This window comes from Chlamydotis macqueenii, chromosome 8 (genome assembly GCF_036417535.1).
Source record: "Chlamydotis macqueenii isolate bChlMac1 chromosome 8, bChlMac1.mat, whole genome shotgun sequence".
Lineage (NCBI taxonomy): Eukaryota > Metazoa > Chordata > Aves > Otidiformes > Otididae > Chlamydotis > Chlamydotis macqueenii.
This window is the reverse complement of record NC_141563.1, coordinates 31,919,683-31,976,916: the sequence shown is the minus strand read 5'-3', so window position 1 is coordinate 31,976,916 and position 57,234 is coordinate 31,919,683. Positions and strand designations below refer to the sequence as shown.

The window sequence follows — 57,234 nt, the reverse complement described above, 5'->3', positions numbered from 1 at the left end:
AAATCCAGAATTTCATCACAAATCCCTACTTGTTATCCTGACCAACACAGGAACTTAGGTTTCTTGAACTAGCACATTTTCTTAAGGAAAGAAGCCATGTTGTGACTCTCAGCTTTTCTTCTAATGACTCAAACTGATTGTAAGAAAATCAGCAATCACTTTTGAAAGCACACAGGGTATAAAGCGTGTAAGTGTAGTGTTCTGTATTGTACGTAGTTCTGACTAGGCAAGGCAGGACTGAAACACAAAACTCAAGTAAAAGTTAAAAAATAAAACCTGTGCTCCAAAACCAAAGCATTCACTCAAATTCCTGCAAGCCAGATCTGCTGAGTCAGGGATCATGCTGTTCCCTGGCTCCAGCTCTGACAAATCTATCTGCTTCTCTTATAGCAATGAAACATGTTTGGGTTTTTTTTTTTTCCTTTTTTATGAAAATTTGCATCTGAAAGAATTGCATGAATTTTACAAAAGAAAGTAAAGATAAGATATACTTGCCAACCTGACAGCATCTCTGGCTGTCAAATGACTAACACACTCATCACAGCTGGTGAAAAAAACCAACCCAACCCAACCAATAGCTGCAAAGGGTATTCACCAGAGTCCATGAAGGAAGAACAACCCTCCCAAGCATTTTAACATCTAAAGCTGAAATTTCCTCTCATGTGAACTGAAGCTGAGAACACTAAACTCTGCCTAGAGGATTATGATTTTTTTTTTCCCTTTACACAAGGCCTTTGAAAACAAAAACTTAAACTTTGCTATGTTCAGTGATTGGCCACCTCTTGTTATCTCTAGCTACCTTACTAATTCTGCCCTCAAGGAATTGAGTTAACGTAACAGAATTGCAGTAACGCAAACTTTGTAAGAAAGGTTTATCTAAAGTCAGAGGATTTTAACTGGAGAAGTGTTTAATGCTGCTTGGTCAAGAGAGCATTATGGAGTGAGAGAGAAAACTTTTGTCAAGAGATTTCTAAAATGGTACAAACTCAGGTAATGCTTTATTCAAGTTATGTAAAACATAAGTAATAGAAGTTAATGGCAAAATCTCCTCTGTATCACAGACCTTTGCCTACTTCCTCATCATGGTGAACAAGGCAAATGATTTCTGCCCACAGTGCTATTTATTTACTCAAAGTTACCAGATTCTAAGACTGCAGAATGTAAACAGAGGACCTGGGATTTTCAGAAAAGACCCTCCTCTCCCCCTTCCAGAAAAAGGAAAAATTAGAAAAAGTATTATATTTAAAAAATACTCAGCAAGTCATGACACAAAGAAGGTGCTGGAAGTGAAGAAGTAATACAAGACACATCTAAATAAGATTAACTGGTAGATGGGGTAAATATATGACTTTGTCCTTTACTCCATCTTCTTAAAAACTGCAGGAGAAATACAAAATCAGCTAGTTCTCTTACTTCCAAGCAGAGAAAGCAGGTTGTGCTCACCTCTGCATTACTCCTTCTACCTACAATTGATAAGTGAGCTAAATACCTAAACTTCATCTGGGAATTTCCTGTTATAATGCTATCAGATCTACAGGCACCCAAACCTGAAAGTCCTGGGCCTGTACAAACCTAGTGTTTTCTCTGGAGGCCAGGGTCTCAGACTTGGATAGTCTCTCTCTTAGTAGTGAACAAACTCCAAAGTTATTTTCGCAGTGGTTTTTTGTTGTTGTGTGGTTTTTTTGGGGTTGTTTTTTTTCTTTTTAAGTTTTCCTGTGCTATTTCCCCCTCCCTGTTAAAAAAAATTATCTAAATCTGCAAGTGAGCAGATCTTGAACTTTTAGTATTGATTACTATCATCTATTTTAGCTTGTTTACACTTCAAAAGTCATTTGCTTCTTTTAATTAAACAGTCGCCAAAAAAATGTGTGTCTGTGCTCAAAATTCTTGAAAAAGGCATGTTCTTAGCATGCATAACAGACATCTACCCAAAGCTCTTCCACTAGTATCAGTGATTCAAAAGGAGGACAAGGCAATGAAAGGGTGTATATCAGCTCTGTGCAGAAGAACAAACTGTTTTCAGTACAGAATTACTGCTGCAATCCCGTAATTCCCCTTTATTTTAACCCACAAGCGAAATGGCAAGAATATAGGAAAAAACAGTGGATACACTAGCAAATTGTTATTTTGTAGAGAGCTAACATTGCTTTCTTTTGAGACACGTGACTCCCATCTACTACAATCCTTTGGGTAAGTCAATAAACAAGTACACAAGAGGAAACCCGATTCATATGACCAGATTGTATTTTAAGACATTTACAGTGCAGCAAGGCCATATTTGTCCTATCTAACACCAAACTAATGCCTTGGAAAAGATCATGAACAGTGGGGTGATAAAAGTTGATTCATCCAGATATTAAAGACCAGGGCTGAGTACCAGAGCTGCAGGCAAGTCTGAACACTCAGTGCCTGGACAGCAAAACAGACAGTTGAAATCCAGTATAAATAAAGTGATGCATACGGAACAATAATTTTTTAAAAGTTTCAGCTTCACAGTGCAGAATCAAGCACATAGGTAATATGAAAGAAATGAGCCCCTAGTTTTAAGATATCTAAGCAAACATCAGCTCAAAAATAGTAGTGATCAGAAAAGCAACTGGGGCAAGAAAAATAAAAGCAGAAAATGCTCCTGTTGTCTTGAAAGCTTTTTAACAGGACAATCAGAATACAGCATACAGGAAGGATACATGGATGGCCAACAGGTTACAAGAGTCTCTGCATTTGACACAGTTAAATACAATGTCCTCTTCTTTAAGCTGTGAAGCCTGAAGGTGCTAGGGCAAGACTATAAACACCAGGAGTGCTTTGAAGCTGTTCACTATTTCTTCCAGTAAAAAACTCCAAGCAAACAACAAAAAAAAAAATGCAGCAACAACAAAAAACTCTAACAACAACAACAAAAAAAGCAACTAAGAGGTATAAAATAAAACTGCAATGTATAACAAAAAGGAGTAAATTTAATTCCACATGACTTGTAGGTAAGAAATTCTAGAATCTATACTAAAAAAGCTGTCAAGGAGTCAGGAGGGGACTGAACAAACTCATGAAAGATTATCCACAAGAACTTCAGATACAGACATACCACTTCAGGCTCAAATTTTGAGTTAAAAAAAAAAATCCCTGGCAGCTAGGAAAGTATTCTGGGTAACCAGATGTTTGGGCCATCTTAATATTCCTTCCACGGTATCAATGGCAAGAAAATACAGTGGGCTAGATCGATTTTTGGTCTGATTCAGTACAGCTGCTCAGCAATCTGCTAACCATTCACACTAGATAGGAAGAATTATTGCCTTGAATTAGCTCATTTTTAGTCTGGTTTTAGTTAAACCAGAGAAGTGCAAGTTCACTTGGAAGTTCCTCAGTCATTGCCCATGTATGTCAGGAGGGGAGGTGTATGTACTGGACTGAGACGTAGTTTATGGAATATCTACTGACAATGCCCAAGGAGGAAAACAGGGATGACTGCAGGCACCCTTCATGGCAACCTGTATAAAAGTCAATTCAGTGCATTAACATGAAATCCATGTTTACAAATTTGAGGAAGACAAACACAGAAGAACAGGAAAAGTATATTTAATTTTCTATTAAACTTCCAACCAGAATACATTTTCCCAAACCAGAAGTTAAAGCTTTTACATTACTGATAAGAATTTCATGATGATCAACACCAGATTTTCTCAGGAGGAAACAGGTAAAATGTTGGTTATACTCCCTCTCTGCTTTCCTGGCAAACCGAACTTTTTTTCAAGGTAAAGTATTATCAAATTCCATGAATCTCAAGCCAGCATTCTGGTTCCTACTTACTTCTGTATATTTTATTTTTTTTAATTCCAAAGTAGTAATACGAAAAGTATTTTACAGGAAATTACTAAAGCCTATTCTTAAAAAATGTTGTTAGAGATCCCCTTTATAAGACCATTTTAATTTAAACAGCAGCAAATTTGTTAGAATGTAAGTCTGAAAGCATTTGTATGACCTACTATTAGAACTTTTCAAAAAATGCAATTCATTTAATTGATATGTCAAACTATTTATAACCTTCCTCACTCTCTTCTCAACTAGCCAGAACAACAACAAGCAGCCTCATTCAACTTTAAGTTTTATAAAATTTTTCAAATTAATTAAAACAAAAATTGTCACAAATACCCACCATATACCATTTGTTAGGGTTAGCGCCTCAAGCTTAGCCTAAAAATCTTTGCCATAGAGAAACTGATGGAATTTAAGAGAATTAAGGTCTCTAACCACAGAATTTAGGTGAGAGAGGTCCAATCAAACCCAGCCTGCACCATATTATTGATAATATCTACTTTCAGTCTACTTTTTTTTTTTTGTCAGGAATACTAAGTACTGACTGTTTACTCTAATGAGCTCAAAGTTTAGCTTTGCCTGGCTGGAGTTGTAGATTCTGAAGTTTCATTGCCATGCCCATGTTCCCAGAAATCTTCAATTTGCCTTGAAAGAATGCCTAAAAAGAAAGAAAGATTATATGAAATGCAATACAATACATTACCCTAAACGCGTCCCTCCCAAAAGTTATGGGCTATTATGTACGTGCAGGTCCTGGCCTGCAGTTCTAGCACACACCTCACACTCCCAAATGTATTTTCTGACACTAGAAGGTAGAATAGTAAACTGAGGAAGTTGTACACTTATTATATTTGTGATACCTAAAGAGAATAAACGTGGTATAGCTTGTTTCTTGGATTATCATAACAATGGATCTGGATACAAAGCAGGGCAGAATACCCAATGTTTTGGTGATGACAGTTCCTAGAATAAAAGTTCACTATTTCAATTGAAGACAACAAAGCAATAGTGTACAGTAGATGTCACAACTGATTTCTTACTTAAATCCCCACCAGCCACTACTGGTTTTGTTACTGATGAATTCAATTTTACAAACCTAGTTTGTGAAGCAGACACACTAAAGATTTGGGTTTTTTCTTCCAGACCTTGTAAGAAGATGAACTGCATGCACCGAAATATCTAATTAATCTTTTACTCTTATAATCTCATCTTTGCTTTACTTACTGTCTGAGGATTCATTTTGCCAGTCATGAGAGCTAAGAGATCAGCGTCGGCCATTGTAATTGTACAATCCGCCTTCTTATCTGCAAGATAAAGTTGACTATGAAGATTCAAACAGAGAGATGAAATAGTACCAGAAACTGCAACTTCATGAAGAATTTGTTGATGCTTCAGGTTAGCAAAACGGTACCTGAAGTACATACAAATAACAGCCATCATAAAAATATCAGCAAGAGATCACCCAGTAGACAACAGGCATCTGTGCCACCTTGTAGCACAGACCATCCTAACGCTAAAGAAAGGTGGACCTTTCAGAAAGGTGCAAATTCATTCCTTGAAATGAAATAATAATCTACTTGTAATCAGATAGAATGTTAATTGCAAGCATTGACAATCATAAGTTTTATCAAGCTTAAATTTGCTAGTATTAAGATCAACTCAGAATAAATGTGTTTTCCCCTGTGACACTCTGAAGATATTCATCACTGAAATTTCAGGCATTTCCTGCCCTCTCCTTCAATGGGAACAACATGTGCATTCTAAAAGCACTCCTTTGAATTAACTCGAATCCAGAAGTTTTTAAGATCTTCTTACCACAAATAAGCTGAAAAATTATTTTAGTAAGTTCTGACAGAAATATTAATGTATACACCAAAGAGCTAAAAACTGCACCCTCTTTTCCTACACTCATCTCATTATTAAACTTAACTCTTTGATAAAATGTTGTCCATAAAACAGACAAGAGTACTTTTTTTGTAATATTTAAACCAATGAATTCCAAATCAAATCCCCTGTCATGTTTTTAATTAAAAGCTTTATGATGCAGGTTCATGGGTATATGAGATTCTGAGGACAGACTGTTGTCTTTGGCTTTTTATTTACATTACTAGGATGCATGACTTCAGATACGAGACAAGACATTTTCATGGCAAGGGTACAAATCCTTTGTTTCCAATACTTTTATGGAATTCCCCACCACCACCCAGTCTGCATCTTATTTATGTCTGCCTTTTTTTAAATGGAACTTGAAGTTTATGTCATCTGGTACAGTATTGAAACCAGTCGAGTTTTATTGCTTAACTAGCTGCAGAGAAGTAACTTGACAAGACAGACAAACTTACCACCTACCACCGTTTCCAGCAAAGCAACTGAAGAAACAGCTACAAATTACATTTCTGGCCCAAATTTTAAGAGGTTAGAACAACAAAACCTCAGAGGTCTGGAATTTCATTTTTTAAAAATTCTGATTCCTCTAAAAGTCACAACAGATCTGTCTGAAGCCTCTAAGAAAACATGCAATTATCTAGACAGAATTCAGAGTAGAAGACATTTAATTCTCCGTCCGAAGCATCTTGGATTAAAAGCGTCAGTAATGAGAAAAGTTTAAAACTAAAGTAACTGTACACCACTTTTCCTCAAGGTCACTTAAAAGCAGACTACGGAATTTATATTATTTTCATTAGTTTTATGTGTTTTCTGCATGACATAATAAAATAGCACTGACCTGAATTAACTGCTACAGAGCCTTTACCATTTTTCACATCTACTACCCAAGTTGCTTCTTTCCCATCGGGACCATCTTTTATTTTGAAGGCAAAGATTCCACCAATTTTCTTGACAAATTGCTCTCCTTCCTGTAATGACCATGTAATGTGCAAATTATTAATTGCCTTCAAAACAATTTCAAAATAGTTTGAATTAAACAGAAAGTAATTTTAAAAGCTTTACCCTTTCTACTAACATAGAAATATCTGTTTTCCTCCCTTAGGCTTCATTTAAACAACCATTAAAAAAAACCAAACCCAACAAAACAGAAACACAAACTACGACTACTTATATTAAAATCTATCAACTATTAAAAATGACCACTGTCATTGTCTTGCTATAAGTCTGACAAAATGGGATTTCTTCTTCTAATCACACTTACAAAGCAAGCAAACACCAAACACAAGGTTCCTTGTGTTAGTTAGCAAGCTCCTCACATACAATCTACATTTGCTTTTACTGAAATACCCTTATGCAGGTAGGAACTGTCTGAAAAAAAAAAAATTTAAAATGATGGCACAGCAGGGAAAGATTTCTGACAGAGCAAAATTCAAAGCCGCAACATTTGTTTCCATGAGCAGCACTGAGGAAGTGACTGATGCTACTGTATTCCCCTCAGGTTTCACACATGTTCTTTCATAAATTAAAAGCTGGTTGCAGGTAAAAAGTAGTCAAAATACCTCTTGGAGCTTCTTTTCAATCTCTTTGAAGACCAGATGTGACTTAAATCCATCAACAGCTGCACTGAGAGGCACAGCTGCAATATGGCCAGTCCTGAAATGAAAAACCCATTAATTTTCATACCTTTAATCGCATTTTCAGCATCTTCAAATTGTCATGAAGAGGCCTAACAGCAGTGAGAACAGCCACAGTGAAGCACTTCAGTAGCACAGAGCAACTGTGATACCCAAATGAAGCTTACTCTGATGGGCTTGACAGCTTGAACTACAATCACTTCAAGCATTTAGATGTTTTTGCATGTATGGACAGGACACTAATTTTATAATGAAAGTAAATCACTAATCTTGTTAAGATAAAGCAGCAAACACTATTGCCGCACCTTGTGTGAAGAGAGAAGAGCACATGCACCGTCTCAGAGGAACACAAATCCCCTTTTCCCTCCCAGTTCACGTGGGTCTCAACTGTCACAAAAGGTACTAAGCATTATTCCTGATTCTCTGGAGCAGTCACCCCGCACAGCCTGACAGCGGCATGAAACCTATTCCTTCATTTCTGCAGAGGCACCCAGAGCCGACGCAAGTATACAGATGTCTGAAGAAATGGCAATTCAAGCAGCGGAAGAAGCAAGTTTACAGTTATTACCATCTCTTGGCAGCAGAGTTCAAAACTGTGGTCAGGCTTGACATTGTTAAAGTGACAGAAATGTTACTAGAACTTATTTGTGTGGTCCTCACACTACCCTATACGTGTATGCTAGGGCAGCAATAGTAGACCAAGGCTGTACTAACAGCATGTAAAATTGTGATATGTCCAAAAAACCAAACCTGCTTCAAAGACTAATTAAAAATGGATCAAGTCCTGTTGTCTTGACATACATTCTTGGCAGCTGTTACCAAAGCTACTAATTACAGGCTAGATCTGAATCCAATTATTAAGTCTATGTGCATTGCTGTAGAAAAAATGGTACGAAGTCTCCTCATAAACATGAAATGCCACCACCTTTCCCTTAATTACACAACACAACATCATTCAACTACATAAGCTGTGCCTAAACAGATTAGCTGCACTCTGTTGTTCCAAAGTCTGATATACATTGGTGCAAGTCCTTGTGTCAGGTAATGTAAAGGGAACTGTGTCTTAAAACAGTCTATCCTGAAATTCTGGTATATTTACAAATTTTAAGTATTTTCTGTCAACTCTGGTCCGCCCTAGCACAGAACTACAGCAGACTGCAAGAGCAGTGCTCTCCTCTCACTCTGAAGGATACTACAATTGCAAGTGCAGATTCTTTAGCCAGGACTGGATGAGTAACATGCCTGAATCCTAACAAGTACTTAGAATACCACATGTAACACATACAGCTGACAGCAATTCTTCATTAAACCAAACTAGTAACAATTTTAGCAGTGAAAGCAGTGGGTATCTCTATTCCCATGGACGTCTTGCTTGTTTTGGCAAGTCCCTAGTTCCAATCAATTAATTTTAATGTGGCATGTTTTGTTCTTGGGAAAGGTGGGGTTTTTTTCTTTGTTTGTTTTGTTGGCTTTTCTTCCTCCAAACATTAGATTTTTCCTTACAAGAAGTCATGCCAGCCATTTTTATTGGCCAGTTTGCTCTTTTCAGTAACTTCTAACTCAGAGTGCATATTGTTTACCAGGAGTAAGACACAGTGTAAGTTATAATCTCTGTATACGGCTGTAGTACAGTGCCAACTGCTGAGCAGGGGCATTTTCTTCCTTGCACAGGGGCAAAAAATATTCTAAAAAAAAATAAAAAAATAAAATTTAAAACACAAAGATACGGGAGCACAGTCAACACCAAGCGAGCTTAGTTTACACCACAACCGAGCCCACAGCGAACGTTTCCAACGCCAGGATAACCAAGACCTGCCCACGAACGCTGAACAAGCCTTTCCGTTCAGCGCCGCACCTCCTTGCGCCCTGCAGAGATTCCCCCTGAAAGGCGGCTGTTCTGCAAGGCCGGTCAGCAGGCACCGTGCTGGTTTTTTTTTTTTTTTTTTTTTTTTTTTTTTTTTTTCCTCCTCCAGAAAGTCAGCCGCAGGCAGAGGGCAGGCCCCTCGCCTACCCCACCGCTTCTTCTCCCAGGGCAGCGGGGCCGCCTGGCCGGCGCGGCGCGGCGGGGCTCTCACCTGGCGGCTCCGGGGAAGCCCATGCCGTACAGCGTCACCACCGCGGCCCCGCCGAGGCCCAGGTTGTGCTGCAGCGCGACCTTTGCCCCGGGGACCTGCCTCCTCCCGGCCAGGCCGCGCAGCTGCCAGCAGAGTTCGGCGCACTGCGCCAGGCCTGAAAAATCGAGCACAGAGCGCAGCCGGTGTAATGAAAGTCAGGCACCCCACTACAGCTGTATGCCATAAACTTCCTTCTCTGGTAAGGTATTAAGTGAATACATGCAATAGGATTTGAGAAAGTTAACTCTTGACAGCTCAGACACCTAGAAATATATTTTCTTGGGAGGCCCTTTTCATTACAGCCCAGATTTTCCGATGACATTCACCCTTCGTCTCTCCCTGCTGTTCTATCAGCTATTTCTGCAGTTATGACCCATTTCCACCACACGCACGTTTTTTCTTCCCTCCATCGTCCACAGACCTCCATACCTTCCTATTCCCTTCCCCTGGACTCCCTCCCCTCTTAACATAGGCCTTTGGGCAAGGCAGAGGAGGAATCTGCATTTTATGCATCCAGTCAGAATGGTTTGGAAATTTAAGGTGACCGATATGACCTCTGACCAGCACACAGCTGGCCTCAGGACTGCTTTACAGTGAAATTAAGCTGACAGTCTGCAGACATGCCACTTTCTGCATTTTAATGACTCTTCCCCCCATCCCTTGGCAATAGAGAGGTATGAATACCAGTAATCGCCTCTACATTTATCACTGTGTAACTGACAAAAATTTAAACACAAGCCTAGCAATGCAATACTGTCATCCTGTCACAGCACCCACCGCCTCACCTGGAATGTTTTTCTTCCAAAGTTTCCCAGTATTTCCCCCCCTACACTAACTGCAGACTATCTAGCTGTTACAGCTGTTCAGATCAAGGTTTGTTGTTTTACAAGGTTTCCTCGTCTCCAGTTTTTTGATAACTTCTTATCTCCAAACAAGGAAGGTGAGTTATTTTCACAAATCCAAACATATTTTATCCAAGAGCCATCTCATTTGGAAGCAAGCGTAACAGTTTAAAGAAAACAAAACAAAAAAAAAAAACAAAAAAAAAAAAGGAAAGCCCACATTGCTGGGAAACAGTGACTAACTGAGCTTCTGTTGTAAACACCAGATAAATATTTTGACATCTAAGGCTTAACAGAAATAGCTTTCGTTACAGCTAACAAGAGTACAGGCTATTCAGATGCAGTACAATTCTCCAAAATCTGAATTTTAAAGAATGACAACATACAAAAACAGTTATTCAAACTACATGCAGTAAAAGTTGCAGTATTGAGCAATTATTTAGAAAAAAAAGTAAAGCTGCTTTGCAGGTTGCTTTAATAACAACAAAAAAGCACTATGAAAATAAATAAGTGCTAATGATCAAATTCACACTCCAACTCTTTTAGTGTCAGCAATCCTACATGGTCAGCCTGCCCTAACGCTTGCAGTAGCTGGAAATGAGAACCAACTCCAGACTTTCCCTCAAGTCTTAGGAAGCCCTCACATTTCATACAGACAAATACAAGTGGGAAGCATCTGCCTGCTCAAGACCTGTCTCTCGTATTGGGCTGGCATGACTGAATGAAATGGTTTTGCATACCTGTAGCACCAAGTGGGTGTCCCTTTGAAATCAAGCCACCGCTAGGATTAATAACCCATTTTCCTCCATAAGTATTGTCGCCTCTGTCAATCAGGTCACATGCTCTTCCTAAAAAACAGTATTTATAAGAGAAAAATATGTTGCTCTTTTGTTTTTAAGTGATTTTTCAATTCTACTGTTACTTACTGAAGATGCTGCATGTCAGTCAAAATCTAGGAAATACTACACCACAGATGTTACAAACAGCAGATGGAAATGAGCCAAACTACATTAATGAGACTTGCTTATACCACTGGAGAAAACATAGCATGGAAAAGAAGTAAAAGTGCTAGTGTTTGATACAAAAGCCTTTTAAAATTTGCTGTTGAACCATTTTGTTGATATACAGTATTATGATATAATCAATATAATGAAGCTGATCATTATTTTATTAATGAAATTGCAGTGATAACTTTTTTTGTAAAAGAGGGGTTAGCTGTAATTTGTGACACCCAGGACATGGAGGTCCCAGTGAACATGAAGTTGAACACGAGCCTTGGCCACAAAGGCGGCTAACGGTACCTCGGGCTGCATTAAGACAGTAAATAAAACCACTCCTAAGTCTAATGCTTAGAATTGCTTCGCTTTCCGGACTATTAGTTCCTATGCCTTCAGCAGACAGTTCTCCCTTTTAACCAGTCCCTTACTCCTTCACTCTTGTACCAGCTTCTCCAGCTTACGTTGTTAGTGCTGAAGTCTGAAAAATATCTGCCCCATTTCCTGTATTTATAACTTACTTATGTATTAAATGAGAATACCAGGTGAGTCTTGCACATCTGAATCCACAATGTGGTTTATGCCATTTCACTAACCTCTACGTCCAATTAGTCTACTGCTCCAAGATAAATTTCACATACTATTAAGGTGAGACTGACTGAAAAGTGGTGTGAATTGCACTATTAAATTACCACACACAAGACTTATTGGTCAAATAGACAAGTACCATCAGGATTCTTCGGTATCTTCGATTAAATGAACAAAGCTAAAAAGTTTAATGTACCTATTTAAATAATGTCAAACATTTACCGTTTTTACTGTAGAGCAAGCATTCAAAGGCAAATTATTTGAAGACCTACAAGCACATAAAAAGTCTTCCTGAAGATCTATGAACTTCTGTTTCAGTAAGAAAGCTTAGACTTAATACAACACACCATCTAGTGACAGAGTATGATATTTTTCTCAAAATTAGTTAAAACAAATTAGAGAAAGATTACATCAAACGATTACTTATGCAAAGCAAGAATAATACATTTAAATAGATCAAATATTGATGTAGCCCTTCAATGCATTATTTATTTGAAATCAAGCAAAAACCTCTTCAACAGAAAATGTTAATGGTTTGACTTACACACATTGAACTGAACTCCACTGCCATTTAACCTGTTGTAATTCCACTCACTTCAATGAAATTAAACCTGGACAGACTGTGCATTGTTATACAGTTGACTTTAGAGGCATGTTCCCAACAACTCTGTATGCTTCAATATCATAAAAAAGGTTGTATCAAAGAAAAGTAACTTAGTAATGCCCTCTATAGGCAATTCTGGTACAATTTTTATCTTAAAAGGAAATACAAAGATGGAGGGAAATCTTGGGGTAGGTAAGTACATAGCCCTGAAAAAGCAGCATAATACTGAGAAAGATCACAAGAGTCTTTAATTTCCTTGCTTTGCTTGCTTAAAAGAGCCATACCTGCAGAAGCTACCCATATGACTACATGTAGTTGTCCAACACTTTAATTAAAGTGTATACTTCTTTAGAAATCACAGTAACATGCTCATTTGTTAAACTAATTCTAGAGTTTGCAGGTCTTCCTTATGTTACTACAATGAAAACTTGCTTTTCCTTCTTATGAGGTTAGCTAATAAGACTTTCAAATATAGAAGGTACGTCCAGTAGACAACTCAAGGTTCTAATTATATGAACAGATAGAAAGATTTTTCTTCAATGCTTTCTATTTTAATAAAACGATGATCTCCACTGATGCTATTACCTTCTGGACAGAGTCCCAGAGCTTCGTAGGTAATGAACTCATTAACTGAGAAACAGTCATGAAGTTCGATCACATCAACATCTGTAGGTTTTAGGCCTGCTTTTTCAAAACATTTTTCTGCAGCTTTTTTAGTCATATCATAGCCAACCTGCAATAAGAAGAAATTGTATGTTAAAATATCATTAAAGAAACATAGCTAGCAATTTAAATTCTACACTTAATTTTACATGTCCTTCTATATACCCTGTAAGTGAAAGTAACCTGTAGGAGGTAGCATTCTAATTTATTTTAATGCATCACATGTCACACAGTTTAATATTCATACTGTATGAATTGTACAGAAATTCTCACCATTGGCACGTGGAAACTTCTCTAGGGATTATCCTCTATTTTCTCAACCTTTAACCTATGCAAATTGCTCCTTTGCATGACTTGGACCAACAGATTTGAAACAAATCCACAAACGGCCTTGCTACCTTTTTCTATCAGCCATCTGACTAGAATTGCATTTAAAACCCAAATAGAACATGACTAGAGTAGAAACTATTCAGTATTGCAATGGTTGGACTTACATTGAATTATTTTAGTCAGTTTGCAGTGGGATCCAAATTTTGCCGTTCATGTCTTTCTCTTTATTCTACTTAAGCAAGTAATCATGACTATACCAAACAGGTTCTCAGCTTCACTATTACACAGACATAAGTAAAATTGTTTTAAGTTTAATTACTCTTACAAATAGAAAAATGAATAGAAATTTTTTCTTGCTGTTCAAGTTGTTTAAAAAGGTAGCCTTTAAATAATTTGTTAAATTGATAATCTGTTAATAAATTTCCTGCTGTTATTCCACAACTATACTCTTTGCTTACTCCACCTGCCAAATTAAATTACTTTTACATTCACCACAAAGTATAGTTTGTTTGCTTACTGACATGGAAGTGTCTACAGAATCATTAGGACTTGCAGGTATTAAAAAAAGAAAAACACTGAGGAGTATCAGAGAACACAGAACTGTAAACCTACCATCTTCATACAACTGTTTTCTTCAAATGTGCTTGGATAATCAGTAGCCATCACCTGGGCAAGAATTTCCACAGCTTTTGGCTGCAACTTATGCCTTTTCACAAACTCCTCACTAGCCAAAATTGCAGCTGCGGCACCATTTGATGTTGGACTGATTGAAAGAAAAACAATTATGTCATCATTATAAGTTAGTAATGTCAGTCTTCCATAGAATTATCTTTTAATACAAATCAAAAGGGAAAAAAAAAAAAAGGACAAACAAAAACCCACTTAGTTTGGCTGATGCCATTCAAACTATAAATTCCACCAAGTGTCTGATAGACATTTTCAGTAGTATTTATAACAGACATTTGAAAAGCATGACATAGAAATAGAGAAGTATCACTAAGGGTTTTTCTAATTTAGAAAAAAAAACAAAAAACAAAAAACAAAGCTTCTACTTCGCTATAAACATTGTTAAAAACAAGCCTTTCAGGAGTGTGTAGGAAAGGCTGAAGAGAAGAATTAACACAGCAATGGATGCACATCAGTAAAAAGATAGCATTATGCAAGAGCCCCAAAGTACAAAATGTATTTCAGCTTACTGTATCATACTGTGAACAAGCATCTAGATAGTGTTTGGTCAAGACAGAGATTCCACATTTGTTTTATTTACAAGAAGTTCTACTTAAATTAATATGTAAAATTTAAATTACACACAGACAGACTTTCATTTAAATAGATGTCCTACGATATTTGTCTTAACATCAAGATATATTTCACAATGCTAAGTCCTCTCCTTACCAACACTGCAAGACAGTCAAGAAATCATAAATTTTGCGAGAATGCAGAACTTCATCTAATGTGTACTCCTTTTGGAACTGGGAATACCTAAGAAAAACATACAGATTCCATCTTAATTTTAGCACACCTGTTAGCAGTAGACACTAATATTATGCAGCTGTAGAGCTGGTTTTACAAAGTATAAGGCACTGGCTGTAGAATTTATGCTGGGTATAATTCTCATTCCATAATAAAGAATATACTCTGCAAAGTATTTCTAAAAATAATACTCAGTTTTGCATGAATCTTTTAACAGCAATGCATGTTCAATATAGAGGCAGAGCAAGTTACTCACGGGTTGTTAGTTGAATGGCTATGATTCTTCCATGCAATTTTTGCAAAATACTCTGGATTTGTCCCTGGGAGGGGAAAGAAAGCTGTGTTGAAATACTCTGTTTACCCAAACAGTGCTAACATAGCATTTTAAATATTGTGTCATAGGAGTTTGACCTTTACAAGCGTCTTTACAGGAGACTCATTGTTATCAAGGCTTTCCTTAGAACTCAACTTAGATCTAAAAATTAGATAAAGAAGATTAAATATGGTTGAGTTTTAGCCAACAGACAATCCTACTTGGATATTTAACACTTACTAATGTAAAAATACAGAAAATAAGTGCATTTTATTTGAGGTATTATTATATTACTGAAACTTGAATGCCCAAGTGCCCAATTCCTATCAGTGCAACACAGCTGCAGTGAAATATTGGTGTCTAAGTATAAAATATTTTCATACACTGGTCTAAAGCTAAGTGCAAATAGAAGACGCTCAGCAAGCCATCCTGCTACCTTGGAGCCAACTACCTTGTCTGGTGAGGGGGTAAGAAATAGCAGCAGCAGCAGCCTAGTCCTATATATTGGATTAAATACCCAAAAGCTTTTGTCAGACCATTCAGTCCCAAGCCCACCTACCCAACCTAAGACACAAGGAAAAAATGCAGGAAGTTATGGAACCTTATCACCCAGACCTTACAGAAGTGCAAACCATACCATTGGCATGATTACCGGACTCTCTGTACCACAGCCTTAATTTTGTTTCCTGATGGTTTGTTTGCCTACACACTACCAATTTTTCTGCAGATAACTCTTTATCCAAATGCATTCCCATATGTGTTAGCTGTGGATGTTGCAGTTGCAGTACTCGGGTAAAAAAAAGGATACCGAATGCTATAATTTTTTAAAAACAGAATTCTAATATATAATTTCAAAATAACTTCATTAAAAGAGGACAATGAAAAACATGTATTTTAACATACCGTATTTCTCCATATGTTCTTTGCCAGCATTTCCAAACATCTGTGGTGCTACTGGAGCACTTGCTAAGCCATATTTATTTATCATAATTTCCAAATGTTTGTCAATTGGATTAGTTCTGTCTGAAAACTAAAAATAAGAGAAGTAGTTATAAAGGAAGTCATAATTTCTTTTTCTTTACAACACTGCCACAATAGTACCATGGATTTCAAGGAAAATGCAGGTTTTTCTGTTATTTTAATAATTCCACTGGACAGTATGTTGCACTTCAGTGATATGCTTTGAAGCATTCATAATTTCCCAACTGTAAGACAGTGTAAGCAGAAATGCTTAACATGATAATCACTACACTCCTATGTGATTTCTATCACAGTCGCTTTTTTCAGCAGAGGACTTCAGGTATTTTTCACCTCAGCTTAAAATCCTATAGTTAATACAGTTCCAACTGATAAAATCAATGTTGTATTAGGATTTTTAATGAAATATCGTAAAGCATGTTAAAGATAAGCCTTACTCATTTCAATCAGATGTTATATTTAACATTTCTCACCCAAACCTCTGTATATATTATAAAATTTGGCAGTTCCGTAGTTAAATGACATATGGGTTCTAATATTGCTTGCCATGAGGTAAATACAAACAGAAAACCTCACACTTCTCCAGTAAAAGCAAAGAATAGACAACAAGGAAAGGTATACAGAAGCCCTTAGTTTTTATGAGCTTGTTAACTGGTCAACCGAGCAAGCAACAAGCCAAAAGCCAGAAGACTCAGATTCTTTCTTTGATTTGCTGTGTCATTTCAAGAAAGACACTTCAATTGCTCAATGCTCCAGTATTCTATCTGGTATTTTCATTACTGCCTATTAACCCTGCCTTTAACCTGTTCTTGGCAAAATGCTAAAATTTAGTTATTAATACTATGATTAATAATTAATATTATAAAATTAATTCTAAAACATTCCATACAAAATTTGTATATCTCCAATAAGAATCACAAAACTCGTTAAAAGTTTACATGGATCAAAATAGTGGTTTGTTTTGTAATCAACTACAGCAACATCTTAAAGCAACTGGTATTTATGAGAACATGTCTCTGAGAATGAGAACCTGTATTTCATTGATGAACGCAATGAAATGTATGAAGTGTTTCAGACACTTACAGCTGAAGCAAGGGATCCTTTTGCCATCCTCTCAAAGCCAAGTGCCAGAACACAATCTGCCAAACCTTAAAATAAAATTAGTGGCTATTTAAAACACCACGTAATTATAAATGACATTACATACTAACAACCATTTGATTACAATAAATATATGTAAACTCCTACCAGCTGCTCTTACTCCTTTCTTCATTTTTGAAAGAGAGTCAAATTGGAGTAGGAACAGTATTGATACAAATATATTGATACTGAAAAATGAGAGATCACTATAGGGTTCGGGTTTATTTTTAAACAGCAAGTATCTTACATGACCAAGCACTTGTATCTCTGCTACAAAATACTAGCAAAATCATACAGAATGTTACTATAGCTTTCATTACAGAAACATCAGCATTTTAGTACAAGAAAGTATCAAAGTCTACAAAGGAACTGCAGAAACAGAAGGAAATACTCATCTGTCAGTTTAAAGCATCGTCTGTCACGAGGCATTGCTCTCTTCCTCTCCTTTCCAAAAATGCATTAGTCAAACATTTGTTTTAACTTCAAGTTAAATTAAAAAAAAAAAAAAAAAAAAAAAAAAGCACTAAGCTTTTAAGCAGATTCTTCTTTCTTCCTGCAGAGTGTAGTACCTTGCAGTACTATAACGGAACTTGTTCTACAATACTCAAAAAAATTCCTCTGGAAAAAACTTAACTGGCTTACTACTTAAGCTGTTCATACATCTTATGACAGAGGAAAGGATGTTTATATCCATATACAACATCTTATTGCATCACAGGCAAGTGATAAGCACTCTTAAGTGCTTGGTCTTATATTTGTACATACAACTGACCAATCTTTTCAGCTGAGTGAGGCAGAAAATACAATTTTGCCTATGAGGATAGGACACTTACAACTCACAGTACTCAAGCATTCACTAGCTCCGTTCCTCATCTAAGTTATATTTACAGAAATAGAGAATATGCATTACTCAACCCCAGAGCAAAAGCACTCACCTCCTTCTACTAGCTGTCTAGCCATGAACAAAGCAGTTGATCCAGTAGCACAGTTGTTGTTAACATTAACGATAGGAATGCCAGTCAAACCCAAACCATGATAGATAGCCCGTTGTCCACAGGTTGAGTCACCTTTATACAGAGACATAACATTAAAATAAGGTGGAGAGTCAAACTTCACCAGCAAAAAAGAAATGCCACCACGTACATGCGATGCTAGCACTTAAACTGTAAACTCAATTTTTTTAACTGTTATCTTGAGTATGTCTCTCAAGTACCCACAGAACAAGAACCTTAGAAACAAGGCCAAAATCATCCGACTTTAAAAAAACAGAAGTTTGTCCTGCTTCTGTGATAGCAGTCCGTGAATCAACAGAAGGTAACTGGACTGGACAGAAATGTCTGAGGTGTGTCTTGGAAGCTGCTAGAGGTACCACAGCTGACAGATCCTATTTCAGTCACCACAGTACAGCCATTAACAGAGAAACCGGAAGAAAGCAAAAGGAAAACCCCTCTTTGGACTGGAAACAGATCTCCCCATAATAGAAGTCTGATCTCGACTGATTTGAGAAATACATCAGGCCTCTGTGAATTAGAGTGACAGGAAAAGGTTCAAACCAGGCATTTAACACCAACTGTTCTCACTACAATGAGCAGTGACTGCAAGCTAAAAGCTTCTGCTGAGGGTGTCTACTAGAAATCTGTTTGAGGGCCATGCTGGTTTTAGCTGGGACAGAGTTGATTTTCTTCCCAGTAGCTAGGGTAGCTTTCCATACCCATGACTAGAACTGTAAATTCCACAAATAAACATAGATCTGTGATCGCTAAAAATAATATTTTTTTAAAGTTTGAGACAGTTCTACAAACTGACATGATTAAATATTTTAACCTGAAATTGATGGGATCCCCCATACCCCATCTAAACAGATGCCACATCCCAATCAAATATCATTACTTACCATAAACATAACCCACACATGCCTGCTCCACTTCTGAATAAGGAATCCCAGCATCAGCTAAAGCCTTCTGGCCTAAAAAAAGAATTTAAAAGTTGAAAAAAGTTTAAAAGTTGAAGGGGAAAAAAAGAAAGAAAAGCACCTCCCACAAGCATAAGAAACAAGGAGTAGTATGTACAATTCATGCATTCACAAAGAGTGAGCTGTAAAAACTCCTTATTATACGATGCAAATGGTTAATAGTCTTGCATGTTAATTCTCATAAGGACACTTCTGCAGTACTTTGAGTTCTGAACAAGCTCCTTTATCAGAAAATTTCATGTAATCAATTCTGTGCTCACGCATAAAGGTTGTTTGTCCCAATGAAAGTACGTTTGAATAACATAGGTAGGTATAAAATTATTTAAGTGTCCAATTCAATTTTAAGCCATCCTGCTGAGGTCAGTACTGGAAGGCGGAGAGTTGAACATGAGTTATGGGTTTTGTGAAAGTGTTCTTTTCTTATCAGTTTTAGATTTGCTTTTTATATGTACCTATTTACTGAACAGTAGCTGTTCCTTCATATGTATAATAAAAACATTACCTGTAAGAGTTAAAATAAGAGTCAGCAATCAAACAATATGCTTTCTTTATGATTAAATTACCTGCCTCCTTAGCCATGTCAGGATAATCAATGCTCTCCTCATTAGGCTTTGTGAACTGACAAGAAAAAAATAAAAGGAAAAAAAAACACACAAGAACAAATAATGGTGAGATTTAATACATCTTTTGCTCAGACTGGTACATTTAAAAGCTTTATATTTAACTTAAAAACAGGTTCGTGAACAACCATTTTTAAATAATGGAAACAATTTAACTGACCCAAAAGTGCGTGCACAAAATCTTCACAATTTCCAAGTGCTACTGCCAGACCCTATGATAGTTAAAGCCATAGTGCAATTTTATGGAGGGTGATGACCATTTTTGCTCAATCTTAAAGAAGATCCATGGCTTCTATGGAGATGGACAAAAACCCTGTCCAAAGCCTTTGGGTGGGACAGAGAATAACTGTCACCTTCGCTGATTCATTACAGTACATGACATAATCTTCACTAAGGCTTTGATAAATACTTCCCTTCCACTTCATCATGTAATACTCCTATTTGTAGCCAGAAAATGCTTATCCTTTGTATGGAACTTAATTCTACATAAGCCTCCCTTTCCCAAGCCTTATTCCACTTTCTTACAAATCATATCATACCTGACGCCTCTCCCCTGGAGTAAAGGTGGTATTTCTGCTCTCTTTGTAGTATGACTTGTTAGAGTGCACCAACAAAAGCGTGTTTTGCATTTTTACATCATTAACAAAAGATCCTCATACTAGCTATAGTTTTACAAATTATTTTATGTTTACTGCTAGTATATGAAAGTTAATTTGCAACCTCCTTTCTGTAGTGCCTCCTTTCCTTAATTTAGACAGAGAACCTTCATACTGAAGGTCATAAGAAAAATCAGTCAGTGAATTAATCATTGTAAAAGTCAGTAAGAGCAACTGACATTACTTTGGCAAACAAAGAGGGAAAAAGAGTATCAATGTGGTGGGTTGACCCTGGCTGGACACTGGGTGCCCACCAAAGCCACTGTCACTCCCCTGCTCAGCTGGACAGGGGAGAGAAAATATAATGAAAGGCTTGTGGGTCAAGATAAGGACAGGGAGCGATCACCAATTACAGTCACTGGCAAAACAGACTCAACCTGGGGAAAACTAGTTTATTACCAATCAAATCAGAGCAGGATAATGAGAAATAAAACTGAATCTTAAACACTTTCCCTCCACGCCTCCTTCCTTTCTTCCCAGGCTGAACTTTACTCCAAATTTTCTCCACCTCTTCCACCTGAGCGGCACAGGGGGATGGGGAACAGGGGTTGCAGTCAGTTCATCACATGTTGTTTCTGCCTCTCCTTCCTCCTCAGGGGGAAGATTCCTCACACTCTTCCCCTGCTTCAGTGTGGAGTCCCTCTCACAGGAGACAGTCCTCCATGAAGTTTTCCAGCATGAGTCCTTCCCAGACACTGCAGTTCTTCACAAACTGCTCCAGCATGGGTCCCTTCTACAGGGTGCAGTCCCTCAGGAACAGATTGCTACACTGTAGGTGCTCCACAGGGTCACAAGCCCTGCCGGCAAACCTGCTCCAGCCTGGGCTCCTCTCTCCATGGGTCCACGGCTCCCACCAGGAGCTTGCTCCAGCATATGCTTCCCACAGCCTCCTTCAGGCATCCACCTACCCCAGCATGGGGTCCTCCACGGGCTGCAGGTGGATCTCTGCTCCTCCATGGGCCTCCATGGGCTGCAGGGGTACAGCCTGCCTCACCATGGGCTGCACAGGAATGTCTGCTCCAGTGCCTGGAGCACCTCCTCTTTCACTGACCTTGGTGTCTGCAGAGTTGTTTCTCTCACATATTTTTACTCCTGTCTCCACAGCAGTTTTTCTCCCCTTCTTAAATACGTTATCACAGAGACACTACCACCGTTGCTGATGGGCTCAGCCTTGGACAGCAGTGGGTCCAACTGGGAACCGGTTTGCATTGGCTCTATTGGACACGGGGGAAGCTACCAAGATTTTGCCATACAAACCAAATACAATTGCCAGTTTCTCAAATCACATTGGTAACTGAGATGATCCACTTTGGAAAACGAAAGGCATGGTCTGTGGAACTGACAACTACAGACACAGGAAACACGGACTGTTGTTTTGAAAAGGTATACCAATTTTCAGTAGACATTGCATCATTAAGATTAAAAAAAGAGAAAGGATTATGAAGCCTAAAGGCTTCGTAATAAAATGCTTAAGATGGAATATGGCATCTGACAAGTTTTAGTGTTTCTTCCACACTATTGTTCCTTCCTTGAGCACATCACAAATGAGCTTAAGGTGAGGTCAAATAACTTCCAAAACTATGTTCTGTGATTCAGTCCAATAAACACAATCAACAGACTGAGGTCTTCTACTTCTATCACATTGCATGCTGGATAAATACCCGTGCAGCAACAAAAATAAAAGTTCTTTAAAAAGTGAGGAGTTTTCTTCTGACTACTCTGACAAATATCAAAGTCGTCTTAAGTTTCATCCACCGAGATAAAAAAAGGTTCCTTCAGCTTTTGTTCCTCTGTGAAAATGGGCCCTGCTGTGTGAACTGCGCTGGGAACCGAAGGCCCCGGTACAGAACCGCATCCGGACAGCGGCCGGCGGCTCCCGGCCCCTCCAGGCGGGGGGAGGAGCCCTCGGCCCCGGCCTGCGGTGACAGGGGGACAGGCTCTGGCCGCTCTGTGCCAAAACCTTTCACTTGGCCGGCGGATCCCTGCCCCCCCGCCCCGACCCACCAAGGAAAGGTGAACTTTGCGCGGAGCCGCTACCGCCCAGCCCTGACCCGCAGGCCCGGGCTGGCACCGCACCGCTTCTCCTCTCCGCAAACGCCCTCCTGAGACAGCAGCCGTGTTTTGTCAGGGGCCTTAACCCCACCCGGGGCGGGGGGGGGGGGGGGGGGGGGGGAAGCCCCCTGCGACCCCCTCGGCGGCGCCCACCGGGGAGACGCCTGAGGAGCGCCGGACGGCCCCGTACCTTGGTCATCCCGACGCCCACCACGAACACCCGGCGCGGCATGATGGCGGCGGGAGCCTGCGAGCCCCCTCCTCCTCCTCCTCCTCCTCCTCCCGCTCCCCTCCGGCCCGGGACGCCGCCGAGACCCCCTCACGCGACAGCGGCGCGAAAGGGCAGCGCAAGGCGAGCGGCCGGGAGGCGGAGAACGGGCCTCCCCCCTCCTCCTCCCTCTTAAAGGCGCAGCGCCCCTCCCGCCGGCCCCGGAGGCTCGGCCCCTCGCCGCCCGTTCGCGGAGGACAGCGGCGCCATGATTCGGTTGGGGCGGGCGGGCTGCGAGTTGCTGCGGCGGGGCGGCGGGCTCCCCTCGGCCGCCCCGCGGCGGGGAGCGGAGGTGCTGGTGGCCGCGGCCGGCGGGGAGAGCAGCGGTGAGTGCGGCGGGGCCCCACCTGCGGCGTGAGGGGTCGGGGTTAGGCCTCACCGCCCGTCCCGAGCGGTTTGTGGAGCCCATCGGGTGTGAGAGCCGGTGGTGCGCGGAGGGGGCAGAAGCCGGTTGAGTTTTACCAAATTCCCGGGGAAAACGCCGCAGGTCGCCACCTGACATGAGCGGGACCGTGTGTGCTCCCAGCCCCCCCGGACCGGGCCCTGCCAGGCCTCGGAGGGGCTCTGGGGGCGCTCGGGCTGTCCCCGCAGCGCTGCCCGGGCATCTCCTACACCGGGGGCCCGGCGCGCCGAGCCCTCCGCGCCCCGGTGCCCCCGTCGCCCAAAAAAGTGACGGACTGCCTTGCAGAGTCCGCGCCGACAGGTTGCTTATAGCCTCCGCTTTAAGTTAGGCCTCGATCCTTTTCTCAAGAACACAGCTGCCAAATACATAGCTGGATTTTTTTTTTTTAAAGTTACACATGCAGGAGATCGTAATGCAAGAAGTTCTGGTTTGCATACCTCAGATTTTACAGGTATCAGTAGCACATGGTGGGATAGGAGCAGTGCGTATTTTTGCATGAGAGCCACAAAGCAATTTGAGGTTTGGTTCAGGAATTACTTTCTGCTAAGGGCAGCTATTGCAAGAACTTACAAAGAGTTCTTGGCAGCTTTGCTAGTTACATGCACATTAATGTAGGTACCAGAACTGTGAATTTCTGTTGTTTGCCGGTGCCTGCCGTTACCTGCGTCTTTGTTCCTGTATCTGTTGTTTGCTAACTGGCCACTGGCGTAGGCAGAGGAGTAAAGACAGAGACCTTCCAGCAGGGCAGGAGGACCGAGCATGACAGGTGGAAGGTGCACCTGCAGCAGCTGCAACTGCACCTTACAGTGTTAAGGCCTGGGAAGAGAGCAGAAGCCCAGACAAGGAAACAGGAGATTTTTTTTTTTTCTTCTCTCCAAAGCATACGGAAACCATCGGATAATGATTTACAAAACACAAGTGCAAGGGAGAAGTAGGTAGATGTTGTGGTCTTATTTTTCTGCTTGGACTTAGGAACTTTGAGTGAAGTCCTTTCCACTGATGAGCTTATTAACTTTAAATTAAATGGAGCTGCACTTTTAAAACGATTCTGGAACATCAACTGAGAGCGACTAGTTTGTGCTATTCTCATGCAAACAGCAATCCAAAGAGGATGGTTTTCTTCATTAAGGAATATACTAGAACACAGTACAACTGTACAATAAAAACTTAATTAAATAACATTTGAAACATTGGGGTCTGGGGTTTTTTTTTTTCCATTCCTGCAGTGATTTTAAGATATATTCTTAGATGTCATGTTCATTTTTAAAAAGTCTGCTTATTAATATGATTTATAGTGCTCCTGAATTTTACAGTTGTCCTGCTTAACTGGGTTTTGTAGACATGGTCTACCACCTCCGCTTTTAAAATAACTGATTGTTTTAGAATATACTTTATATGCATTTTCAGGAAAGAGAAGATGCAGCATATGCAGATATTGTTCCCAGTTGAATTACTGTGTCAGAGAATTAAATGAAGTGTAACTGAAATTGTCTCCTATTACTAAGGTATTGCTGAAATCCTAATGAACCGACCCCACGCGAGAAATTCATTGGGAAAAGTATTTGTAAATGAAGTGAGTATGGGCCTGGCCTGTAAACGTGTTTGGAATCATGATCAATAACTAAATGCGGTAAGAATAGTTGTGGGAAATCTGAAACAAAAAAACTTAATCTCTTGCTGAAGGTCAGTGGGAGACTGCACTGGGGCAAGGCAAGTTAGCCTGAAGAAAAAGAGATCGTGATACGTCTGTACTGCAGTAACTTCAGATGCGCACTGGACAGAGATATTGGAGTTACTTAAGTCAGCTAACTCAGATGCAAGTTGATGTCCTCACTTGTATAATTACAACAAAAGCATACTCACTGTCAGGCCTTAGCAGATGATCTGTTCAAGGCTGATACATTCTAGAGAAATGGCTCATGCCTGGATAGGAAAGGGAGTGTAAGGTGCAGCAAAGGTTCATTTCTGAATGGAAGAAAAAAAGAGATGGGGAAACATCTCATTCTGAGGCTGTCATGGAAGGATCCTGCTGGATCCACATATATGATTTCCAGGAAATTCCTGACACCTGCAGGGGAAAAAAAAAAAAAAAAAGAAACTTTTATGATAGTTTAGGAGCTTGCTGTAATTTAGGTATATGCATCCATATGCTTAAAGTTTTTCTTCTCTTGTTTGTACTCCCTCCCTCATAGCTGTTCAGTGCTCTGGAACAACTCCGCTTTGATGAGAAGGTTCGGGTGGTGGTGTTCAAGAGTGAGGTGAAAGGTGTATTTTGTGCTGGTAAGTAACAAAATCTCTGCAAACTGTTGTTATAAAAAAATTGATAGCTCCTAGGGCTGTGTGCTGATTAGATTGTGCGGGAAAGCAGCTGGAAATGCCTGCTAAAAGAAAACCAGGCTGGCTTTTGTGTAGCAAATAGCAAACACATTGTTATCTCTTTTGCCTTGTCTGCCTCTTGAGTTCAGTGGTGAAGACGTGGGCGATGAAGTGAGCCGCATAAGCTGCATGGTGCTACTGTTTGTTTTCCATATATAACCATCTTCAAGCACAGGTGCCTCTTCCAGTTTTATGCATTATCGTCCTTACATACAGTGACTGGTGCTTCTCAGTGAAATCTGCTCAAAGGGCACAGAGGAGCACGTTGGCCACTGCTCCAGCCAAATGCCCACACTCCACTGACCATACTTCCACTGACCTTACTTAACCAGAACACTGTATTTCGAGACTTCTGAATGGTCTGTCCTCTGAGAGGGACAGGAGGGAACACAGTTTGGATGTCTCTTCCCTGTTCCTGGATTCTAACCTTTTTCTGCTCTATTTAGGTGCAGACTTAAAGGAACGTGCAAAGATGGATGATGGAGAAGTTGGACACTTTGTTAAAAGGCTGAGAAATCTCATGGATGAAATAGGTAAATGATTATCTCAGTTGGGAAATTTGTTCTAGACTGCCTGTGCCGAGACATTTAGAAATGCTGCAGGAGGTGGAGGATGCTAGCCCCTGCAGGTTATCCATTTAGGAATAGCTTCCCAAATGGCTCTTTTTTTGCCTGAAACAAAAGATCTGATTGGAATTAAATAGCAACTATCCTGCTGCCACTCCAAGAACTAGATGCGTTTCAGTACTGCCTTGTGCATTACAAAGAGCAGCACACACACATGCATATAAGAAGTACCTGCTATAACAAAGCATTCTGTATGCGGTTCTGTCTAATCCTCGGGAGACAGGGCTAGACAAATGTTAGTTGTCCCACTTTCAATACGTGCTCAGAAGCACTCACGATACGGCAACGACCTAAGAACATGGATTTGGATCTCCAACTGGAGCACAGGTTTCTGTTTCCAGCTCTCTGGATATCTAAAAAGGTATCTCATCAAGCAACTAATCTACAGGTACCTGAGGTTCCTCAACTCTGAGGTGACAACAGTGTTTACCAAGCCTTGGCTAACAAAAGGACCAGAAAAGCTAATCCTTATAACAGTGACGAGGGATGGTGTCTTTGTTTTGACTGTTTAACTGCAAGAGCTGGATTCACATCATAGATTTGCAAGGAAACAATTCATCCTGTTTTGTGTTGCAGTACTTTGTATTTGCATGCTTCTTCACATGTAAGAAGAATGTTTTGCATTCTTCCTACAAAGAAGGGAGAAGTGCAAAAAGACAGTTTCTACTGTTTAGAGACAGTCAGAAAGTTTGTGGCAGAAAAAAAATATTTCTTGAGCAGTTTTGAATTTGAGACCTACTAAAAGCTTTAGAATTTAAGCATTTAAAATCCAGACATGAGCACAACAGAACATCTGGAACAAAACTGTATAATCTGTGTTGTCTTCTCTAGCTGCCCTGCCTGTACCCACAATTGCTGCAATAGATGGCTACGCACTGGGTGGTGGACTAGAACTGGCGTTAGCCTGTGACCTTCGAATAGCAGGTTTGTGTGTTGCTTAATGTAGGATTCTTCTTGTAATTGGTGACTGTACTTTAAAGAGAACTTGCATGCACGATAGCTGACTGTTAATGGAATCCAGTAGGCTAAGAGAGGATCTTTTACAGTTCAGGAAGTGAGTAGGCATTTTTCCAGAAGTTGTGACATTTAGTTACTGTTGGGAAAGAAGTTTCTTTGCTTAAAAAGTAAGGCCTATTTTTAGACAAGATAAGGATTCCATCAGAAAACCATTTATTAATAGAATTAAATAGTTATTATGTAATATTGGATCAGCACTCTGGCCAGATCTAACTTTCCCTACTTAAATCAATTTGGACTGGAAGACTTCCTTCTTCTGTTTCCATTCTTCCATCCATTACATTTCATCTAGTATGGACCCAAGGTTCATTTTGCTAGATAAAATTGCTGCGTTAGGGGTAAGCAGCCATACTCCACATCCCTCATCTGACTTAAGATGGACACTGATTAAGCACTGAAGTATTCAGACTTTCTAGCTTCTTGGAGAAATTGAGTTCTACTAGTTTGTAGTTTTATTAATCAGTTCAGTATGGAAAATTTCTAGTTACACAGATCAAAAAGTAACTAAACTCTGTATTTATTTTTTAATAGCTTCATCAGCTAAAATGGGTCTTATTGAGACCACAAGAGGGCTTCTTCCTGGAGCAGGTAACCTTCATTAAATCTTCCATCTCTTATTTTCTCAGCTGTATAGTAAATGTTTTGCCATTGGAGCACTTGAAGTGTTTTGAATGTAAGTTAGAAGTAGCATCTTACAGTGACCCAAGAGATCTGTGAATCAAGAGTTCTGTTCCAAGCCCTGTCTCAGACTTGCTATGAATTTAGGAAAGTCCCTTTACACCTTTTCCTGTTTATGAAAATACTCAAAAGGATGCTGAAGCCTTTTGGATGCCTTGCAAAATGTTGACATATTCAGCTAGTAGTTATTAAAGAAACACATGATCTGTTTATTTTTCAAACCTCCTTGTTATGTCAGGAGACAAAATACTCTTGGTTTTGGGGCTTTTCTCAGAAATAGAAAATGGTGGTTTTGCTCTTGTCATAAGGTGGAACCCAGCGCCTGCCCAGATGTGTTGGAATAGGTCTTGCAAAGGAACTCATTTTCACTGGTAGACAGATTGACGGACAACAAGCCTTCTCCATGGGATTAGTAAATCACACAGTGCCACAAAACAATGAGGGAGATGCAGCTTACCAGAGAGCACTCACTTTGGCTAAAGAAATCCTTCCTCAGGTAAGTGTATTATTCATCTGGTCAACATAAAGAAGGTATTTCTGCTTCCCTTGGGGAGAGAGCAAACAAACAGTTGAAATTTGTTTCTATATTAAAGTCTTGGTTCCTGATGTTTAAGTCTCTTAATTCTGTCCTTTTTTGTGAATGCATTTTCTGTAGGAACAAGTGTTAACATCCAGCTGCTTAACCCATAGGACAGTTTTACCTCCCAGTTGTGGTTACGCAAACCTGCAGGACACACTGAAACCTTGCACTGTACATCTATAACTACAGACAATACCAAATTGTTTTCTAAAAATACTAACTTACTGCAAATTTCTAAAAACTAAAAGGTCATTTGGAGCCAAGATAATGATATTACAACTAGATTATTATGAACTGATGTGGCTTTAATTATTTTTAAATGTTTGTTGTTGTTTGATTTTGTTTTGTTTTGGTTTTTTTAATAAAGGCTCCATTTGCTGTGAAAATGGGAAAATTGGCAATAAACAGAGGAATAGAGGTAATTTTTTTTTTTTAATACTGAGGTAAATGAAGCAGATGGGTAGCTCTTACAAATAACTACAGTAAAAATGTTTAGGTCAGATGAGTTATAATCCTTATTTAGACAAGGCAGTTAAAACCATTTCAGGCATTTTAAAGGTTTTCTTTAAAACAAAATTAATATGATAGGATTTTTTTTTTCTACAGATGGTAACACTGTCGTTCTAATACAGGAGTGAAGGTCACTCACTACAAGTTAATGTTTATTATTTGATGGCTATGAAGTTGATTTGAGGGCTGTACTTCAGATAAACCTCACTCCTTCCCTCTCATCCGCAGGTTGACATTGCGTCAGGGATGGCGATTGAGGGGATGTGTTATGCCCAGGTAGGTTACAACTGTACATCTTCTAAAGCCAGGTATTCACAGTGTCCTCTTGCATTTTCCTGTCTACAAAGGAACACTAACAGCTACAGCTAAAGCTCTGAGAACATACTTGAGTGCAGTTCCAGATGCCTGTTTCAGAATATTCGTGGTTGTGTCATGCATAGCTGCCTCTCAGCCTGCCTGAGACCAAAGTCCTTCCTTAAATACTCTTCTGTCTAAAGCAATTTTATACTCCTAGTTTCAACAATATGTTAATTACAGAATAAGCTTCACAAATGGTTTTAGTTTGAACAAATTAAAAAACAGATTCTTCCTGTAGTTACTCTTTCTGACAAGTTTTGAAAGTGTGCACCTTTCTCAGCTAACAAAGCAAAGTAACTGCTGTGCCTCTCAGCGTATTTTAAGATGGTAAAGTATTATTTATGGAAAACTGTTTTCCTACATAGTTCTATGGTCTTTGGCTTAGATGCTTTGCTTGTGATTTACACCACCACTCAGTCTCTTTATTCTCCTAATGGCAAAATGTGAAAGCTGGGAGTTAACATTTATCATTGAAAGAAAAGCAATTTTGGTCTTAGACCACTACTGCCAAATTAGTCAGTACTTAAAAATACATCAGCCTTGTCAATGAAAAACTTTTTTTTTTTTTTAATGTAGAATATTCCCACACAAGACCGTCAGGAAGGAATGGCTGCCTTCAGGGAGAAACGACCACCTCAGTTTATTGGCAAATAATGCTTCCTAGCTTCCCCTTGATTTTTGAAGGGTAAAGGAAAACTGAAGAGGCCCCACTGATTTCTTGGGATTATTTTTATGACTGCATTCTGTGTACTTAGCTACTTTCCTTGGACTGCATTTCTGAATACTCCACTGGATCACTTTGTTGTAAGAATTCCCAAATAAAGATTTAACTTTGTACTGATCTTTTTGAAGTGCATACATCTTACATCAGTAGTTATGGCTGTCAAACAAATGTCAAGGAAAGAGTACGAAGAAGCTTTGGTTCACTAAGCAAATTAAGAAAAAAAAAAGCAGCAGAAAAGATGCTGCATTTAATCAGTGATAGGAAAAAGACAAAAAAAAAAAAAATCACTCTGAAGATGAAGTCAACTTAGGATGAAAGAAAACCTTGCTTGCCATTATCAGTGCTCTTCCAGCTAACCAGATGGAACAAGTACTATTAACACAGAGCAATGGCATTTCACCCCGATGTGTTGTGAATAGTGCAAAACACCAAGCTATCACTCCAGCCAACTGAACTTATGTCTCTTTGGTATCAGTGCTTGAGAAAATGCAAGGCCTGTACATGCAACCATATGTGGGCACCATATCAGTCTGTTTTCCTCTGTTACCTGACTGGAAATTGAAGTTGATTTCTCCCTTTGCTTAGAGGTTCTCCAGCACTGAGACGCACCACACAATTTAGCTCTATGGTTTCTTTCTTCCCTAGCCTGAAGCTTTCAAGTAAATTAGTATAGTTAGAGAAATGTATTTTTAATAAATACTTCATAGGCTATCAAAATATACTTACAAAATGTGGCTTACCACATTGGGACTTCATACTATGATAGTCTTGAAGCAAACCAGAATTTCACTTGTGCCAGAAGTTAACTGAACAATTCTGTGGGTGAAGTAAGCTTACCTGATTACACACATACAAGCTTCCTACCTAAAGATCTGCAAAAGTAAAGCACAGTCAGGATCTTCAGCCTTCACAAAAAAAGATGGCAAATGCCACAGGTGAAATACAGGAGTTTAATAAAAAGTTGCTTCCAGAATTATCCTACCCAGGCAAGAACTCCTGAAACTGCACAGGAATGTGAAGAGACGTTCCTGTAACTGGCACATGCAAGTAAATTTAGTGGATTTATACCCTGTAGGCATTCATACTTTTCAGTTTAAAAGAATTCTGTTAACTGTTTGTTTGCCTGAAGCATGTGGGAACAAAACAAGAAGGGTATGGAAAATAGTTTACAATCTCTCTGCTTGCTGGTTGCAGGAATTCAAGAAGCGATGTCTCACCACCTGGACTGATGCCACCATCACATTCATTTTGTGCTGCATGTAGTAGTAGATTTTTTTTCTTTTGTCCCCCACAGTTTTGGTTAAGATGCTTCAGCAAGTTCTCCTGTTATTAGGGAAAAACCAGTACTGTAAGGAGAGTTGTCATCTTTATTTTAAAATCTTGCAGCAATTGATTTATAATCATTCTATTAACACCAATTTTGACAAGTTTTGTGTTCCATTTCATGTAACGGAAATTTCATGGCAGAAGTCCCATAGCAGACATCTCAGAAGGGTAGAGACCATTTTTCAAACCACCTTCGTAATTCAGAGCTACAACCAATTTGATTTCTTCCCGAATCAAGAAAACTATATAACTAGATACACACAGGAAAATGATGCTAGCCAAGTTACGCCTTCGTACAAAAAGCAGTTACACAACACTGATTAAATTACTGGATCAGTACCTTTTGAAGTTGCTGAAATACACAATAACTAGATTATTGAAGATTAGAGGTGATGTTTTTATTTGAAGGATGGGAGTTGGGAGAGGGAAGGAGTTAAAAATAGTAAAATATGGTCATCATGAAGAAACCATCCCTGCTAGTAAGGTACTAAACATAAATTTTCTTTTTAAACTCAATTACCAATATATTTACAGAAGAGTCTCTGAGTATCAGTCAGTTGCCACGGAAATACGGAGACTAACCAGATAAACAATACCTGAAATTAAATGGAATTTGAATGGACATGCAGTTTGCTTCCATCACTTGTATTTTATCAGGCATCTGTATGCTGTGCAATATGTTTCATTCAACACATCATTTGAAACCCACAGAAAGAAACCCAGAAAGAAATATGTTGTTACAATTAGCATCCTTAGGTAAAATTTCACACTCCACAAAACAATGCAATTGACACAGGGCTTACATAGGACATTGGGTGATGTTTTGCACTGTGATGACTTGGAAATATAATTCACTGCACAATACTGACAGAATATTTACAGAAAACATAGCAATCATTAGTCTCTTATAAATAAGGTGACCAAATATCCTGGGCCTCCTATCAAGACATGCAATCCCCTTCGTGATGAAGGCAAGTCCGTATGTTGCTCTAATGAGCCTCCTCCTTTCCCTATCAGTATTCCAAAACCAAGAGAAAGATATCACACACAACCAAAAGCAGTAAAACAGCAACAAAAAAACCCACCTTCTTGTTAGCAAGTTTAAAATCTCAAGCCCAGTTCATCCTTTTAAGTATTGTGTCTCTTTTAAATCCTGTTTCTATTGCTTTAGTTTAGCAGGTTTCCCCTTTCCCTGACACACTGCCGATCCCCACCTTACTGAACGCAGGGAGGACTCAGAAGAGCTGAACTGCAAAAAAGAATTGTTCTAGCAGTAAGGGAAACAAAAGAACACAGGTTACAGGCAAAAGGAAAAGGAAGCTGAAAACCCCCATTTGTGTTTAGAAGGGGTATGAAGCAATGGAGTTTTGGTCGCCTTAGTTACAAGTCCCACTGTAACCTGCATGCATGTAGTTTTGTTTTAATCTGTAGAAGTGTTGAATCTCACAACCACACACAGTTCTATTCAAACACCGAACTGGTAAACAGTGTTATGAAGAGCAATCAAAGGGATGAAATAACTTTTGCTTCCAGAAGTCACAAAACAAGATATTCATAGAAGTCTTTTTTTTTTTTTTTTTTTTTCAGATGTGCATATTGATCTGTGCAAGTCCCATCTCTTTGTAGCCAGCAGTAATCCTACAGGTACGACCAGCACAAGCAGTGACCCTTTACAAGTTGCATATGCGGTTGCCATTAAAGTTGGCATTCACCAAAGGTTACCATACATGGTTCTGGGTACCACAATTATCGGCAAATCACTTTAATGGTGACCACTATATTACAAGTTACTCCAACTACACACACATCAGAAAGGATTATTACAGGGACAATACTTTACACTCCTACACCCGCAGCTTTCAGTTTGGTTTATTTTGTTGCTGTTTTCTACATGGCGGTGGTCTCCCATGACGCATAATGTGTTTTTCCAAACTATCTAGGATGGCAATAGCAATCCTTTGGACATGTGGATCAGTCTGGACATTTTCCTTGATGTTGTATAAGTGCTGTAAACCACCTTCTTCAATTAACATGCTGCAGTACCTGGCAGCTGTGACATAAAAAAAACAAAACAAAACAAAAAAAAAATTAAACAATAAAATTGTCTAGGGTAAATGTAGCAGATACTGTAAACACTAATTCAAATTCTCTTTCATCTCCTAGACTAGGCAGCATTTAGGACACTCCCTAAAGTGTCAACAGAAGTATATTTGTACTTTAACAAGTGACAACAGAACAACAGAGTTGTTTGGACAGGACTTCAATTGTAACCAGGTCTGTTTCCATGTCTGTCTTGCTGACTGGAAAGTGCCTTGCCTAAATGTAGTTTCTCCAAGGGAACAGGAATTAATACCCTAGGAACTTTTATTTTTTCCCACTTCATGCTAATGAATAATAAGCTAAGAAATCAGAATTTTAAAGGGTAATGTTATCTTAATACATACGATTTTTGCTGCAGACATGCTGCATGGCCCACACTGCCCATAACTGGACACCAGGTGTCATGAAACAGCCAAGCAGTGGAAAAAATGGATTGAATGACCTATTAAAAAAAAAAAAAAAAAAAAAAAAAGAGAGAAACAGCAACTTGCTTTACTACTATATTATTATTATTTTGAAGGTCACATGATATCTGCTCATTCAGCTACAGGTTTAACTAGGAGAGACACCTGATAAACTAGAGTTTTAGATGCAGCAGATGAGCCTTTTAATGCTTAAGACAATTACTAGCAAAAATCATACACAGAGGATACGTGGTATGCTTTTTACTATAGCATTTGGATGCCACCTGCTCCTTAAAGACAGGAGTAAACACAGTGGAAATTATAAGGATGAGATGGACAATAGTGATCTAATTGTACTTTTTGGCTTCAGGCTTCTTGATCTAGGATAGATAGTGCTAACCTAGCGCTAGCTAATGTAACCTTATGGTTAATCTTTGTGTCGAAGTCTTTAAGGCGTGCAGCCAAATATCTTTAATAGAAAAGCAGCAGCAGAACATGACATTTTTCTTTTACAGGAGTTCCTAACCTTCTTTGTTCACAAACAGAAAATGAATATGCTGTGTATTTTAAGCCGATAGGTGTTTCTCCACTGGACAAAATCATGTCTGTCTAGCAGCTCACTTTGCTTTGGAAACAAGTTTTAAAACTAGTTCAGTTTATTTTCCAAACTCTAAATTAATACAGTAGTTACCTGTAAGCCACCATTTCACATTCTGGGGTTGGCCAATTCAAAATGGCAGAATGCTGCAAAATACAGAACCAAGAACACTCATTGTTAAATACACACATTGAAAAAAACATAAAAGAGTATGATAAAATTCACCATCATTTCTGTACCAGCTGTTCAAGGAGGGATGTCCTCTGGCTGCGACTTAATGTCCAGGCCTGTTCTCCTCGTGATATCAAATGAGCAATAATCCCTGCTGCAAAGTAGCTAACTTCCACCTCCACACTGTGCAGTAATTTACTGATGTGGTCTATAAAGTCCTTCCACATTAATTCAGAATGGAGTTCTTTAACTTCAGCTATGTTATTCTGGAGAAGGAGGAAAAAAAAGAAAAGAAAATATCAACAGAAAGAATACGATATGAGGGAGATAAAAATATAAACTTGAACTACATTCTATAAGTAAACACATATAAACATCAAGATGAGGTCTTCATATATCTAGGAAACCACCAGATGCCAAAATACTACTTTTGTTTTTGAAAACTCTTTGACTCTAATGCAGACATCTGCCTCAAACCAAAGAGCTTTTCTCTTAAGTAATTTTAGGCCATTAGCATGCAGATTACACTAAGTTAAAGGCTAGTTTTAACATTCGCAAACACAATTTCAGTAAACTTCAGCAATGCACAATTCCGAATTGATTGATTTTCAATCTAATTTTTGCATTTGCACTTATCTGAAGCCCCACTCACTGTCCTTTCTTAAAAGCTCTTTTTGTTTACTGTAATCATAAATTTTAATATAATGAGTGCTTTTGGAGAACTGGTAAAACAGTCCAAAAAAATGTCATTGTGAATAATGCACACTATAAAGATTAGAGAAGCACATTAAGATATCAGGCAAGATTAACATTGAGTAAAAAACAACTTGAAAAAAATCAACTTTTAAAAGTACATATTTCAGGCTTTTTTTTTTTTTTCTTTTTCATCTCACCAAAAGTCCAAGAACTTTCTGTTGGATGGATGATTCAGATGGAAAAGACTGTGAAGAAAAGAAACAAACTATAGGTAAACAGTTATGCTTACTATTGAAACAATGTTAATTATGAACCTATGTTGATAATCCACCACCAAAACTGTACTCCTCACCTCTAAGACTCTCATGAAAAGTTCTAGCCCTTGATTTTCAATGAAGTGCCGACATGTTGTTGGAGATTCATCAGTGAGGTTCCAAAGTGCACTCAGTGTGAACTTGAGGGTAGTATCTACAAGGTTCTGATTTGTTTTCTGTTTAACTATTTGTAGAAGTTGCTGGAAAAAAACAATCCAAAAATCCCAGTTAAGACTACATGTAAAAAATGTATTAGCTCCTCTGCTTCTTTCTGCACCAACTAGGATAACCTATAGCTATAATTTATATGCAGAGTAAAGAGCTACATGTTTAGGGTCAAACTATACAAAATAACACAGCTATTAAAACTTTTTACCTCCCCTTTGAACATGGTTGCCTGCCAGAGGAATTCCTCTGTTTTCACCGTAATTACAGGTGGCACAAAGCTATTCGCAGAACTCTGGACCCCACGTGAACGTTGACAGCACTAACCATTTACTTCAAATACTCTCTTTTTGAGCATCTTTCATCTTATACAATGGACTTCAAATCAAGAGATATCTTGCTATTTTACTTTGTATCAATTGTGTCAATTTTTTCCACTTCGGCTTATTTTCATCTGTGCTAATATATGTCATTGCCACTGTTCCTGATATAATCTCTAGCAAATTCCCTACGCTTTTCTCTTCTAAAGAGCTTTCAACTGAATACAGGTTAATGTGTTCTTAGAATTCTATCTCCTTATGTTTATTTTGTATCTTTAGGAATACTGTCAGCATGAATAGCTGGAGAGAATGCTATTTTTGACTGTCAGGAAAGTATCTGACTTACCCTGACAATGAAGAGTTCTGCACCAAGTTGAGCTGTTTGTTCTGTTGAAAGCTGTAAAACAAATAAAACCATATCAACTAATTTTTAGATTTCAGAAATATTACCCTATCATCTCCAAGCTTCAATTCCGTACCTTTGCAGCAAGAATGGAAATTATGGCTACAGCCATCCTTTGCATGTTTTGATCTTCATGATTACAGAGCCACTGCATAACAAGTTTGGCTGCTTCAAACCTGGAATTTAAAAATAAATTTAATTTGCAGAAGTTTCACAAATCTTAGTAAAAGAAAGATCTACACAGACAACACACCAGATAAAAATGCATGCAAGACAAAAGAAACTGGAAGAAGTATGCCTTGTACAAAAAAAAAAAAAAAAAAAAAAAAAAAAGTAGAAATACACTGTGAAATTACAGGCCGGAGCCTCAGTCAGCTTTGAGTTGTTTGCTTAGGGTCTCTTACTTCTAACTATACATCAAAGTGCACAGGAATTGCTTCCAAAAAAAAGGAAGAAAAATTTGGCACAAAGTTCTGAAACACCAGACTAACACACTTCAAAGCACGTGAACAAAACATTTAAGTAGAAAAATCTCTGCAAAAAGCAATCCCATAGTTCCCCAGAGAAATCCTGACTTCTGTTACATGTAATTAGTGACAGACTCCACCCAGCTGAAGTAAAAAATACTTGTGTACCAAAGGATTTTTTTCAGACCTACATTCAATTACGAATTACAGGCCCTAAATAATGTAAGCCAGAAAAATTCAGCACACTGGAATGATTTAAACTGACCAAAACTGAGACCAGAAACAAACTTTCTGAAGGAACAAAGAAAAATATTCTACAATGCTACAACACATTTTAACTGACATATCAAACTTGCCTGTTAAATGGAACATCCTGAAGGATTCTGTCACTGCATAGTGAAAGAAGGCAATTCTTTTGCAGCTGTGAGAAATTAAGAAGAATTACTTGATCAGAGACATACATATTTCAGCATACTTTCTTGCTATGAATCATTAAACATTTCCATGAGGTTATGAGATGTGGAGAAACCTGTAAGATCCACAAGACAGGGAATCCTACAGAAAATAAAGACATTTTGGGTTTTACCTGTTGATGATTTGGGAAGTGTTCCATGGCCTTCAGGAGCAAGTGAGTGACATCAGCGAGAAGTCGCACAGGCATGCCTGCTGCTAAGTCTTGCTTGGTCAGGTTAAAGACACACGCGCTTGCTGCTAACTGCACAGGCAAGTTCAGAGGGTGATTTCTCATTCCAATAACCACAAGCTGAAACGCAGGAGTTTTGCCCACGTTAGTTAGTTACACATTTGCAGATATACCCAAAGAGCAATCCACTGTTGCTTGAGGCCACAACAATGACGCACAGCACCCAATTTCTGCCTCCCTTTTACTTTAGTGAAAAATCCATCTGGTGTGATTTTAATTCTCAGGAGGAACATTTCCTTCTGCTCAGTGATTCAAAGCTGACAACTTCTATTTCTCCAAGTCCTTTTGCACTGGTTGCGGCAGCCTCTCAAAGGAGAGGCTGCATGGAATGGAAGACATTCCTAGAAAGATACTGGGTTTGCTTTACACACTAGGAAAATAAAATCATTAAACTCTTTCAGAGATGAATGAGATAGGACAGAGTTTCTGCAGTGTTATGGTAATGACCTAGTGGCTTATTGTTTGGTGACTAGCCACTTCGTATCACATCCTAAGTTGTTAGGTCAGGATATATTTTTTGCAGCTTTTTCCAGAATTATGTTTTCAGCTATACATGTTGATTGTGATCTCACCTAAGAAAATATTTTTCTTGTTGACTATGGATGGCCAAAGTCTTTTTGATATTGTCACCAACAAAATCAACGTCACTCATTCAATGTCAAAAACCCCAAAATAATCTGTCCTATTGATGCCTCTTTTTATGATCACAGCAAAACCTAGAGCACCTCTGGTGTTCTAGACATGGAAAGCCAATGCCTAGAATGGATTTCTAAGGAAGTTTCTAGGATTTTCCAAGTCAGAGCCCAATATAAAGTACTAATGATATTTATTCACTTGCTATCATACTGGAAGTGACAGTGGAGAGACATACCACTGATTGCCTTCCTTATTATTACTGTTTTCTAAGCACCAGCAGAAGGTACTGTTGTACCTAGGGAATAAGGCTAGACAGACCTTTGATTTAACCCAGTACAGATATGTTCTCATTACAGAATTCAGCATCTGAAGACGACTTCCTATCATATTAAACATTAAGTGAAAAATTAATTTAGATGCTACTAAATTTTACTATACCTTAGTCCAGATCAATTTTACCTAACATAAAATGCTATAGGACATCTTTTACATCACTACTGTTTAAACAGTTGTTAATCTTTATCCAACACTACAATTTCAATCTTAAAAATCACAACCAAAAAATGCAAAAGCTTATAAAATAATCTATACCAGGGTTTTGGGGATGGGCTCAGTTTAAGGAACAAAGCAAGACAATCGCCAAAACTATATTATTTTACCTTTAAAATTTCAGGCTTCGTTTTCTCCATTACATGCGTCAGGCTGAATAAATGAAAGAGTGCTTCTCTCACAAAGAAGGCCCGTTCACTGTAACGCTTCAGTGCTTCTGAAATCTGAGTTTCATTTGCTTCTCCTGACACCTATGAACAAAGAAATAATCTTTAGTTCAAGATGTCATCATTTTACTTAAAAAATTTTGTTTTCAAAAAGTGCAAAGTTGCAGCCAAATCCTTCAGTAAGCAAATGATTACTTTATCTGACCATGTTAATCTAGAACTACACAATCTTCAAACCTTCTTCATAAAGAAGAATCCACAATATAAGCCAAAATTAGGCTTCAGCCATGTCTTTATGAACTGTATGAAGCCACTAAGTTAAAGTAGCACTTCGTAACTAACAAAAGCAGCTGATGAAGGATCAAATGCCTAAAAGCACTATTGTAACTGAATGCTCTGTCAAATGCAGCTGATAAACTGGTGAAGATGGTATTCTGGCTGCAGTTTCTTTACTCTTGGTTCTAGCTCTGGCAATAAAAAAAGATTTATGTTCTTTCCATTCTACATCAAGTTTCCCGTAAGCTGTATCTGTAGCAATGGCTTTCCAGCACCACATTAAAGAACTAACTCACGCTTTCTGACAAAGAAGTAATTCTTAAAAACAGACTTTAAATACATGTGAAAACTTAACAATGTGCTAACTTAGAAGCTATGAGCTGTTTAGTAATATGAGCTTAAGTTCAGAATATTAAATTAGCAACGAGCTGCAAATTTTTCCACTTCCCTATCTGCTGTATTTTCCATTTAACTATATTTTATCTACTTTAAAACTGTAAATTGTATACCTGTACCTGGTTTGTTTCTCAGTCCTACTACGTAATGAATCATTGCTGCAATCACTGTTTTTTAAAATTCTTAGTGAAGCATGCAGACCTTTTTCTACTTAATGTGTCACATAAGGAAAAGCAAATGTTCATAGACTGAAGTTTCAATTTCTGTGCATCCTGTATTGTATAGAGCCAAATTTTTCAAAACGTACTAGATCAGGAATATATTACAGCCTTGCAAGAACTGGATTTTGTTTCATAATCTCTTCTGATTAGAACAGGGCAATCATATTTACTGACAGGTTCTGCAGACAGTTATTACGCTATATGAAGAATTTCCACTTGGCTTCATGTTCCTAACTGTGGTGTCTGCCTAGTGTTCAATCTTTCAAGAATTTTCTATAATCAAATTTCACAGGATTGCTGTAAAGACAGTAATATTTTACTTCTGCCATCTCCATGAGTGCTGTGTCCTGTTTATTCTGTAGCAGTATCTAGACTAAGCAGCTGAATATTTCAGTAGTCACTAATGAATTTCAGGTCACAAAAAAACCCCAAAACAAAATAAAAACAAACAAAACATAACAAAACCACAACTGCTGCCTACAGTCTCTTCTTGACTACTATGCCTTAAAAAAAAAAGAAATATAAACTGCTTTTTGCTAACTACACTGCTACAAGTCCATAATGACTTTCACATTACTAAAACCTTCTTCCTTCCTGTCTTTTCATAGCACAGTCACTTGTATGAAGCATGTATTCTAAACATCAAGGATTATATTGAATTATTTTATACCACATATGAGGTAGAATTTCCTGATGCTGTACATCAGTCACACCAAACAGGAACTTGCTTTCTCCAACAATTAATTTCAACATTCATTCACATTGCTATCAGCTCTGACAACTAAGTAGTCAAGAGACTCGCTATTAACAACTGTCAAAAATTCCAGGGAAAAAAAATATTATGTAGCTGTGTTACCTCACTTGCCTATAACAAGAGCATTCTGAATTTTAAAACTGAAGTGCGAAAAAACTGTGCAACTCAAGTTGCACATGAGACAGACTAAACTATGAAGACACTATGCAAACTCTTCCTCATTTCCTCTGCAGTTTCCATCATCCTCATGGCACAGCAGAAAACAGAACTCAGAGTCAAATATGATATACCACTGACACTGACATGTCTAAAACATCTTTTTTTTTCTTTAATTCTGACCCCTTCATAGCAGTGACAGGATAGGCTCATTCTCCAGCAAGTGCATGCATATCCTACAGAACTGAATGACGTCTTGGTGCCTGACACTGACAGATAAATAAATGCACTTCAGCAAACATCATCTCATCCTAAGGGGCTAAGTAATTTAGGATTTCCTCAAGAAGAGGAAGTTTTTCATCCTAAGTAATTGCTTCTTACATGTTCATCACCAAAAGACCTATCACCTATTAAAATATTTCTACGCACCTTGAATGAAATGGTGATGGAGTTCAACAGCAGCTCAGTTATTAAGTTTTATTGTATCTTCTCTGTTAATCATGAACTGCTCAAAGCTTATGCAAATTGTACCTCCACCTCTTACATACTGCTGCTTTATGCTAGATACTCTGCTGGAAATCAGATAATATTCCAGTAAATGCCTTCAGACTAGACAAAGTTCTCCTCTCTTAGATCTGTTAAATTGGGATCTAAGGCTCATTGAAAAAGCACAGAAAATAGATGCTTTTTACATTAGTATTATGTAAATTTAGCAGTTTCTGTGCCAGAATTAAGTAGAAATTTGACATAAAGTCAGTAATTACAAGTAACAACTTTAAAAAATGAACTCACAGTCCTTTCTGAAACACCCACATAGTTTTGTTACAAATTATTAGTTCTATTTTCTCTCCACATTGTAATTTTTCAGTAAAATGAATTGCCCCACTTAACCTTTAGGTTTCCTTCTCCTGTTAGGAATTCTGAGTAGCCAGCGTCAGTAGCTAGCAGTCCTACAAACTGCATTGTGGGCCGTTGCTGAATAAATGCTTCTACAGCTTTATCCGTCACATGTTTTCTTCCAGAAACGTCCAAAGACACAAGGTTAGGCAAGATATCTTTCTGTTCCAGTAAACGAAGTGCTATGTCTGATGTGAATTGTTTGTCATCTGAAATATCAAGGTGATTCAGGTATTTTAGTTCTCTTATAACATCCAGAATCTGGGTTGTGGTCATTTTCAAGCATTTCAGGTGGTGCATGGTCAAAGACTTGAGTCTGTCTTTGCAGGTGAGGAGTGCTGTTATGTCAGTGACAGAGGTGTTTGATATATCCAGGCTTTCTAATCGAGGAAGTGAAGCAACATCTGCCAAGTCCTCATTGTAGAACAGAACATTGGTAATACTCAACGCACGAAGCCCAGACAGCTGACTGAAGCACCTCTCGTATGGGTCTTCCAAAGAAAGAGTTAGTGAGTTCAGCACAAGGCATTGCAGATTTTGTTGGATCCATTTATTGCTGCCAAGTCCACTTATAATGTCTGTGATGGTTATATCTGCATTCATCCCAGTAGCATCAAGTTCTACCAGCTTGTGATGGCAGAATGCTTTCCGGAAAGCCACAGCAGAGATTTTTGCTTTCCGGATACAAGCTCGTTTCAAACGCATCTGGTTGCCTCGGAAGATGCCCACAGTTCCATCATTCAGAAGCCCTGTTGGAAAACAGCATTAGTATTTGGATTCCAGTGTTACAGAACATTATTTTTATTTAAAAAACCCAAAGAGTGAAAGGTATTAACAAGGAAAATCAATTGCAAAGTATTCTGTCTTGGATCATTATGCCACAGATCCCAAAATTTTATATTTGAGATTCCACTTTTAAAATTATGATCTCACTTTCTCAAAAATTCCAGGTTTAAGAACAGGACAGATAAATTAAGAAGTAGTATATACACACTACCTGTTTGGTTCAGAACATGGAACATGCCATAAATAAAATATGAATATGATTCAAAAACATTCAGTCTGCTGCCTGCATTTTCTGGATATTCTCACTGAACTGGTTAGAAATGTGCTAAAAACAGAATTTCAAGTTTTCTAAAAGTTATCTTCCTTGGTCAAGGTTCCATTAATCTCAAGATAGTACCAGCAATCAATGACCAGTTCTCATCTTGCTTTAACTCAATTGAATAATTTAGCATTTGACTGAATTCATAAGTAGGATCAATACACTGAATTAAGCTAATTAAGTTCTTCTATATATCCCTCATGAAGGAGGTAGGAGTGTTGCTCAGAAACAAGCTGAATGTGAGAAAGAAACCTAAGAAGTGATTCAAAGAGGAGAGAGAGGAGGACAAGGAAAGGGTGGGAAGGAGAGAAAGATAGCAATAAAAAAAGGAAATGCAACAATCTTTTTTGAGATAATTACATTTTTGCTCTGTAGCAAGAAAACTGTTTAAGTAGTCTTTCCTTGCAACATACTGGCAACATCCTAACTGAAATAATACATTTAGTTCCATGCACAGGATTATCCTAAATGCATTGAAAATACCAAGATTTCTTTTTTGTATCTTATCAACAGAAGTATTACTGCTTTACACAAAGCCATATGAGAAGGGTACGGTTGCACAAGCATGCATGCAAAAGGAGCAGGAGAACACGTCCTTCTAGTTTCACTCTAGAGGGTTACAAATGTCAACACTCCTGGTTTTTATCTGCTATCTTCAAGCATACTAAACATAGAAAATAAACTGAAAATGCAACATATTTTAATAAAAACATCATTGCCACTACGGTTTGGATTTAAGTCACGAGTTAACAATTGCCTCTGTGACAAAGTCAAACTAAGGTTAAGATTTACAGGCCTTTCTAAAGCAAATGGTTTCGGCATTTCTGACCGAGCAGTCGGTACATTCCTCTTTTGCAGAAAAAGCAAAAACATGAGGTGAAACAATTGGTACCCAGCAGAAAAATTACATGCAATAATTAATTATAATTTGGTTAAAATATTTCTAAATTACTTCTTAATTTTTCCTCATCTCTTCCTTTAAGGATCAAGTTAGGCTCTCTCACTGGCCTACCTTAGCCACACCCTGTTTATCTGGCATGCACTTTTCCTCACCCTGTGCTCTGACACAGTGTTTGTGATGTTTTGGTGTCTGGAACTGCCTTCACCACTACTAGCACTGGTAATAAGTTTCTGGTAATTCAGTTTCCTTGAATCTGATTTCTTGGGACTACTCTAAATAACCACTTATCAGAAAGTAATGTACATTGAAGATGAAAACTTTTTTTGAGTTTGCCTTTTTTGAGGACTATTACTTCTGTTGTGTCCGACTAGAGCAACTTGAGAAAACAATAACACCAGTATTTGCACAACAAGATCCAGTCAAATCTTCACCTATAGGATAGGGCGCTTGGTCTGCTTACAGTAATTTTTCTAGTGTCACGTCTCATCGCTTAATAAAAGCCTCCAGGAATGCATCTCCTGCCCCTTCTCTAAGGTAATCTGTACATTCACTCTTTTCATGCTAAGGAGCTTTTATTGACACGACATTTTCCTTTATCACGCTTAAATCAAGCAAAGGAGAGGGGAGCCCTCTCCTCAAAGATGTGCTGACAGAGAACATGATAGGCCAGTATGTAAAATACAAGAACACCACAATGTCATTTTCACAGATGTTTATACTACTCTTGAAACTGACTACTTTTGAACAAATAATTCCACACCAACAAAAGCGCTACGAGATGAAAAACTATTTTAATGACAATCATAAGATTATTTCCTAGTTTAATCACAAGGACACACAGCAAAGAAAATTCAATTAATTGCTCTGTCAGAGATGTTGAAATATTTCAGCGTTGCTAGAAGTAGTAGAATCAAATAATTTTTTTAAGTGATTGAAAGATCTATTAATTTAATGTTCCTTTAAGTGAACATTCTTTAAAATCATAAACCCAAGACAAAGGACTTCATTTAGAACTACCTATATGGCAATGAAACATTCAGCAGAAGCTGTTGAAAAGCAAAAATAACAGAAATTCTGTATTAAAACATTAAGGAACACAGTTTTAACATCTGCAACAGCAGATTCTACTAGAAAATACACCAGAACTGCCGTGTCACATTCCAGTAAAATATTTTCACTGGTGACCCACAAATAATTGTTTTTACCATGAAATGCCATCGTTTGCAGCAATCGATCGGCCACTTCTTGAGGAAACATCCCTGGCTCCTGCAAGCATAGTGTTCCATCTTGCCTTTCTGTGCAAAACTTCTCTAGGTTGGCAGTCAGGAAATTCAAACATATATCAAGTAAAGAATAAGGAGAAGCTTCCTCCTGTCATATGCAAAACACAACGAAACAAAAGAGATTTAGTCAAATCATTCATTCTGTCTATGCATCTTCCATTACTCTATAATGTTGTTTTTCAGTACATAATTCTTTTTTCGTTACTCTGATTCTCATCGGAACAGGCAGATATTACAAAAGGAGAGGTCTCCCTTAGAGCCACACAACGTCGGGTCACACAGTAAACAACTGGCCAAAGCGATGAGCAGCCTCCTACCCCAGTCACTCCCAGAACCACACCCGGTCTGGTCTGTTGTGCTTGAGCCCTGCCTGCATTCACAGGGGAAGAAAAGTAATTGCTGATAAGGTCATTCGAATTTATGAAGTCTACTGGGAATTAATCAATCAAGACAGACTGAAAGAAGATTTTAAATCAACTTCTACTTCTTGATTTAAAACTATTTCTTTTAATCTTTCATTTAAGCCAACCCATATTAGAAGTCTACTACCATTCTACAATAGAAATACAGATAAATATCATATATTGTGAAGAGCAATTTTTTATACTGAAAAAGGCAGCAAGAGCTTCAGATCAAAAAAGGAAACTCAGAAATAACTATTTTAATTCCAAATTTTGTGCGGTAATAAAGTAACAACTATTACAGTATTCCTTCTGATTCCCAATTTCCTCCAGGTGCTTAGCGTAAAAAGGAAATAATCTACAGTAGAACCCTATAAGGTACAAAGGACAAGGCAGAATATAAACTTGAACTTTTCTTTCAGAGTTTGTACATTGATATACAAAAATCTGAAAGTTTTTTTTTTATTCCATGCCTAATAATAGCCTACTGTTTTCAGTCACACAGATTAATCAACATAAAGAATGACTCTCAGCACTGTGAATCATCCCCAGTGCTACACAAAAGAAGGCTGAGTGACTGGTACATACTCCCCCAGACAATTTTGAAAATAACAGCATCAACTGTTGCCAGGTCTCATCCGTAGGAAAAATTGTAGCTTGCCTTTTATACTGAAAGTTCTGGATAATTTCACCTTTCTTTCCTAGCTCATTTAACTTCTCTTCTGTTGCTTCATTTTCCTAATATGCTCACCACAGAAGGACAAAAATAATTAAAAGGCTACACAGAAGAACTATAAAGAAAGTGACAAATATAAGTCTTCTAAAATAAGGTGCCTATATTTGAAGACTGGGAGGTACCATGCTAGGGCAAAGATGGAATGGAGCTTATCTTTAATGAATCATGTATTGACAACAATGACAGACTGCAGTTTAATAGCTCCAGAAGACTTAAATACAGGTTTGGGAACTAGAAACTCCAAATTATTCAAATATAAGCTCTTTCTGCAGCTTTTGGCATGCAACTTCCAACTCCTTTGACTTGATTTTGCTAAGTGTCTAATTTTTATTCTTTTATTTAAAGCTTGACTATTACATTTTATTGTTGAAGAAACGGGAGTTACTTTGTGACGCAACCTGCTCATATTACCAAAAAACCAGCAATTTTGGCTGCCTCCAATCTTAAGCTGATAAGAAAAGTAAGGACAGAATTTGGAACTATGAACGTCTTTTGTTTCTTTATAATGTGCAACAATGCCTTAAGTACTTCTAAAGGGAAAAAACCCCAACCAATTATTTTAAAATAGTACATTTTTTAAAGCATAGGGGGAAAGTTTCTTTTTTAACCTGAAGTTAATACACACACCTCGGACTTTATATGACAGCTGCACAATTCAAAGAAAAATCAGAACTCTTACTCAAAGGCATGTGAAAATTATCCCCACTGAAGCAAAGATATCCTCATCTCCCATTACATCTTGTGCTTCTAATTTGATGCTTAACTACGAGAAAAACAGAATACTGGCTCTCTTTGTTCCTTCTGGCACTGTTCCATAATTTCCGCCAGAAAAGCTAAAACACTTTTATACATCAGGGAGCAAACTCCAATGAGAATTTTTAGCCTTGCAGATAGGCCACTAGCATATGACTCAGAAAACTATTTTTCCAACCAACACCTCTAACTGGCCAATCTGTAATTTGGAGATATTGTTGTAATTTTCATATAAAGTAATCACTTCAGAATTCCTTACAGAACATCTCCATACAATAAAGGAACAAAATCCACAAGCAGGGATCAATTACACTTGCAAACAATGCAGTATCATTTTTATTAACTCCACTTATACCAGTTATAGGAGATATATGTAATGTTTCTTCAACTTGTTGCCAAAAGGCTGAAGAAACACACCTAACAAAGGCACCTGAGGTAACCTGGGCAGATAGGCAGCAAAAAAACCATTATCTGTATCTAATAAAATCCCTTGACAAGCATCATAAAAACATTATCCTAGGCTGTCTGCTACTGAAATAGAACAGCTTGAATGCAGTCTGTAAACCTTTTATGCGAGCTAGCAGCATTCCTTTTCTCAACTTCTCTTTACTTAAAGGAATATTGCCCAGTTAAAGACCTCATCGTAAAAGTGTTCAGTTGTATTTAAAATCCTAACCTTCTACAAGCTAAGTGGTTCCCTTCTTTAGCTATGCTTTTGAACGTCAAGTTGAAAACAAATCTGGCATTTGTTTCCAGCTGATTTCACTTTCTGGTTCTAATACTCTAATGAGATGCTGGAAATGTGTGCCAACCACACTCCAGGATTTTATTTATTTTTTTAATAAAGATCACCCAGCAATATTTGAGTAGAACTTTTATTATGTATAATTGACTTTTTCATAGCCATCTTAATTATCTGATACTTCCATGTAACCTCACAGTTTCTTTCATTCTATCAAATTAATTCAGTGGCCAGAAAATAAATATAGAAATTAATTCCCCAAAACACACAATTATGCACTACATGATGCAAGCCTGAGTGTCTTCATTAGCTAAAACACATAAGAGTAATGTGACACATCTAAAACCAACTACCTTACTAAACAGTACAAAAAGTAGAATAATTCTATTTAGATGGGCTTTTAAAGGCTTATTTAAATACATTATTTAAAAAAAGGATAACTTTCTAAGTGCTTAACATAACCAAGGCAAATCAACAAACAAAAAAATGTGTCACTGGGAGGGGGAATAAACTGCATGGCTACTGGCATCAAACAGAAATCCAATACACCAGCGGACTGAAACGCAATACCTGCTCCAATGTGATGTTACCCAGTTCAGCTTATAGCTCACGCCAGTGGAGCTGGAAAGGTTCTCACAAAGAACACTATCCCCCACATTTTCTTTTAAAAACTCCTTGAATCGACTTTAAATATTGCTAGAATATATTTAACCTGTATTTCAAAATGCAGTTAAAAAGAAAAAAAAAAAAAAAAAAAGAGCTTAAGGGGACATATTAAAGTACCTGCAATAAGTTAGAGAATCTTAAGCCTAACATTATGCCCAGATTAACCAGCTGAGCATGAGTACCTAAAAAAAATCCTGTTTCTTTGGGAAAGCATCACCACACAACCACCTGCTTATACAACAACAACTAAAAAGAGAGAAAGGTTTAACTTATGTTTTCCAGCAGTAATTGCAATCTAACTTTGCAGAAAAAGTAAATTCCACTGCTGTGTGGGCCTTTTTCACTACAGGTATTGTGATCCTTCCAATTCCAGCCTGAAAGATTCAGTTCCTCCTGGCTTTGTGTCTCAGACTCATTAAAAATAACACTCTTTTTTTCCACATGTAGTTTTTTGGGGTTGTTTTCCCCCTCAATAAACGAGTATAAAACACTGGAAGACAAATACCAATTTTGGCTCCAACAGAACACTTCTGTGATGTACTCCTCAATTTTTATACCTGATTGCAGGCTCGGTGTGACAAAACCCAAATGTGTGAGGCCTCTGTATGCCAGGCCCATCTGCTTTTTTTTTTTTTTCTCTCCTCTCTGAAGTCTCAAAGGACATGGGGTATAGGATAAGTGACTTTTCAAATTGTGACAATTGTTTCTCTTAAAAAGTTATCAGGGGGTTAAGATGTAATGTAGGGCCTTAGTCTTTGGTGTTGGACATACCATGTTTCTATAACTGTTTTCCACCTCTCCAGAGCCCCAAAACTTTACCTGCTTTCTTAAAATGAACATTCTTAAAATGATCAGGAAATAGCAGCTCAAGTAACAATCATCCAAATTCTTCTGAGCGCTAATAAGGGAAAGGCAGTGAAAAATTAAACAGTTCTATGAGTTATGTTAGGAAGAAAGTTTTATGATTATGCTACTTAAATTAAATGGAATGAAACAGATGTAGGCAATTTATTAACCAGACTCAAGGAAGGATTATGCTCAAAACTCAAATTTAACATTAACTATCCTGGCACAACAAGTGGGAACATACTGATAAAGTTGCTAGTGATACAAAGTTGGCAGAGTTCACGAGAGGTCTAAAATTAAATAGTGCCACATTAAAACTACATAGTAAGGCCGTTTATTTAAAGATTAATACCAAGAACTGGAGATATGAGTTCATCAATTAAAATGGCTGGAGAGAAGAACCTGAATGGTTTGCTTAACCACAAGAAAACAATGTGAGGCAGCCAAAGAAGGTATCAGGAGAAGCATCAAGCAAAAATAAGGAAGTATTATGTCATTTTCAAGACACTCTGAGATCTCATGGGGCTATTTATGTTAAGAGATACCTGCACCATTTTAGTTTGAACATAACAGCTACTAGAATGCTCTGGGGAAAAAAAAAAAGCATGTTGGGAGTAGGAAACAAAACCAGCTTTTCTTAGCCGAGCAGATCAAATGGTGAGAGATATGAATGCTGCCTGTAAATACAGCACAGTGAATAAAAGCTATAGAAGGAAAACACCTATTAAAGTGACGTACAATGCCAGCACAGCAACAAAGGGGCACAGAAATGCCACGAATTAGAATTTTTGCCATAAATTTGGATGTCAGTACATAGCTGCCAAATTTCAAACAATGATGATCTACCCTAGTCCACTGAGTGGAACAGCAGGTGCAAAAGGTACCTACTTTTAAAATAAAGATAAACTTTATTAGGAGATTAAATGAAATCAGGCTTTTAATAACAAGGGATGAGACTAGATAACCCAGGAAGTTCCTGCTAGTCCTTTAAAAGCAAATGTGCATACTCATCTCTCAGAGGAGCAATCAAAACAGCACCCAGATGTTCTGCTCCGAGGCCTGCCTTTAACAGAGAGGCTGTTTCTCCACCGCCAGTTTTGGCCAGCTCCGTGCTGTAAGGGCACTCTACCACACACGACACAGATCAGCAAGGCCCACGTACCGCGCATACCACAAACCCCGTGCTTTCGGTGGCACGGCTTTTTTTTTTTTTTTTTTTTTCCTGCAGCCAGCCCCTCGGACAAAGCAAGCCCCAGCGGGAAAAGTGCTGTTTGAGGGCTGGACATCCTGGGGGGCAGGCAGGCTCCTCTGCTAGAGGAGGCAGAGACGGCTGTGCTGCGCTCTCCCGTCCTGCCGTGCCCTTCGTGCCGCCCGGCGGAAGAGCTCTGCCCGCCGGGCCGCCCCCCGTTCCCCCCTGGCCCTCGGCACCCTGAGGCCGGGCCGGACATCGCCCGCGCGGCGCTGCGGGGATGCCGGGGCGCACCGGGCGGGGCTGCCGCTGCTCCCCCCGCTTCGCATGGCGCCGGGCTTCAGCCTCCCCCTCTGCCGGGTCTCCACCGCTCTTTTATATAACGGACGGGGCGGCAGCCGCAGCGGTTACACAACGGCGAGGGGGCGAGGGGCAGCCCGCCCGCCCCGGGGGCTCGCTCCCGCCTCTGCCCCTCAGCGGCACCGGGGGGGCGACCTCGCGCCCCCTCCGCCCAACGGCCTCACCTGTCCGGGCGCGAGGCACGCCCCACGCTCCCCCCCGCCGGCAGAGCGGGGCTCGCGGCGCCGCCATAACGGCCCCTCGCCCCGGGGCGGCGGGCGTTCGCCCCAGCTCTCCTCCGCCGGGCTCTGTCACCCTGCGGCGGGGGGCAGCCAGCCCACCCGGTGCGATGGCGACCTCCACCCATCTCCTCAGCGCCTCCTCGGGCCCGCGCTGCCCGCCGCCCTCACTCACCATCGCGGCGCTGGGTGCCGGAGGCGAGCGCCCAGCGAGCCGGGTCCCGGAGCTTCGCTCCTCTTTTTTTTTTTTTTTTTTTTTTTTTTTACCTTTCCTCCGTTTTTTACCCCCCGACCTGGAAGTGAATCTGCCTCAGCCGGCCGAGAAGCGGCGCCGAGCCCGCCTCCCTTAAAGGGGCCGCGCCAGGCACCCGCCCGCTGCTCTAGGGGTGAGTGGGAACCTCCAAATCCGTGTTTAAGGATGAAGAGCGTAAAGTGTCAGGAGAAGGGTCTGTTACGCAGCAAAGCGCACTGACCTCGCGTGTTGCGGTGTGGGAGACCTTCCCTGACGCCGAGTTGGTTTTATTTCAGGTGAGGCAGGGGAGCCTGTGCGGGCAGGGGCCGCTGCGGACCGGGGCAGTTCTGGAGCAGTTCCCTGTCCTTGGGTAACCTCTCACAACCAGGCGTTCAACCTCGTCTTCATGCTTGTTGCTCACAGATGAACCTCTGTAATTTAAATGTTTCCTGCCCAAACTAATTTCTTCTGGCAATACGAGGAATAACCTCCAGTACAGTAGGTTTTGCCACCTGCTTTGAAGTTGGAGAGGAGCTTTGCCAGAAGCTTTTATACAAAATAATTTCAAGTTTCAGATATAGTAGTAATGATGAAAACCTGTCTCCCAGGAGATATGTTCTATAATGTATTGTTGGTAAAGAGAATACAGTTTATTTTTGTGTCAGGATACAAAGTAAAGAACGATAAAATTACCCTGTCCAAGTAAAATGAAATTACAAAGAGTTTACTGTTACACCTTTTCAGGAATTGCTGATTTTATGTACAGCAGCGTTAAATAATATTTGTTTGCAAGCCAGCAAAGCTTGCATAAACACTTAAGGAACAATTGCTAAAATAATTTCTGTTTCCGCTATTAGAAGATGACAAAATATTCTACAAACATTCTCAAACACAATTTTGCGTGTTTAAGGACTACAGGGCAAAGGTCAGATACAATGGCAATTCTTTAGGATGTTGATGTAGAGAAAGTAAATTACATGCTGAGGGTCTGACAAGAACAGAATCAAAAGTCCTCATGTTCTGAATTTAACCACTTAAAATCTAATCTGCTTAGAAGAAATAGTTTATATAATTATGGAAAAAGAAATTAGCTTAGGGCGAGGCTAGTACTGTTATTCTTACTCCATTACATGTTTCTTCCACATCCTGATGTCTTTTGGAGCTTCCAGGCTGTTCTTTCTGTACCTACTAATAAATTTACTAATTCACTCCAACCTGAGTATCACCAGATGTTTTGTCTTTACCTTCTTTTTCTCATTCCACTCGGATTTATGATAGGAACTATCTTCCTTTCTCCTGTCCGGGCTCAGACGGTGAAAGCTCTCAAGCGACAGATGATCCTCTGCTCTGGGTGCCCCTTCTTGGCCTGCCCCACTGTACTCCAGTGGCAGCGACAAGGGAAGGCTCGTGGCGCCACTTCGCTGCTAGCGTGGAGAGGCCGTACGCTTGAGTTGGCACTGAGCCGGCAGGGGAAACTGCAAAGACAAAAATCCCAGCAAGAACAAACTTCAGGGATTTAAACCAAGTAACTCAAAAGAGTTTCTACTGAGCCTGCGCAAACTGAAATTTTTCAGACTGGATTTTCAGAGAAATGGTATTGCTGGTACAAAAGCAGTTCATCTTCCAAAGGCCTTTCCCAGAATAGAAGACTTCACATAAAAATACTCAGAAAGCAGTCAGCATTGGCCAAACTACGTATATCTTCTTACTTACCTTCTCACAGACATGTCAGTAGTTTTGGTCAACACCTTTTGAAAACAAGATTTTTGCTTCATGTGGACAACAGGTGTTAACTCCAACCCAAATGCTGAAAATTTTGTCTGAAAAGTTTTAAGGAAATACTTTAACAGAAGTTGTAACTGGCAGCACGTCTGACGGGTGGTACCAGCAGTCCGACCAGCAACGGTTCTCGCAATTAGCTCCTGCCACTAATAAACCACCTGGTTTCTTCCTATGGGAGCCTACGCACAGGATTTAACTGAGTTTTGCTTATCCCAAAAGCTTGACAAGCCAGCGTTATGTTATGGAAATAATTTGGGACAGAGCATTCTCAAATACTCTTGGAAATTCATTTTAACTTAAATGTTCTTTGAAACTAATTTTAACTCTAAGCAATTTGTCACACAGATTTCTAATGTGCTCAGAAAACTTAGTTTGTGCTGAAAACCGCTGGAACTGGATAGTGTGCCGTGTTTTGTGTAAGTATCCTAATATCACATCTGGCTTAAATTCACCCTCGGGTTTGCTGGGTGGCGGCGATTCCTCACCAGTCTGGGTGTTTTCAACCCTGGCACTGCCTGCTGGGACACGCTTAGATGCAGGGTTCTGTCTGTTTTGTTGGACCACATGAAGGAACGGTGGCTGGTAACAGTCACCAGCAGCAAATCCCTCCTTCTGCAAGTGAGCTGAAAACTATTTTGCTGTTCATCCGAGACAAAAACATGCAGGGAGCAAGTTGGGGAATTGGCACAGCAGCCCTGGCTTCTAGGCTGTACGTTGGGTATTAATGTATATGGTAATGTCTCAACCTAGGGATTTGATTGTCGTGAATAAGACCTCAGAAATAGGTATCCAGTGGCGCAAAAATCAGAAAGTAAACTACAAAAAAAAATGTATTATTCCGTAAACGTCTGAATTGTCAGTCTCTGGCGATCCCGACAGGGAGAGATGAGGTGGTGCAGACGAAGGCCGGGGCTCCCATCTCCGAGCCGTGCCGGGGCGGCGCCAGTCGGTACCCCCCGGTCGGTACCCGCCGGTCGCGGTGCCGGAGGGGCGGGAGGAGCAGCGGGGGAACCGGCGGCCGCTGAGCGGGCTCGGGGCCGGCGAGCGGCGCCGCATCGATGGTTCGGCGTTCGCGGAAGGTGCCGCATCGATTGCTCGGCGTTCGCGGAGGGCGCCGGATCGGTGGCGGGCGGCCCAGTATGGCCGGGTTCATCAACTTCGAGGACGAGGAGGAGGTGAGGGGCTATCTGGAGAACCTGCACGTCGAGTACAGCTACCAGTGCTTCAGGGAGAAGGACCCGGACGGTAAGCGGACCCACCGTGACCCCCTGTCCGCCGCCCCGGGGGCCGGCGGGAGCCCCAGCCCGCTGACCGGTGCCTTGCAGGCTGCCAGCGCCTCGCCGATTACCTGGACGCCGTGAGGAAGGACTTCGCGGCGGCGGCGCGGGTGCTGCGGGACAACTGCGAGGCGCACGGGCACAACGAGAGCTGCTACAAGCTGGGGGCCTACCAGGCCATCGGCAAAGGTGAGCCCGGCGGGCAGTCCTGGCGCTCGGGTCGCCGCCTCCGCTTCCCCGCCATCCCGTTACCCCCTCCCCGCCCCGCCCCGGGGCTCCCGTTCCTGCCCTCGCACCGTCCGGTGCCCGTACACCCCTCCTGCCGGCTGCCCGTCACACTCGGGCCCGAGCCCCTGGTGCCTGGCACAGTACTGGGGGTGTCGCGGGTTTGCGGGGGCCCTGCCAGCAGCCTGAGCTCCTCCGCGTACCGGCAGCGGGGTGGCGAGGGCGGCTGATGGCTGCGGGGAAACGCAGCTCCCGCTTTTCCGAAGGTGCCCAACACCGGCGTTTCCTCCTGACCTTGAAAACTACCTGTCCTGCCTCTTTTATGGCCATGCAATAAAAGCTGGGCAAGGGTGAAGAACCATAAACTGCTTCCTTCTGAAGAATCAACTTCAGGTTAACCATATGTATTATTTATAATTATGTCTGTGTAGGTGGTAAGTATATCCAGTGCTGAATGTGTCCGGTTCTTAAAATCCGGATTTCTTGCTGTCTGGCTGTTCTTCTTTGAGAAACTAAGGAAGAAATAAACTTACAGACTGGCAGCACTTATGTGCTTACAGACACATAAGTAGGCCCCAGCATCCATCTGCTGGTACAGTAACTGGAAGCAGTTAAACTAGTGAGTCTTTTTCCAAATGACAGTACTAGGAAGAAACATATTTTTACTGTATTTCAAAACTCCTGTCAATCTTAGTGTACCTATAGGTATACTGGCAAAATAATACTTTGCCTAGTGCAAGGTAGTAAGAAATCCATAGATGTAGTAGTGGAAATAATGTTTTGTCGTTTTAGTTTGGGGTTTTTTTTTTTTGTCTGCATAAGTTGTGATTACTGGGGAGTGGGCAAGGGCTTCCTAACCTGAGGACATTAGCAAAATCTTTTAAGAGAGACAATGAGAGCGTCTCCGACATCCTAAATTTTGACTGTAGCATCTGAAGTGAGTGATGCTATATTTCCTAAAGAGCACTGGGAAGCATGCTGCAAAGCAGAGGTGCTTTAGCATGTCCTTACAGTAATCTTTTGGTTTCTTGGCTGACAGGAGGACTCGACCTGGATTTGAAAGCTGCCTACAACTCTTTCGTAAAGTCATGTGAGAAGGGTGGGAAGAAGTCAGTAAATGCATGTCATAATGTTGGGCTGTTGGCCCATGATGGAAAAGTTAATGATGATAAACCTGACCCTGTTGTCGCTAGGGACTATTACACAAAAGCCTGTGATGGCAATTTTGCTCCCAGCTGCTTCAACCTCAGCGTGATATACCTCCAGGGAGCACCTGGGATCCCTAAGGACATGAACCAGGCCTTGAAGTACTCGCTGAAAGGGTGTGAGCTGGGTCACATATGGGCTTGTGCCAATGCCAGTCGAATGTACAAACTGGGAGATGGCATTGAGAAGAATGATGCTAAGGCAGAGGAGTTGAAGAACAGGGCAAAACGGTTGCATAAAGAACAGAAAGAAGCCTCAAGTTCTTTAACATTTGGGGAGTAGACATGTCAGTTGCAGTTATTCAGACTGCAGTTTTAAATGGCAAGTTAACTTGTTATTTAAATGGAGAGCATATGTTTTTCAGTCATAATAAATTAATATCCTGTAAGTATTTGCATATGCAAATAAACATATTTTTGTGGATGCAACAAACATGATGAACTCTGCTGTGCCTTTCTACATTTTTAAATACACAAGTTCTTAAGCTATTGCTTAGATTCCTCCTCTTCTTTAAGGAAGATAAAAACATCTGGCCTTTTGGAAGTTTGTCCCTGTGGTTTCAAGTATGAAATCAGTCCATAACATCCTTTTTTTTTTTTTTTTTCTTTTTTTCCCCTCCATTACAAATGTTTATAACTGGGAACTGTAGTTCTGTACTAGGTTCAGGCTGAATAGCGTGCTGTCATGTAGAGGGTTCTACTCCTCAGAGACTGTCATGAATCCCACACATGTTCTGATCTAACCTCCTGCTGAAACAAGCATGGATTTTGATTTGCTTTCACATGATGTTTAAGTCTCACCACTTCCACTTAACAACCATGCTTATTTTGCTCTCTTTGAGTACAGAAATATTGTCCTTTGCTAGTACTGTCAACTTTGTTAAGTCTGAGAAGTGTGTTCAGGCTGCATATTAATCCTGGACAGTGCCTCTTGCTGTGACCTTTCAGGTCCGGGGGGATGTGCTGCTTTAGGGCCTGGATGTGTGCAGCTTTTCCCTGGTCAGCTTAGATCTAGAAACATTTAAATCAGGTTCAGATGATGCCAAGCCCAAAACAGTAATAAGCCTTCATGGCAGTATCTGCACAGAGACATCTCTGCCTACAGATCTTGCAAATGAAATACGCAGAAGAGAAAGGAACTTAATTAGCTCTGCTGGGCAGAGGAGCTGCAGAGGCAGAGCGTAAGACAGCTGTGCCAGGCTGCAGAGAAAATAAGTAAAAGAGTTAAGAATTGGCCTAGATCTACTGAACTACAGATAAGTATCCAAGTCAGGAGATTCCCTGTCAGACAAGGCACGCGCACAGATTTTAAATACCTATAGCTTGAATGTTGTTTTTAGCATCTTGCCAAGTGGTTTGTCACTGTGCATCTGACTGCCATGTG

The 57,234-nt window shown here is 39.7% G+C and overlaps 4 protein-coding genes and 1 long non-coding RNA gene across 7 annotated transcripts; 3 read left to right on the top strand and 2 right to left on the bottom strand.

Annotated features, from left to right (window-relative positions):
• Positions 1 to 3,557: 3,557 nt before the first annotated feature.
• Positions 3,558 to 23,054, bottom strand: SCP2 (sterol carrier protein 2). Its single transcript, XM_086752939.1, has 16 exons — positions 22,862 to 23,054; positions 19,907 to 19,961; positions 19,266 to 19,337; positions 18,307 to 18,438; positions 17,315 to 17,379; positions 16,157 to 16,283; positions 15,197 to 15,260; positions 14,863 to 14,949; positions 14,080 to 14,230; positions 13,060 to 13,207; positions 11,028 to 11,135; positions 9,407 to 9,560; positions 7,257 to 7,350; positions 6,536 to 6,665; positions 5,035 to 5,114; positions 3,558 to 4,468 (listed from the first exon to the last, which is right to left on the bottom strand). Exons 1-16 carry the CDS (start codon positions 22,901 to 22,903, stop codon positions 4,373 to 4,375), a joined length of 1,605 nt encoding a protein of 534 aa, XP_086609065.1. The 5' UTR covers positions 22,904 to 23,054; the 3' UTR covers positions 3,558 to 4,372.
• A 34-nt stretch (positions 23,055 to 23,088) lies between these two features.
• On the top strand, positions 23,089 to 30,328 carry ECHDC2 (enoyl-CoA hydratase domain containing 2). 2 transcript variants are annotated; one of them, XM_086752940.1, is made up of 10 exons: positions 23,089 to 23,265; positions 24,848 to 24,915; positions 25,535 to 25,622; positions 26,165 to 26,251; positions 27,176 to 27,268; positions 27,893 to 27,949; positions 28,348 to 28,535; positions 28,987 to 29,037; positions 29,358 to 29,405; positions 30,063 to 30,328. In XM_086752940.1, exons 1-10 carry the CDS (start codon positions 23,148 to 23,150, stop codon positions 30,138 to 30,140), a joined length of 876 nt encoding a protein of 291 aa, XP_086609066.1. In that variant the 5' UTR covers positions 23,089 to 23,147; the 3' UTR covers positions 30,141 to 30,328. The 2 variants fall into 2 exon arrangements, with proteins under 2 accessions (XP_086609066.1, XP_086609067.1); XM_086752941.1 differs by having other exon boundaries at positions 23,206 to 23,265; positions 24,750 to 24,915.
• A 1,229-nt stretch (positions 30,329 to 31,557) lies between these two features.
• Positions 31,558 to 51,460, bottom strand: LOC104473736 (protein zyg-11 homolog B). Of its 2 annotated transcripts, none has more exons than XM_086753301.1 (14): positions 51,305 to 51,460; positions 45,141 to 45,306; positions 41,924 to 42,678; positions 39,173 to 39,313; positions 37,761 to 37,937; positions 37,531 to 37,595; positions 36,784 to 36,883; positions 36,651 to 36,701; positions 35,858 to 36,019; positions 35,703 to 35,750; positions 34,878 to 35,075; positions 34,732 to 34,784; positions 33,981 to 34,078; positions 31,558 to 33,586 (listed from the first exon to the last, which is right to left on the bottom strand). In XM_086753301.1, the coding sequence occupies exons 1-14, from the start codon at positions 51,305 to 51,307 to the stop codon at positions 33,396 to 33,398; spliced, it is 2,208 nt and encodes a 735-aa protein (XP_086609427.1). In that variant the 5' UTR covers positions 51,308 to 51,460; the 3' UTR covers positions 31,558 to 33,395. The 2 variants fall into 2 exon arrangements, with proteins under 2 accessions (XP_086609427.1, XP_086609428.1); XM_086753302.1 differs by lacking the exon at positions 51,305 to 51,460 and adding an exon at positions 50,370 to 50,738.
• On the top strand, positions 51,397 to 52,575 carry LOC147599992 (uncharacterized). Its single transcript, XR_015259188.1, has 2 exons — positions 51,397 to 51,515; positions 51,658 to 52,575. It is a non-coding gene; the product is annotated as an uncharacterized LOC147599992 (long non-coding RNA).
• A 1,568-nt stretch (positions 52,576 to 54,143) lies between these two features.
• Positions 54,144 to 56,283, top strand: COA7 (cytochrome c oxidase assembly factor 7). The gene is made up of 3 exons (XM_086754050.1): positions 54,144 to 54,388; positions 54,469 to 54,609; positions 55,685 to 56,283. The coding sequence occupies exons 1-3, from the start codon at positions 54,202 to 54,204 to the stop codon at positions 56,131 to 56,133; spliced, it is 777 nt and encodes a 258-aa protein (XP_086610176.1). The 5' UTR covers positions 54,144 to 54,201; the 3' UTR covers positions 56,134 to 56,283.
• Positions 56,284 to 57,234: the final 951 nt, after the last annotated feature.

What these genes read in the sequence shown, in the direction of transcription:
- SCP2 (XM_086752939.1), bottom strand. Translation starts at nt 22,903, where the DNA reads ATGCCGCGCCGGGTGTTCGTGGTGGGCGTCGGGATGACCAAG. An exon ending in AGAACATATGGAGAAATACG is followed by an intron (nt 15,261 to 16,156) that starts GTATGTTAAAAT and finishes TTCCCCTCCCAG; the next exon opens with GGACAAATCCAGAGTATTTT. An exon ending in GGCTTCCCCGGAGCCGCCAG is followed by an intron (nt 7,351 to 9,406) that starts GTGAGAGCCCCG and finishes TTTTCATTTCAG; the next exon opens with GACTGGCCATATTGCAGCTG.
- ECHDC2 (XM_086752940.1), top strand. Translation starts at nt 23,148, where the DNA reads ATGATTCGGTTGGGGCGGGCGGGCTGCGAGTTGCTGCGGCGGGGCGGC. An exon ending in AAATCTCATGGATGAAATAG is followed by an intron (nt 26,252 to 27,175) that starts GTAAATGATTAT and finishes TGTCTTCTCTAG; the next exon opens with CTGCCCTGCCTGTACCCACA. An exon ending in CTGTGACCTTCGAATAGCAG is followed by an intron (nt 27,269 to 27,892) that starts GTTTGTGTGTTG and finishes ATTTTTTAATAG; the next exon opens with CTTCATCAGCTAAAATGGGT.
- LOC104473736 (XM_086753301.1), bottom strand. An exon ending in CAGGAGAAGGAAACCTAAAG is followed by an intron (nt 39,314 to 41,923) that starts GTTAAGTGGGGC and finishes CTTTGTTCATAG; the next exon opens with GTGTCAGGAGAAGCAAATGA. An exon ending in CATCCCTCCTTGAACAGCTG is followed by an intron (nt 34,785 to 34,877) that starts GTACAGAAATGA and finishes TGTATTTTGCAG; the next exon opens with CATTCTGCCATTTTGAATTG.
- COA7 (XM_086754050.1), top strand. Translation starts at nt 54,202, where the DNA reads ATGGTTCGGCGTTCGCGGAAGGTGCCGCATCGATTGCTCGGCGTTCGC. An exon ending in CAGGGAGAAGGACCCGGACG is followed by an intron (nt 54,389 to 54,468) that starts GTAAGCGGACCC and finishes GGTGCCTTGCAG; the next exon opens with GCTGCCAGCGCCTCGCCGAT. An exon ending in CTACCAGGCCATCGGCAAAG is followed by an intron (nt 54,610 to 55,684) that starts GTGAGCCCGGCG and finishes CTTGGCTGACAG; the next exon opens with GAGGACTCGACCTGGATTTG.